The 72089-nt window shown below is 44.4% G+C and overlaps 1 long non-coding RNA gene across 2 annotated transcripts; it reads right to left on the bottom strand.

Moving 5' to 3' along the window:
* Positions 1 to 14822: 14822 nt before the first annotated feature.
* Positions 14823 to 41151, bottom strand: LOC128340968 (uncharacterized). 2 transcript variants are annotated; one of them, XR_008314116.1, is made up of 3 exons: positions 40999 to 41151; positions 16284 to 16355; positions 14823 to 15036 (listed from the first exon to the last, which is right to left on the bottom strand). It is a non-coding gene; the product is annotated as an uncharacterized LOC128340968 (long non-coding RNA). The 2 variants fall into 2 exon arrangements; XR_008314115.1 differs by lacking the exon at positions 40999 to 41151 and adding an exon at positions 20945 to 21075.
* Between the last annotated feature and the right edge of the window lie 30938 nt (positions 41152 to 72089).

The following is a 72089-nucleotide window of genomic DNA, read 5'->3' as shown; positions in this document are numbered from 1 at the left end:
CTAGGGTTTATTTTGAGCTGTTGATAACATATTGTAGGATAATTAAATTTTTCAACATTACCTTCAAGCAAAATAGCAAACACCATTTTGGCTTTTGAAATTGTATAAGATGGACTGCTGTAGAGTACATGAATGCAATGTATAATGATGAATGGGCCAGTGGGAAGGTGCTGGCACTGACAGTGATTCAAACAGAGTTATTCCAAGCATATCCATATTTCCATTGTGAAATATTATGTTGTTGTTAACTGACCAGAGACAGAGGTTTGGGGTGGTCTACAAATCTGAATAATAACATAAAATAAAATAAAATAGTTAGGGGTTTGTTTTTTGTTTTTTTTGGTGAAAACACCCTTTCAAGCCAAAATTACAGTCATCTCCTATTGGTTTTGCTGTATCTAATTCTCTGTCCTCTCTGTAGCCTAAGACGTCACCTATTTTTAAATAGATCAGGCTATCTAATTCATCAACAAAGTATATGTAGAAACTATAGAACATAGAAAGTAAATGGATGGAGAGAAGAGCCATAGTGCAATGGCAGAGCACATGCTGTGCACGCAGAAGGCCTCCAGTTCAGACCCTGGCAGCTACAGATGGGGCTGGGAAAGATCTTTTTGAAACTCTGGAGCATTGCTGCCTGTCAGTGTAGCCAGTATGAGCTACATGATCCATTGGTCTGATTATTTTACACAGTCAGACAGGCGTTATTGACTGGTTTGTTTTATCCAGACATCGAGTCCTTCCCAAACACCTGGGATGCCAGAATTTTATTGTCAATGGTTATAGATATCGTCGCAGAATATAGGCTGTTCCCAGTAAAGCTGCTTTTTGTAATTGGCTGATGGTGATTTCTGTGACCCCTATGGTGTAGAGGTGCTCTTCAAGTTTTTTGGGATTTGCACCTAGGGTGCCAATTACCACTGGGATTATTTTGGTCTTCTTCTGCCACAGCCTTTCAATTTCAATTTGTAGATCTTTGTATTTGGTGATTTTTTCTATTTCTTTTTATTCTATTCTGCTATCCCCTGGTATTGCTATGTCGATTATTTTGACTTGTTTTTCTTTCTTCTTGACTACAGTTATATCTGGTGTATTGTGTGGCAGATGTTTGTCTGTTTGTAGTCGGAAGTCCCATAATATTTTTACATCTTCATTTTCTTCAACTTTCTCAATTTTATGGTCCCACCAATTTTTGGCTACAGGTAACTTGTATTTTTTTTGCAGATGTTCCAGTGTATCATCCCTGCTACCTTTTCATGCCTTTGTTTGTAGTCAGTCTGTGCAATCTTTTTACAACAGCTGATTAGGTGGTCCACGGTTTCAACCCTGTAAAGTTTACGTAGGTTAAGCTGAGAGAGAAGTGACTGGCTCAGAGTCACCCAGCTAATATCATTGCTGAATGGGGATCTGAACTCGGGTCTCCCTGGTCCTAGTCCAGCACTCTAACCACTATACCACGCTGGCTCTAATATATCATTAATGGATATATCATTAGACAGATTCTCACCAGTGAGCAAGAATACGATAGGCTTTATAGAGAAATTTCCAGTAAAAGAGTTGCAAGGGGAAGAATATACAGCAGCATAAAACCCATGAAGACATGTGGTCACTTCATTCATCCTTTGGGTTGCATTACAGATGAGGGGAATAAGAAGTGGAGAGATGATGCTTGGTGCAAAAACCAAAATCATTTAGGACATAAATTCCAATATCTATTCATGCATGTATTATTTATTTATCATATTTATATATAGCACTGGATGTGTGCATATAATAATCTCTGGGTGGTGTGCACAATTTAAAACAGAACACAACAGAGTAAAAACAATTAAAATAATCTCAAGGAATAAAAAGTTTAAACAATCCTATTGGATAAAAACAATTAAACAATTTAAAATTAATTCTAGGCTCTTATTTTGATAGGGAGCATATTCCAAAGCCCTGGGGCAGCCACAGGGAAGGCCTGGTCCTGAGTCGCCACCAAATCAGCCGGTGGCAACAATAACCAGACCTCTACAGATGATAAGTGACAGGGGTCATGACAGAGAAGGTACTCTCTTAAGTATCCTGGTCCCAAGCCATTAAGGGCTTTATAAGTAGTAACCAACACTTTCCTTATACCCTAATTTTATTATGAGTTTATGAATTGTATTTATCTTTAGGTGCTTGGTTTGGCTGATTTGAAATTCTTCTTTTTCAGCCTATTGGGGACTTGTGTTTATAAGGCCTTAGATGGAGCAGTGCATTTGCAATCTCCCATCCAAAGGACAGCTCTACCAACCCTGCTTTGTACTTTTTTCTGCAGTAGATTAGGGCCTGGGGTACTCTTTACAGGTGCACTCCTTGATTTGGTGGCTTATACTGAAGCAGTTTATTTGAAGAAATACAGCTTGCAAAGACTCAGCTAATGCAACACCACACTTTACCATGATTAGATTAGATTAGATTGTGCCTGTATGCTCTTTTAATGTCCTATCTCTTTGAAATTTGGAAGGCTTGATTCCTTGGAGGAATCCTCAAATGCCTGCAAAGGTCATGCAGATTGTCTGGAAGCCATTAACTTATAGGCAGCAGAACTGAAGTTGGTTCCCCTGTTAAATCAATGGGGAATGAAGACAATGAACACAGGCAAATTTCATGGTGATACTAATGTGATTTCCATGAGCACATGCATACATAAACCAGATCTTTGGGCACAAACATAAACACAAATACAAAATATTTTTTCTTGCATACCTCTTGTGCACATAATTTCATATGGAGAATGCATACAGATGTGTTTCTAGGTTGTGTGTTGCTGATCTTTTGATAATCAGATGTTTTTCTGTAGACTAAAACTAGGGGGTGGAAATTCCAAGAGAGCAACAGAACTACCCATCTTCCATGTACTATGAGGAATGGTTGAAGGAGCTGGGTTTGTTTAGCTGGAAGAACAGAAGAGTGCGGGGAGATATGTTCAAGTATCTGAAGGGCTGTCACACAGAAGAAGACTTGTTCTCTGTTGCTCCTGAGGGCAAGACTAAAACCCATGAGTTGAAATTACAAGGAAGCATGTTTAGGCTATACATTAGGAAGAGCTTGCTAACTGTAAGAGCTGTCTGACAGTGGAACAGTCTGGCTGCATTCTCATGTAATGCAGAAGCATGAGTCGAATGGTGCCCACCCCTCCCGCTGCTCTCCCATCTGAATTCCTACATTCAGGAGAGTTGCCATCTGCAGTCAGCAAGACTGCAGAGAGGCAGGTGAACTGGCTGAGTGGGCTTCCTTCTTGAGAGAAGGACAGGCCACACAGCCAATCAGGTCAAAGTTGAGGGAGGAGATTCCTCCCTCAACTCCGGTTCCAGGGGCAACAGACTGAGGTTCTGAATTCAGATGTACCGCAGACTGCTTGGAACCTTGGGTTGCAGTGACAAAACTCACTACAACTCATGGGTTTAGATTGGTGTCCCAATCCTGAACCCTTGGTTTCATCACCACATCTGACTGCGGTTCCCTGCATTTGTATGTAATGGCCGCAGAACCGTAGGCCTATTCAACTGCAGTTATGTATCACTTGTGAATGCAGCCTCTAATTCATGCAGTGGTGGGGTCTCCTTGACTGGAGGTTTTCAAGCAGAGGCTGGACAGCCATCTGTCAAGAGATTCTGTAGCAGCTGCTTGATCTGAGCAAGGGCTTATACCAGAAGACCTTCCCCAAGGTCCCTTTAAATTCTATAATTTTATGATTCTGTGTTTCATTGATATACAGTACAAGCCTATTCATGTTGACTCAAAAGTGAGCCCCACTGAGTTGCGCACTGGTTTAAGCCTCACACCTCCTTTACTTTTACTGGTGGGGTTGCAGCTTCTTCTTCAATATCTCTCATTTCAGTCTGGCATGTGTAAATGCCCACCCATGGGGCTCAGATTTGGGACATGTTTATATACTGTCCAAACAATGAATCCCCCAAAGAGCTTGCCATTGCTTGCACAGTTTGTAAATACACCAGGAAGCTAAATCATATGGGTAGAAATAAGAGACATAAGTTTTGGGTGGTATAAAAATATGTCAAATAAATAAATAAATAAATAAATACATAAATAAATAAATAAATAATTCTCATAGAAGTGCATGTAAAGGGAATCTAAGGGTCAGATAACCTGTTACAAGCTGCCCAAAATAGCTTCACCACATCCAAGGAAGCCATTTTGGGCAGCATCTGCATGGTAATTGCTTATCTCTTACCATGAGAAATGCAGCTATCATGTTGTACATCTTCAGCTCCACTAGCAGCAGTCAGAAATGTAGAATTGGGACATCTGGGCATTGTCAGTGTGATGTGGAGCAAACTGTTGTAATTAATAAATACATGAATACAGGTTCACATCTGTATGAATACAGGTGCACATCTAGGAATATATACATATCCATTGCATCACCATAGCTTTCTAGGGATATTCATCCCAAGATTAATATTCATCCCAAGATATTCATTCCCCGAAAGTAAGACCTACCCCGAAAGTAAGACCTAGCAGTAATTTCTGATGTACCGCTAATTGCCCTAGTGCATTTTTGGGGGCTAAAATTAATACAAGACACTGTCTTATTTTCGGGGAAACACGGTAGTGGCTGCACACACATGAGGCCAGATTCTATTGACATTTTTCATGCTGGATGGGGAATCATGTAAACAAGTACTGCATGTGGAATTATATCACTCAATCAATCATCTTTATTACGGTCCAAGACCAGTATAAGAGAGAACAGTAAGGCATGCTTCATAATAATAAAAGCAAGTTATGGAAGTTATGGAACCATAAAACTATACTACTTTAAAATTGCTACTCTAATACTAGTACTCTAATACTATGACTGCATTATAATACTATAAAACTGCTATACCTTAGAAAAGAGGGCAGCTGTGAAATCATTAAAACCTCTTATAAACAGTTATATTTAAAAAGTTATGTGCATAAAATATATTAAAATATATAAAATTCAAAAGCAGTGGCTAAAATGGAGTATGTAAAATGAATTAGTTAAATGGGGACACTAGGAAGAAAAGATAAAATAGTCAGTAGTTTAAAGCTATGCAGAGCTGATGCAACGGTGTGGATTGGCAGTCAAGGCCTTGCAGATTCTACATGCTGCCATGCAGAACTTGGCAGCAGGGGCATAGCTTCTATTGCACAAAGGGGGACAATTGGCCCCAGGACCACAGAGTCTGAAGGGCCCTCTGGGGCCCCTTGGCCAGGCCCTCTTGCCCTCTCCAGCACCTGCTTAAGAGTTGCCCTCTCTGCTTGCTGCAAGCTAAGCAGCTTAGGCACTTCCTTCAAAGCAGCTGCTTCCGTTCCTGTGGCCCTGCATCTGCGTATTCCATGGCGTAGGGCATATGACTGTGACATTTTTTGTCTTTCTTGCATGCCCGCCCAAAGAGAGAGTACGAGGTGTGGTACGGCTGTGTGCACCCCAAACCTAGCAGCAGATATTAGCATAGGCTGATCCACACAGAAGAGTTCTGCTGCTGCTGCACCTTCTCAGCCACGAGAAAGGACCAGGGCAGCGCTGCTTGGAAAGGCGATCCAGCACCTCTCTCCAGCTTCAGCTTTGCCTAAAGGCAAAGAAGTGTATTTTTTCCCTTGTTTATTCCCTCCAATTAAATTTTTTTGAGGTACTTCAACTCTCCCTGTCCCCTCCCGCTCTCCCCCGTGCTACACCCTCAACATGTGCCCCAAAGACTGGTGGATATTAACCCCAACCAAAATGACATAAAGTAGGGAGCAAATACAGAAAGAGCAGCTTCACAACAATCCTGTAAAAGGCAAAAGCTCGGTTATCCCTGAATTGTGGATGGGGTGTGTGTGCTAACATAGAGAGAATGTATGTCTTACATAAGAGCAGGGAGCTCATGAGAACATAAGAACAGCCCTGCTGGATAAGGCCCAAGGCCCATCTAGTCCAGCAACCTGTTTTGCACAGTGACCCACCAGATGCCACTGGGGAGCCCACAGGCAAGAGTTGAGGGCATGCCCTCTCTCTTGCTGTTACTCCCCTGCAACTGGTACTCAGAGGCATCCTGCCTTTGAGGCTGGAGGTGGCCCACAGCCCTCTGACTAGTAGCCATTGATAGACCTCTCCTCCATGAAGTTATCCAAACCCTTCTTAAAGGACCAATAGGGCAAAATTGGAAGGGGCCCCTGACTGGGCACCACAGCCTGCTTGACTGCTAGAAGACTGCATCACTCTCAAGCTCCTGTCTCCAGCTACAGCATCTCTCCTTCAGCTGAAGCATCACTGCTCTCAAGCCTCTGATCCTGGTAATATGCTGCTTCCACAAGCCTTGGATCACTGCATCTCTCCCCCTTCTTCTCCTCCCTCTTCCCTCTACTAATTCCTGATCTCCGCAAACCATGCCATTCCTCAACCTTCCTTACCCCCCCCCCCGCCCCTTTCTGTCTATATCTGAATTATATTAAGCTCTAGGAAGATTTAATACACACACATATGATAGTTAGGAACACTGGGTGAATGTTGTTGCTGGCTATGGTTGAAATATTGTTAGAAATACAGATTGTTTGGTTTTCTGCTCAGTTAGATTGATGTTGTTATTCTTTTATTCTCAATAAAGCCCATTGAATCATTTAGGATTGCTTTGGTCTCCTTTCTACCTTGCGCCCAGACTATACATGGCCACCGTTTAAAAGAACTGGTCACTTTTTGACACTGATGAAACAAGCCTAATTTCATATGCTAGCTCCGTCCGGAGCATATCTAGTATAACAAATCAGGCTTGGTTCACAACAAAGGCTAAATGCCAGGTGAAGCCAATTAAGGCCCCGCCTACCTTCAGGGCTACAGTTTCAGATGCCCCCCACCAGTCAGACTTTTCTCTTCACAAAACGCTTCTCTATTCTGCAGTCATGCTGATGCTTCACGTAGCTCACTGGTCTGCTGCTTGGTCCCAGCTCCTCCCCATCTGAAGAAGGCAACGGTTCCCTGGCAGCCTCCTGCTGTTCCACAATAGGTAAGTTCTCCATCCATGGGGCTTCCTCCTCAGTGTCAAGCAGCAGGACCATATAAGGAGACTGTGGGTCAGGCAGTTCCTCCTCAGAATCTTCTGAATTGGACCACTGCCTGACAGAGTTCTTCTGAGTGGTGAGGGCGACATGGTCACAGTGGGCCTTTCTTGAGCTAGAGACATGTAAGACCACCCCTAGATATTTGAAACAAGCAACCTGTTCAACCTTGTGGCCATCTATACTCTAGGGGCAGGTCTTGGGTCTTCTGGAGAAAGGCATAACTTTAGTTTTTGGGTAGTTGATTTCTAGTTCATGGTTCTTGCAGTACTGAGCTAGAGCCACCAATGCTTTTCTGAGACTTATCGGAGTCCTTGAGAGGATTGCAGCATTGTTAGCACAGAGCAGGGTGAAAATGCTTCCATCCACCAGCTTAGGAGGATGTAAGTTTGGGCTACTAAGGTGGCTCAACATGTCATTGATGTAAACATTGAATAGGAGCAGGGCCAGGGTGCAGCCCTGTTTGATTCCCTTCTGTGCTGGGACACGGTTCTTAAGGTGCCCTTGTGGGTTGCACCTTACCCTGAGGGTTGTATCTGCATGAAGTATCCAGATCAAATAGAGTAGGCATCGGTTGATCAAGGAGGCTTCCAGCTTCTCTCATAGCTTGGGAGATGGAATCAAATGCAGCCTTAAGATCAATGAAGGCTGCATAAAGGGAAGCTGAGTTGTTAGAATAATATTTTTCAATGAGGTGCTGGAACACCAGGCATTGGTCAGTTGTGGATCTACCCTCCCTAAAACCAGCTAGCTCCTCTGCAAGCAGATTTTCTTTGTCTAGTCAGTCCTTAAGTTTCCTGTGCAGATGACTAGCATAGAGCTTGCTGATAGTGTTGAGCAAGCTGATGGGACTGTAGTTCTTCCATTTTTGAATATGATCACCAGCCCCCAATCCTTGAGAATATGGCCATGAGCGTCAATGTAAGTAAAGAATGAGGCCAAGACTGGAACCACTCTAAGTTGTTTTTTTTATAAGCTCTGGAGGGTCTTCCCCATGGGCCTTCCCTGCTCTGGATTGGGAAATAAGAGACTCAACCTCAGCTGTAGAGACCGGTGGCCACATGGACAAGTTCTCTATATCTGGTAGGGGGGAGCCATCTTCTGCAGTGGAGTCTTCATACAGCTTCTGGAAGTGCATTTCCCAGATCTCTGGTGGGATATGGGTGTCTATCTGGGCCGTGCGCAATTATAATTATCCAATAGCCAGAGCTTTGCACGTGTAGAGAAAAGCTGAAATCCCACCTTAGGGTGCTTAGGGAGAAAAGCAACCAAGATGGATTCAGACTCGCTTGCTCACCCTTCTCTGCCAAACAGTTGATTGGCAGAATTTCAGCTTTTTAAAAATGGCTGTACATGCATAGCCCCAGCTGTTCTGAACATGTTAGAGAGCAGCCAGTATGAATTAATATTTACCATTTGTATAGCACCTTTGAGGTTCAGAGTGTTTCAAATGTATTATCATCTTGTTATTCTTAGAACAATCCTATATGATAAATATGATTACCTCAATATTGTATTCAGGGAGTTGAGGGTGGCTTCACACATGTGGCAAGTCTGGTTGCTGAGACTTCATGCTCCCAGCTAAAGCCACTAGTCCTTCACCTTTCATAGCATCTGAACCCACCATGGTCAGGTGGTCAAGCATCACTTCCCTCCACTATCCATCACCTGCCTTCAAATCTTGGGTTAAAATGTCAAGTGGTAGAAGGAAGTGCTGCTCAGCCATCAGACATGGGCAGATTCAGATGACATGAAAGGCAAGGGACTTGTGGCTGACGCTGGCAGCACCAGGAACTGGTGGTTCACCGCAACTGAAATTGCTGTGTATTGTGTGAAACCACCCCGAGACTTGCCTAAGAGTAGAGGTAAGCTTCAAACCAGGGAAGTCCTGAATCACAAGTCAGTCATTCAGTCACTACACAACACCAACCCTCTAAGCTGTTGGGGGTAATTATCCATATAGCAGAATATTTCAGGAGCGAACTCTCTCCCATTACAACAGACATTAACAGGGTCTCAGGGGCAACAGCTTGTAAATGATAAGCATGGAGATTCATGTAAGGTTAAGCTAATCAACTTTATTCAAAAGTACATGATGATAGGAAAAGATCTATATCTAGCTTCTGGCTACATGTTAGTCAGAGAGAGACCTATAGAAGCATGGTGCTCAGAGAGAGAGCTAGAAGGATTCTGGGAAGAAGAAGAAGAAAGTCATTCTAGGAAGAAAAAAGAGCAGGAGAAATAAGAAGAAGGAAGTTTCTGAGTACATTCTATCAATATAGGGGTCACAGAGGTAGAGAAAAATGGGAAAGAGAAGGAGACCTTATCTATCTCTATGCCCAATGCCCCTAGTGGTCATTACTGGTGCGAAAAGTCAGTGCTGGATTTCCAACATAAACTACCACATCAGCGTTACCTTTCTGTGTGGTATACACAGAAATGCCCAATTATCAGGATCAGTGCTTTATACATAAGTTTTAAAAAAGGATTGTGCTGAGGCTACCAAGAAGTTAACTTCTGTGCTATGATTTCCTCATCTCTGAATGATTCACAGTTTTAACACTACGCTTGGGTGCAGAATAAGATATAACTCCAAGCAAAGTCAACGCTTTGTTTTTCCACACTCTCTAATGATCAGGCTAATCAATAATGTCTTTTTCATTTATTAGACACTGGGAAAAATGCTTGTTAACTTTCAAGAACAAAATACTGCAGGTGGTGGCTCTGCTTGCTTAGAATATAAGAGCATATCGATCAGCTTGCTTAGTCAAAAGTTAGGCAGCTCATTGTGAACAGTTGTTGAGATTTGTGGTTTTACTAGGCTAATCTAAAGCAAAAATTATTAAAGTCAGGTCAATATTATAGATTGCTCCCTTTTTAACATCTTGCTCAAAGAAATACAAATGAATGCATTTATATCTATTTGCAATATAGATTTATGTATTCATCTTTAATGCTCCAGTATTTATTCTTACAGCTGTTGAACTGCAAGGTCCTTTCTTACATTATTTAACACTATTAAATATGAAAGCCAAATCTGAATATATATTAAACTGTGTACCTGCAATACGCTCAAGGGGATTAGGATTTTTCAAGTCCAAATGCACACAGAAGCAGCCCTGTTCATTTGCCCTTGCAGGCTTTCCCATCACTTCTGAGAGAGGGAAGAGCAGCTCTCAGCCACCAAGAATTGGAAAAGGAAGGACCCATCTCACTAATCCTGCTTCTTGTGCCCCCCAGTTTTAAAACTCCTTACCTTTTAGTTCAAGACGGGGTTCTCAAAATGAGAGCCTTGTTCTTGAACAATGACAAAATAATATGTAGGGGTCTGCACGAAGTGTTTTGTGCACATCTGGAGGAGCGGAGAGTGGTTGCTTTAACAGGAGGGAGGCAAGCCTTACCTGCCCCTCTATTGCTTCCCCACCGCCCCAGCATGCCGCTCTCCATATTAAGGAGCCCCCTGTCTGTTCTTAAAGGCCATGCCAAGGCTGTTTCCTGCTTGGGAACAGGAAGTTGCCTGTTCCTTAGCAACCTGTGGCAGCCTTGATCCGGAAATAGTGTCTTAGCGAATGTGTGAATGTCATCTTCAGTGGCCAGCATAGTGTCCACCCACCTGCATGTCTTCTAACTGCATTCTGAGACTGCAAACTGCCCCACTGACTTACATGGTGGGGTGGCCCCCATAAGCATTTTTCCTCATTTTTTTTAAGCACCATTGTATTTGCAGGTCACCCTGAGTCTGTCAGTATCTCCCACTTGCTCACAGGCACTCTCATTCTCCATCTATAAGGATTGTAATGTTTCCAGCTCTTCCAGAAATGATATATAGATGATTAATAATTAGTATATTATTTAACTGTAGAGCAGTTGCCTAGAACTCTTCCCCAGCTCAACATTTGCCTTCTTTCCTTCTGCAAACACACACACACACACACACACACACACACACACACACCAAAAACATCCACAGCCGTAAGAGCAAAGAAGGCATGTGCCTGCTGAGAGGGAGTATTGTAACTTGCTGTGTGATCTTGGGCAGGTCATTTATAATCCCTTTGGGCTTCAATTTAACCACATGAGAAAACCCACCCTGATATTTCCTTGAAAAGACTATATGTATGTGGAAAAGCAATGCTTAAAAAAAAAAAAAAAAGCACTGAGATCCTGTATGAGCTGCAGCCCATATAACAAACAGCATCTGGAAGGGCCATAATGATGCTACTACTGTGGCGGGGTATGCTTTTTGTGTGTCTAACCCTCCTTTTCAAAGAAGCTTGCTAATCCTTCCAAATGCTCTCACAAGAATTGGTCTCCGCATGTGCTTGTCATCCTCCTTGAAAGGACCTATGCCAGACAGAAAGGAAACCAGGTCGAGTGGGGACGAGAATGCCGACGCATCCATCAGCGGATCACCTTATGACAGCGAGTGATAAGCTCTCCTAATGCTGAGGTGATGAATGCACACCAACGTGCCGCTATGCTTCCTGAACACACACACATGAACAACCAGGCAGGAGGACATGTCTCTAGGGAGACCCCGTGAGGTTTTGCATCACTTGACTGATCTTACTGTGCTGTGCATTTTTGCCAGAGAGAAAGAGAAGTGTTCTTATCTATACAATACCAGGGTGCAGAAGAAGAGCAGTCAGGAAGCAAGGCTACATCTATCATCTCTGACTATTTCTGCATACACACCCTTCTTGCAAATGAATGTTTGACTTTTGTAGGTTTAATGCATTCCATAAGGCATTTCAGAAGAAGTGTTTTTTAATCTGAGCAAACAGCAAGAGACACTTGACATTGACTCAACATCTGCAGGCTTATTTATTGCATTTGCCGGCTTAAATAGTATTTGTTTATTGTGTCCTGCTTCATCTCACAGTTTAATATGGCTCAGTGTGTTTATTTTAGAACCAGGGAGCTAAACCATTAAAAATTTGGGTTCCATCTCGGTCAGGTTCATCAGGATTTTTCAACTCTCCCGCTCTATTTTGGGCCCAGCTTCAGATCCTGGTTCATTTGGAAACTCTGGCTAGCATAAGCCAGAATTGCACATCTTGGATGTCACAACAGGTCCTGGCTTGTTCTCAGTCGGGATCAGAATCATTTCTGCTCTCATCTGCAAAGGGGACCAGGAAGTTCATGTGCCCAAGGCTGGGGAACATCAAGTGAAATCAGGATTCGATTCTGACTCGGTGTGATATCTGAACTAGGCCAGAGTTCCTTATTGTTTGTTTTTAGAATTCTTCCTTCATTGTTTGGGGTTGGCTTTTTTTAGGCAAGACTAAGTTGATATGGTGAGCTGAATTTTAATATTTGCTAGGTATGATTGCTTTCACTTTTAAAAAGGTGTTTTTTATTTACGTTTTTAATGGATTGTCGCTTGTCTCAAACTTTTGGGTTTTCAAGCTAGAAATTCAGCTAAATAAACAGTGGACTGCTGATACTAAACACATACTGAATAAGAGAATGAGATGGTGGAGCAACAGAGGCCATGGCTTATTTGTACATGTTAATTCACTTTCAGGTATGCAAAGGTAAAATGGAGAAGTAGGCTGTGGGGAACTGTAGCTGCCTATCAGTCTTAGCGTTTTTATGCACAAGGATGGCCAAATATGTTGGGACAAGCATGAACCTGCTACAGAATGTTGCAGTATATCTCTGATGTACATGTGTTACCTGAGCCTGAGCATGGTGACAGTTTTAGGCACGTTTCCCCCTCAGAAGCAGAAAGGGCTGTGACTGTCTACTTGAGGGAGTATTCTTCAAGCTGAGAAATTTCCCACTGTTTTTGTCCAAGCCCTCCTCCCTCACCACTGAATTCCAATAGCTCTACCCACCTGGCCGGCTGTTAACTGCCCTCAGGCCTTCTATCATTCCATTCCATTGAGTTACACTGGGGCAGTTTGGAGTGGTTTTATTTTTATTTTTATTTTTGCCCCTAAGGGTTTTTTCTTTCAGATTTTTGTCAAACCATTGTATCTGCAGGTTATTGCAAGTCTGCAGGCACCTCCCTCTCACCTGCAGATGCTCCAGTTATGTTATGAATCCATAAGGATCATTACATTTCTAGCTCTTTCATAAATAGATATATTTAGATGGAACAGGTAGTCAGCATAGTGATAACAGGAACAAGATATGAGTTTAAAATCAGTGAGTTTCCATCCTCCTAGATGGTGAAGACTTAAGGTGAACTTTACCCAGTGAGACTAGTCAAAAGAAGCTTTTCTATCTGTCTTTTAAACTAGCTTTTCTATCTGTCTTTTAAACTTTGCAATTTCTAGGATGATTACAACCAGCAGAAGCCTGCAGTAATCTTAATGAGTATGGGGTGTATGTAGCTAGATGGGTCAAAGTAAGCCAAGATGAAAGGCACTCGAGGATAGGATCAGGTCATTTCTCAAGTAAGGCCCTCAGGCTCTTAAGAAATCATCTTGTTATAATTATTGACTTTGTAAATGGAAGAATTTAATAATATGACACGTTTCTGTTGGCTACTACTCTGATACAGAGCTTTATTTGGTGGCTTGGAAAATTACTGGAGATGAGATCTTATTGAAACTTGTTCTCTGCTAACAATCCATAAAACATTACAACATTTTGTGACAGAGAAATTAGTCCTTAGCCATAAAACTGTGATCCAGATCCAATCCACACATTTTGTATAGTATTCAGATATATTTATCTTACAGAGGTCACTTTGGCCCAGTGGTAGTAAAGAGATAAAGATGCCCTTCTGTTTACATTTTTGTATTTCCTATCTGTAATCTTTTCCCTGCATATTGTTAAAAATATTTCACAACTGTCCTTTGCTGCTTGTTCATACGTAAGATGTAGCCTAATCCCTTCAGCAAAGTCAAACAGTTTGTAATCTAGTTAATATAGCATCTATTTAATCCTGCTTGTCCACATAACTATACCAGAGTGCCTACCATGTAACCTCACCCCCTTTTACCTGATTTTTGATTCATTTTTGCTTTCAATACCTATTTTTGAAGAATAGCTATTTGTAACTCTAAAGGTTGTGCTTCCAACATTTTGAACATTAAGGCTGAAATTCTATGCACACCTACCTGGGAGTAAGCCCCACTGAACTCAGTGAGTACAGGAACGGAGTCAGCTGAGCGGCAGCCTGGGTCTAGCCCCGCCTGGCAGCCCCTCTGATGACGTCCCATGCACATGACATCACACGCATGGGGTGTGCCTGAGCCCCGAGAAGATCCCCTCCCCGCCCACAAGTGAGCAATATCCTGTCCTTCAGGCAGCTTTTGCTGCCTGAAAGCATCTATTCCCTTTTCTCTCCCACCAGAGAGGGAGAGAAAGGGAGAATAGATGCTTTCAGGCAGCAAAAGCTGCCTGAAATGACACATAAGTGCTTGCTCAGGCTCTTTGGAGCTCGAGGTCATGCGCAAAGGGGGTGCGGCCTTGTGGTCCAAAGAGCCTGAGTGAGCGCTTCCCTGTCATTTCAGTCAGCACTTGCTGCCTGAAAACATTTATTCTCCCTTTCTCTCCCTAGCCTGAAAAGGATGGGAAAGCGCTGGCTCAGGGCTCTTAGTAGCCCAGGCATGGGTGGGGGGAGTTTGTTTGGGGCTCTTCCGGAGCCTGAGCCACACACCACTGGGGGCTTCAGTGGCCCCTACCATTGGCAGCCCGGGTTCTTTGAACCTGTTCACACAATAGTGGTTACGCCCCTGTCTGAGTAAACATGCACAGGCTCAGGCTGCAAGTTGTCCAATAAAATGTATTGCCTCATCTCTGTGTTATGTTTGATGAGACTAACACTGCTACCCAATTGTTGATGTATTACAGAGGATACTCCATTTAATCACCAAAGAGTTCTACAGACGATAGAAGAAGAAATCTATACATGTATGCACATCTGAAAACCTTAACCCACCTTATGAACTGACACATTATTTTTGAAAGTGGACAACAGTCTTATCCTCTTTCCACTAGATTTGACTCCATTTGACTCTTTATCTAGCACAGGAAAGAAGAAAAATGCTCTTATAGGATTTTACAGTTATGCAGCATACTGAGTGGTTACATGCACGTTGTGGTAGGTTACCACTTAATAAATTATTATCGGTATTCATCAAAGGCATGGTTAAACTGTTTCACAATTTGCCCAGAAACTAGAGGAAGTCAGTGAGGGAGGAGGGAATAAAGACTTGAGGCAGGGTGTAGGTGTTTATTTGTTTCCTTTAGTCTCTATAATACATCTTTGAGGTGAAATATTGATTTTTCATAAGTGAAGGGTGATAAATTGAAACTGAGCCACCAATTATTTTTTAAAAGAACAAAAACGCAGCATCTGCTGTGGTGGGCATATAACCAGCTTTGTTAACTGAATGTAAACCAGTTGGTATCCAAATGGTAATGTTCTCTGAACAGAGAGTCCAATATGGGTGAGTCCTAAATATAACTTAGGTGGCTTTTGTGGAGGAAAGGTCTATTAGCTATCAGTGGAGGAGAGCTGGTCTTGCAATAGTGAGCATGAACGGTCTCTTTTGATAAGCAGGCTCTGCCTTGGTTTGCATTTGCATGGGTGACTACATGTGAGCACTGTCTGCTGTAAGATATTTCCTTAAGGGAATGGGGCCATAGCTCACCGGTAGAGCATCTGCTCTTCATGAAGAAGATGCTAAGTTCACTCCCTGGAATCTCCAGGTAGGGCTGGGAGAGACTCCTGCCTGAAACCTTGGAGAGCTGCTGCCAGTCAGTGTAGACAATACTGAGCTAGATGGAACAATGGTCTGACTCAGTATAAGGCAGCTTCCGATGTACCTAACTATTATTAGTCACGGCAGCTTTATGTCCCATGTTCAGAGGTAACATACTGAATATCAGATGCAAAGGGAACACAATGGGGGTGGGTTGTTGGTCTTCATGTCCTGTCTGGCCATGGTTGTAAACAACATGCAGGACTAAATAGCTGTAACTGAGCTAATGATAATAAGTACATCCGGATTTTGTATGTTTATCATAAATAATAATAAAAAAAGAATCCCTACAATTTATTGCAGTAGCATTTTGTCTCTCTGTTGTCCATTAAGGAGCCTAAAATATGCAAGAATATGAACACTAAAAGCTATCTGATGCATAATTTCAGCTTTATAGGTATCGTGGATCCTATTCTACAATATTTGTTTGTTGTCATAATACAGGACATAACAACATGCCTTCTAAGCCTCCCCATCCCCATACCAGTTGAGTTAATGAAGTACCTCGGATGGCTTCTAGCAGCAAGTCCATTTTTCTTCACTGCTGTATAGCTCCAAACCTGTAAAAGTAGCTACCTAGACAAACACAGAGAGAATAGATATGGGTTTAGGAATGGGAAATGGAATATAAAGCAATAAGAGCTGTATTAAATTCCATTCACCACCAAATAAAAGTTATATATTGTACTGAGTGAGTCAATCTGGTGCTACTGCTTCTGCTGCAAACATACCTGAAGGGGACACAGGGCTGTTTTAGGATGAGAAAACTGGACCATCATTTTTTTAGTGGAAACGATTGAGACAGCTGATCTGATACTATGTTTCTCTTCGTTTTTATTTATGACAGAAGTCACTACAGTGAGAGTGGGACTACACATTACAGGAATTTCTGCTCAAAATGCTAGCACCAAATCAAGTTTCTCTTCCCTCTCCTAAAGTGTGGCAGATCTTACCTCATGACCCAGAATCATTATGCTGTGTATTTCCATGCCACCATTCAGGAGCTAGGGGCGAGTGGGTCCATGTTCGCCCCTCTCCCTGGCAGCCCCTCAGAGTGAGGGAGATGATTAAGAAAATAGGAAAGGGTGGAGCTGGGGGCCCCGGGGTCTTTGAACCCATCTGCTCAATTATAGCCATGCCCCTGCCCTCATTTCTTCTACATCGTTGACTGCCATAGGAGGGTGCCAGAGCTACTCTGTAGGCAGGTTACCACAAGAAAGTTCAGAGCCCAAAGCTGGGACCAGGAGAGGCCAGGCAAGAAACTGTGAATATGGCACTCAGGATCAGGGAACAATCTGGGAGTCAGAGATGCAGTCAAAGGTGAGATCCAAGCAGACAACCAGAAACCAGGAGTGGGAAGCAAGCTGGGAGTCAAAGACTTAGCCAAGAGTCAAAGCTGAGCCAACAACCAGGAATCAGAATCAGAAGGCAAGCCATGATGCAGATCCAAAGCCAAGGGTCAACGCTGAGCAGACAACCAGGAACAGCAGATGACAACACCCTGGTAACCCTGCATACCGAGACAAAGTCCTGATCACAACAGGAAGCCCCCATACCCATTCTTTTCTGGGAAAATCCAATGGTTGCCAACCTGACTGAGCAAGATCATTCTAGGGACTGAAAGCTCTCTGGCAGTTCAGTGGTCTGATTTAGTGAGATATAAATCTATCCAATAAATAAACAAATGTTGCTGCCAAATGGCTGCTAATAGTTGCCAACGGCTCGGCTAGTGGCTACTCAGAGACAGGCCTTCTCCATTGCTGCCCTGAGGCTTTGGAACACACTTCCTGCTGAAATAAGAGCCTCCCCATCTCTTACAACTTTTAAAAGGGCAGTCAAGACGCATTTGTTCACCCAGGCTTTTAATTAGATACTGAGGCGGGTCTCATGATCCGTGAGACCCGCTTTTGTAACAACTGCAGGCAGAACGGGCTAAGCCCGCTCTCCCCACAGACGAGCGGGCAGGGAGCCCTTGGCAGCCGGATTGGCCGGCAACATGTTTGCTGGCTCCGTGACGGAGCCGGCAGGGGGTGCACCACTGGGGAGACACCCGGAGCCTCCCGGCCAAGGGTCTACTCATGAGTAGGCGCGGCGCGAAGGCGTGCCGCGGCTACTAATGATCCTAAAAAGCAGGTTTACTGGAGCACTCGCTCTGCAAACCTGCTTTTTAGCAGGGGTTCTTGAGTGGGTTACCCGCTCAAGAACCACCGGGCTCGGCTGCAAGCCTGGTGGTTCTTACGGTCAACAAAAATAAACAAATGATTTTTGTTGATCGTGAGAATCGCCCCACTGTTTTCATTGTTTTCATTGTGTTTTGTGTAGAAATGTTGTAATCTTTTATTGGCTGTTTCTATTGTTCTGTAAACAGCCCAGACAACTTGAGTTTTGGGTGGTATAGAAATGTATTAAAGAAAGAAAGAAAGAAAGAAAGAAAGAAAGAAAGAAAGAAAGAAAGAAAGAAAGAAAGAAAGAAAGAAAGAAAGAAAGAAAGAAAGAAAGAAAATAGCCATATACCTTGGACAATGGTTTTGTTGTATATGTGCTGCTATTGTTTTACACTGGAAAGGCATCTGAAATGTCTAAACACAATTCCAGCACCTGTTTCATGACCAGGCTTCTCAGATTGTAATCCTAATCTCACTTGCTCCATTGAACACAGTTTGATTTACTTCAGAGTAAACATGCTAAAGATCATTCTGAATGTCATTCTGTGACAATATATGCTCCTGCATTGCATCATCTATGAATTGTTGTTAACCCGCTCAGTCCCAATGCCAGCTGCTGGGGGAGGAGGCAGCTTTTGCAACCGGCCCACTGGGACAAGACCAGCATGTAGCCATCCTCCCAGTGGCATGTGGTGCCTTTTAGCCCATCATCTGGCATGCCATGTCCGTGGGGCGGTGCGCTGGTTCTCAGCTCAAACTGGCACTCAGTCCAGCTCAAGCTGGCACTTCTCCGCTCAGCGTGGGCCTGGTTTTGAGCTGGGCTGGCAGAGGCAGTGTGTTGATTCCTCTGGGGTGGCTGCCAAGAGGATTTGTGGCACCGAGGGTGGTGAGAGGTATTCAGGCAGCTGCAGCAAGGAGCAGCAGACCTTTCGGGCCATGGTTTGGTGATGTTTCGCCGTGGGTTTGGACAGACATTCAGCCCTCCTGGTCACCATTCCCCCCTTTCTTTTGTAGTGAGGTGGGGGTTGAAGCAGGTCAATTTGAGCAGCAGGGGATGCGTGTTTGGCTGCCGACACAGCATCAGTAGCATTTTGGCACTCAGTAGGGTGGTGTTTCATTGCATTTTTTTCCCTGGCCATTAGGCTTCTCTTTTACCTCTATTACCCCCCTCCTATTTATATATTGTTGGTGTTGGGGATAGGGTTGGTATGGGTGCTGCTCTGGGTGTCTAGGGCCCTGGAGAGAGCTTGAGCCTGTAGCCTGACACTCATTTGGGGGGAATACTGTCTTTAGCAGCCTCCCCCTTTTCTTGGTGAGATTGGGTCCCATTGGTTGCACTAACACTCTAAGAGGCATGGGAACGGTGTGTTTGATAAAAAATAAGTCTGCCTTGTGGCGTTGGAAGCACCAGTCGATGATGCGATACCAACCATTCCACCAGTGGGCCCAGTTGAAACTCTGCAGTCAAATGTGCCAAACGCTAACGCGGGGTGTGCAGGTGAGTACACAAAGTGGCCTGCCCTCTCACCATGGTGGCCACAGGCAGCTGGGGTGGGGGGTATGCAGAGCTACCTGTGGACGTACAGGCCAGGTTTTCTGGCCATGCAGGCACAGTTGACAGCTACCACTGAAGCTACTGCTGCTAACACACCTAAGGCAGAGACAGGGAAAGATCAGAGTCAGCTTAACTGGGAACAGTGCTTGATGAGACAACCTGGGGGTGGAGAGAAGGTGGCTGGGGAAAGCGCCTCATCTGATATGACTGCAAGCACTACTGGGGCGTCCAAGGCCTCTTTGGCTAGTGACCATTACCTTTATGGGGAAATTTCAATGCCCCTGGCTGACCATTTACTCCTTGCCATGAAAGAAAAGATTTGGTGCAAAGATTTTGTGGATATGTTCTCTCTTTTGTTCCAGAAGAATGAGACAAAGGGCATGGATAAGGCTAATAGTAAGGAGTTGTAGAAAATTAGAAAGAAGCAAGCCGGCTACAATTGGTCCAATTGGCTGGTTGGGTATATGACCTACATGGGAGTGGTTTTGCAAAAACAGCCACATAAGGCCATCTCAGTGGTGAAGTACTTAGACACCATTCAACATGCCTTCTCTGAATTTAGTGGCCCTGCTTGGGTGTGGTACAATGAATCATTCCTCAGGCAGTCTTCACTTAACCCCGCTGTTCTCTGGGATGAACATCATCCCCAGATGTGGTTTCAAATTATGTGCCCATCTCAACCTGTGCAAGGGAACTATTCTGATAGCGGCCACCTAATTACCAAGTTACTGGCCATGCAGCCCAGGGGTGGCGGTGCCGGGCAGGGGGTTCAACCCCACCTGCTATGCTAGGGATATGGCTCCTCTGGCAGTTGCTCGTACCAGCAGTGCCAGTTTAGGTACGTCTGTTCTGTGTGCAGGTGGCTGCACCCTTTCAGCTCTTGCAACAGAGATCGGGGTAACCAGGGCTCTAATTGGGACCAGCAGGCTAACCAGAAGCTCGGGGGTCAAGGGGGCAACATAATGGGTAAAAGGACCTAGCCTAATTAAGATTCCAGCCTAAAGGAACTAGCCCAGTTAAGATTGTTGAGCGGTTCCTCCAGCTCACCCCAGGATCCCATCCTGTGCCCATGGCACTACCTGTAGAGGTGTCAATTGGAGGTTTGAGGCCAACAGGGCCATGGAACAGTCCCTTGCAGTCAGCACCAGAGTTTGGTATGAGGCAGCCAACAATGATTCTAGGTTGTTCAGATTGGAGTTGGGCATGTTGGATGTTTGGTCCATACCAGTAGAGCACTTAATGCATCATTGTGTGGCACTTCACGCCAGGGGGTTGGCTCCTTGTTCTATTTCGGTGCGGCTCTCTGCTCTTTATTTCATAGCCAATATTGGTGGGTTTATAGACAATACCAGTGATTTCAGAATTAGATGCATGCTGGAGGGCTGAGTTAGGAATCATCCATGGGTGAGTGATAGCAGGTCATCTATCTCACCATTGATTCTCACCCAGGTGAGCAGCCATTTTTGAACACTTGTGTTCGAAGACCCTGCTTTTTCAGGCGACTGCACTGCTGGCCTTTTGTGGGGCTCTGCGGATCAGCAAGTTGTTGGTCTCGTCAAAACTGGACTCCTCAGGCAGGGCACTACACAGGGACAATATCCAGGTATTAGGGAAGTGCAAACAGGATGAACATCTTTGACATCATACTGATTAGGTTCAATGGTTTGGGGTTGAATCGAACCACCCCCTATTTGGTCCAACCCTGTACCACCACCACCCCCGGCCCACTCATGGGGTTCGCAAGGTGTTTTTTAAAACAACAAAAAAATTATCCAAATTTTTAAACTTACTCCTGGGGGGGATGGTCTGTGAGGCTGTGGGGGGTGGTCTGTGGAGGTTCTCCCTCCCCCTACAGGCCTCCCATTCATCCAAAACCAGGCCATTCAGCAGTTCTTCGGCCTGTTCGGGCCTTTCCCCTACCGGCGTGGTGGCCATTTTTGGAAGCTGCTGTGCCTGAACAATAGGCCTCTGCATGGCCTGGCCTGGCCATGCAGAGGCCCATTGCACAAGTGCAGCAGCCTCCAAAATGACCACAGCACCATCAGGAAAGGCCTGAATGAGCTGAATGGGAGGCTGAGGCGGTGGGGGGGGGGAAGGGTGAACCTCTGCAACCCTACATGGAGGAGGTAAGTTTTAAAAAATTAAGAAGAATAACTTGTGAACCCCCCTCCCCTGACGAAATCGAACTGGGGGGTGGTGGTTTGAGGGGGTGCCGGACTGAACTGGCCTGGTATCTCAGATGGTGCTACAGGTTCATCTGAGGGTCTCTAACATGGATCAGAGGCACAAGGGCATGACTTTTCCATTTCAGTGTTGCTCCAAACCCTTCCTTTGCCCCATATCAGCCATGCTAGCATATCTTTCAGTTCATGGGGATTTCCACGGTACTCCCTTTGTGCACCATCATGATGTTCCGCTGACTTGCTACCAATTCTGGACACTCACCAAGTCTGCATTATATGTGGCGGGCATGCCTGTGGGTTCATGCGGGACTCACTCTTTTAGGATTGGGGCTGCATCCACAGCAGTGGCAGTTGGCTTTCCCCCAGCCTCTATATGGAGTATTGGTCATTGAGATTCTTCTGCCTACCAGAGCTACGTTCGGCACTTCAAGGGGCTTAGGAAGTAGTTTTCAGTTGGTTAGCTCTTATTTCTTTTGCAGATGTTGGCAGCTACCTTGGTTTGGACCACATTTTGATCTGCGGCACAATTTCATGTTTTGGGCCAGTCACCACACTTGCTAAGGCAAATGGGGAACCCAGTTGGATTACAGCGCATTTGCTCAGGCAGAGTGGCTTGGCTGAAGAGGCATGGTATGGTGCCAGCTGCTGCCCCAACTGTTCCAGCATTTCATCTCTCGCCCTTACCCCCAAATGTTGGTCCTGCACCTTGATGGCAATGACCTAGGTCTGTTGAAGGGGAAGGCCCTCATTCTGCAAGCAGCTGCGGACTTTCATGTCCTGTTGGACTGTTGGCCCCAGTTGATAATTGTATGGTCTTGCGTTATTCCCAGGGACTGCTGGCATGGGGGCAGTGATCCTCGCACAAGGCACGAAGGGGTGTCAACCAGAGTTGGGCAGCATTGTTCGATCACTTGGAGGGATGGTCATCCCCCACGGGGACATTAGGCACAGCGAGGAGAGCTGATACAGAGAGCTGATACATTGTCACCGTTCAGAATAGGACAATGAAATCTTTTTGAGGGATCAGCAACAGGGTATCCCTGAGGTTGTTTGTAGGAGGTGGGGGGAAGGGGGCTAAACTGAGATTTTCCCCCTTTCTGTGGCAGATGAGTGTGGGCTTCGGAGGTTAAGATCTGAACTGGTGTTCAGCCATTATCCACAATCAAATGTCTTACTTTGCAAGGCAGCCTATTTATCAGGTTATCCTCAGTTCCCAAATGAAAGGCAGCTTTGTATGTAAATGTATATTCAGTAATAGCAAAGCTGAAATAGCAGAGCTGAATAGCAAAACAGGTGTAACAATAATAAGAAATATCTGTTTGCATGTGGCTTTATTAAATGATTTCTTAGTTGTTTGGCAGGGAGAAGGAAACAGGAAAAGCTAAATCCAGTCCTTCCAGCAATTGGAGCAGGTGAGGATGTGCAGTACTCTTTTGCCCATGGGGTTCCTTATTTAGCTGGGGATATGGATGCAGAAGCCTTCATCTTTGTTTGCTTATCCTTTCTAAGCAGATTGGGGTAGGAAACTTCCAAAAGCCACCTGCTTATACAGGTGAAACTCGGAAAATTAGAATATCGTGCAAAAGTCCATTAATTTCAGTAATGCAAATTAAAAGGTGAAACTGATATATGAGACAGACGCATTACATGCAAAGCGAGATAAGTCAAGCCTTAATTTGTTATAATTGTGATGATCATGGCGTACAGCTCATGAAAACCCCAAATCCACAATCTCAGAAAATTAGAATATTACATGGAACCAAGAAGACAAGGATTGAAGAATAGAACAATATCGGACCTCTGAAAAGCATAAGCATGCATATGTATTCAGTACTTGGTTTGGGCCCCTTTTGCAGCAATTACTGCCTCAATGCGGCGTGGCATGGATGCTATCAGCCTGTGGCACTGATGAGGTATTTTGGAAGACCAGGATGCTTCATTAGCGGCCTTCAGCTCTTCTGAATTGTTTGGTCTCATGTCTCTCATCCTTCTCTTGGCAATGCCCCATAGATTCTCTATGGGGTCAGGTCAGGCGAGTTTGCTGGCCAATCAAGCACAGTACACTGTATACTTTTCAGAGGTCCGATATTGTTCTATTCTACAATCCTTGTCTTCCTGGTTCCATGTAATATTCTAATTTTCTGAGATTGTGGATTTGGGGTTTTCATGAGCTGTACGCCATGATCATCACAATTATAACAAATTAAGGCTTGACTTATCTCGCTTTGCATGTAATGCGTCTGTCTCATATATCAGTTTCACCTTTTAATTTGCATTACTGAAATTAATGGACTTTTGCACGATATTCTAATTTTCCGAGTTTCACCTGTATTACAAAGTTGCATGGGATTCTTGTCTTCAGGCCCACAGGCACCTGAAATGTCATTAAGGCTGTTCACAGGGCCATGAGGGAGTGGTCTAGGAGGAAGGCAGGAGCCTACCTGCCTTCCCCCAGATGACCAGAGCCTGTTCAGGGGGCTCTGCTGTCTATGCACTCACTCGAGCGGTGCAGCAAGGAGACAAGTGGCAATCGGGGGGAGGAACAAAGGCCGTCACGTACCCCACAAGCAGCACGGTGCAGTGGGAAAGCTCCCTGCTGCCTGGCTGCTCCTTTGCCTGGACCATCTGATCATGATGGCTGTCAGCACCCTGGGAGCAGCTGCCAGCAGGACAATGGTCCACATGATCAGGGTGTGAGGTAGGGGACGCACGCTCATCCTCCTACCTCACTTTTAACCTGGGTATAAATTAAGGGCTACTGGAGCAGTGGGGAGAAGTAGCAGGATTGGGAGTGATCCAAGTGCTTCATCCAACCAGCCCTACCTGGGCTAGCCCTGTCCTACTCAGGTAGGACTGGTTGTGTGAACGACCCTATGATGTCAGCACTCTGAACCAGAAATATTTGCATGCACTATGGTCATAGCAAGTCCATGACTATAGCAGTACTTTTGGAAGCTGCTCAGTTGTAGGGATGTGCACGAACCTGTTCGGAGGCCCTTTTATGGGCCTCCAAACAGGTTCAATTACAGGGCCGGATAGAGGGTGGCAGGGGTGCCGCTTTAAGGGCGGGGGAGGGTATACTTACCCCTCCCACCACTTTCCCCCCACTGGCACCCATTGCTGTTAAAAGTCTTCGGGGAACCCTGTTGCCCTCCTCAGCTGGAAGTGGTCGAAAGTCCTGGGTGCGCATGTGCCCGCGCGTCCATCTGCCTTGCACTTGCGCACACGCAACGGGCGCATGCATGCCCAGTACTTCTGGCCACTTCCAGCCGAGGAGGGCAATGGGGCGGCAGGGTGGTATGCTAACACCTTGAAGACTTTTAACAGCAATGGGCGCCGGTGGGGAGGAAGTGGCGAGAGGGGTAAGTGCACCCTCCCCCGACCTTAAAGCGGCATCTCCGCCACCTTCAAACCGCCCAGCCATGGTTCTGTGCACATCCCTTCTCAGTTGTATGTAGCAGTGTACATAAATGCTTCCAGTTCACACAGGTTTTCCCTGAAGGATCACAGATTGCTGCAGGCACATATGTGCCCCATGCCACACCATAAAGAACAAGTAACAGATACCTTTTCCAGGCCCTTGGTTTTTACTGAGAGCACAATACTTATTGCATGGAATATTTACATGGAATATTTGCACACAAACTAGAAAAAAGGGAGGGAGTTCTTTGTTGGATTAACCTCAATATGATGGTAATGATATTATAAAACCACAATAAATCTGAGGTGGCAAACTGCTTATTTTCTAAATCTGTGAATACTTGAAAAACACTCTGATTGTCTGACATACTGTATGTTCAGCTAATAAATGTGGTACAAAATACTTTGCGGTCTTTGCAGCAAACTAATTATAGAGGTGCCCCCTAATGTTGTTAATCGCTAAAAAGTCTGTCAGAGTTTCCATTACTAATACCCCATGATCAGCCATTTATAGCCAATTTGTAACTACTATTTCTGTCCTGTAAATTACCAAACAACTTCCTAGACTGATATTTAGTTCATTGTTCTTTTCAACATGACATTTTGGTTATGATGCAATGTCGGCAAAAAAGGCAGAGGCTTGTGAAAGGTTGCTTTCTATCTTGTTAAAACACTCACTGCCCAATCTACCATTTAAATTGGATTTAAGGGGATTTTATCCATTTGACTTCAGCAGGATGAAGTGGATCTGAATTCAAGTGCTCTAGTTTAAATGCTTTGTGGACTTGGTTGGTTTTAAAATAATACTGTATGTCATTCATTAAGAGTATGGTGTTATGTCTAAATTGATAGGTTACAGATGCTGGAAAAGTCTAAGAAATGAAAAGCAAATACTTATGTGAAAATGGGAAATCGGGGGGTGGGGGGAATCAGTTGTATCTAATATTCTCCAAGCTGAATAAATACAAACAAAAAAATAAATATATGTGTATATTACATCACAGCAAATGTTGGGGGTGTATAAATTTCAGAGGTGACTTCATCAACGTTTAGTGTAGTTCGTCATACAGACAGAAACTCTGGGTATCAGCTATTAAAACCATTGAAGAAATGACAATATGATTTCCCACTAGGATATCTCACTGTATATGATATCCAGTAATGATTCTCCCAGGATATTTGAAAGGGAAGATCAGAAAGCTCATATAACTCATTTCTAACTTACTAACTTCTATCAAAGGAACCACAGTTTGGAAATACAGAGGATGTCCAGCTTGTATGAGTGGCATAAAATAATCTGCAATGCTGCAGTGATAGCAAATCTGTCCTAGGGGCAGCAATCCTGTGTACGCTTACTTGGGACTTGAAATCAGTAGGACTTAGTTTTAAATAATAGCTAGTCTTGACTGGTAACTTTGAAATTGATTGAGGCAGTCTGTGACAGATTTGTTGAGAAATGATAATTATACATACAATATTGTACTACATTCAGTGACAGTATTAATACTTAACATTGATACAGTGCTTTAGTGTTCAAATCACTTCACATATATTACCAAGTTGTGCTCCTTACAACAATCCAGTAACGTAGGTCAAGACATTTCCCCCATATTTCTGATGGAAGACTGAGAAAGAATGGCTTGCCTAAGACTAGATGAGCTTATGGCAGAGGCAAAGCTTCAACTGGGAGCTTCCTGAATGATAGCCAAGTCTTTCAGCTCAACTGTGCTACACCAGCTCAATACTGCTGTCTTTAATCTGATCCTTGTAGAAACACTTCTCAGGTTCTATATTTGTTTTGACATGTTATAGCTGCCTTGAAACCTTGCTATTTTTTCTTGTTTGATGGGGGGGGTGTCCAGTTTACTATACGAGAAGTAAAGAAAACTTGCTAGAAATGGGAAAATTGTAGAGCACCACCACCAACTTAAGTTTAAAACCACCACCAGACAAAAATCTAAACATAAAGGCTTACATTCTAATGAAGCACCAGTACAAGCACCAGTGCAGCTTCTAGCATCTGGACTATAACTGGGAGAGGGATTTCAGCAACCCCCTTCTCCTCAGAAGCTCTCTATGTCACCAAAAAATACAACCCTGAAGGCTGTGCAGCCCTCAGGGATGTATTCTTAGGTGACACAGAGCACTTCCTGGAGAAGAGGAAGTCATTTAAATTTGCCCACACTGCTGAGTCAACAGTGGAGCTGTGTCAGTTGAACTTATCAGAAGGACCCACATGTAATATACCTAGAGCTAGGCTACTATGCTGTCATGTGCAGGTAAGTATGTATGTGCAAGGGCTGTGCACTTTCTACAAACTGGGAAATGTTCTGCAGAAATATTCCCCACTCTGTGTGCATGACTTTTGTGGTGTCCCCTGTGCTTATGAAACTGTGTCCACGTCAAGCCATATGGAGAACATAGGAAGCTGCCTCATACCGAGTCAGACCATAGGTCCATCTAGCTCAGTATTGTCTAGACAGACAGGCAGCGGCTTCCCCATGGTTACAGGCAGAAGTCTCTCTCAACCCTATCTCAGAGATGCCAGGAGGTAACTTGAAACCTTCTGCATGCAGATGCTCTTCCTAGAGCAGCCCCATCCTCTAGGGGGAGTAACTTACAGTGCTGACATGTAGTCTCCCATTCAAATGCAAGCCAGGGTAGACTCTGCTTAGCAATGGGGACAATTCATGCTTGCTGCCACAAGACCAATGTTATGTCCAGTGTTACTAAACTCGGGAAGAGAAAGACATATATACATAAACAATGATCCTCTTCTATATGAGAATTGGGAACCCTGTATTAGCATAGTCCCCAGCTTCAGTGAAAGAGATATGCATGTTCAGTTTCAACTGTTTGAACGTATGCTCAGCTCATAAGTAATTACAAACATGTGTGGAGCAGAGGGCAGGGTCAGCGGAGTGGAGAAACTGTCTGCAAAAATTATTTTAAATTTCTTTTGGGGGGAACTCAAAATTAAAAGGGAATTTCAGTTTCTCCTTGGGGGAGCTCTGAAAAAAAGTGGCTGGCATCCTAACAAAGCATTGGTGCAATGGATAGCACCAGTGTCCCAGTAGCACCAGTGCTTCTGAAAAGTTCCAGACTACTGCTATTCAAATGCTAGTGTGTGTGTGGGGAATTTCAACAACAATTTTATGTAGTATAACAGAAGTTCAGCATGCCTACTAGCTATAGCCTGATGCCCCTCTTGCTGAAGTGACTTTTTACCATTTGTGCATAATGCAGAAATAAAATGTGTAAATTAGCTTTAGACCTCCAGCTAATGCTTCTCTTTGATGTGTGAATTCTATGTGATGCTGATTTTCTAACAATAAACCTATTAATTCTATTTTGTTTCATTACCGTGCCTGTGGATTTAAGCCCTCTTGAGCCTTCTTGTGCTTAACTGCTCAGTTTGTGCTACATGTGATTGATGAACAGGTGTTCAGGGGGGTTTATAAGAGAAACTGAGGCATCTGCACGTGTCTAGAAAAGTTGGGAAAGTGGAAATGGATAATGACTGAGTTTTGTACATTTTTGATGTTTCATAGGCAACAGGGCGAGAATGCCATATGAGGAAGTTAATTTTTTAAAACCCCGCTTGAAAATGCTTTGTATTTGTATAGCATTTTTGAGTGTTCAAGTGCCTCACATACATTATCTTGCTGTTATCCTTACAACAATCTTGTAAGGTATGCATATTGTGGCAAGGGAGCTGGGGCTGAGAAGAACTGGCTTATTTTAAGGCCACCTAGTGAGTTCACAGAGGAAGTGAGCTTTGAACTGGGAACTTCCTGTTTCATAGACCAATTTCTTAGCCACTGCGCTACATCAACTTCAGTGGTGCAGAGCCCTGGTCTCCAAACTTGGTCTCTACACATAGCATAGGTCCCATGTCAACCTTGGATTCAAATTTAATGAGATTCCCTTACAATGCAAAAAGATATGCAGAGGACAAATGGCTGACCATGACGTTTTATTAACAGTACTGAGGATCCCTTCTTCAAACCAAATTCTGGATTGCACAATACTGAACTTATAGCCTCAGAGTTATTTGAGAAAAATAGAAAGTGCTGAGTGGAGCTTCCAATGAAGCAGTGACTGAACAATGGTATTGTGTTGCAAAGAAATAGCCCAGAGGGTGTAAAAACCAATAGGAATGTGGTCCGAAAAAAATGTCACCAAGGAAGCGTGTATGAGAGAAAGTGCACAGAAGTGCTGTGAGTCATGTGCCTCATTGCAAAACAGCCTGAAAAGAAAAACAACATCATTGCTATTGATTTTTGTCCTCTCTCTCCAGATCAGAAGGACTGTGGCAATGCAATCTGCTGTTTGTATAGAGGGGGGAAATGTGTCAGCAGAGAAAGGAGGGGTGTGCATGTGGGAGCATCTGTTCTGAGAAACTATTTGAAAAATAACCATGCAATAGCATGATAGAAACATCTGTGTAGTACAGACACAATCCCAGGAGCAGTGCAAAGGGAGAAGGGACAGAAGAGACAAGAGAGGGAAGCAGGAGGTGTAGAAATGGGTCAGGAACAGGCGTCCCTCTAAGTGGCAAACTCTTGTCGCATCCCTTTTCTCATTACACTTCCATTTCAATTTAAAAAGCAGTGTTACAAGGAGGGAAGAGCCGCTGGGTGACAGAGGCAGATGCTGCCGTCAGGATGGCACAATGCCCATCAGATGGCATGACTAACTGCTGAGGAAAGATTGGAGAGGATGGGATTAATTTGGGGTTTTTTGGCGGGGGGGGGGCACATAAGAAACCATTCTCTGCTCCAGCAGCTGAATTATTATTCCAGCCAGAGTGCTGTGCAATTTTATTTTTTATCAAGCTTTCCTTCCCATTCTGAGGCAAAGCTTATGAGGATTCAAAGGTAGTTAAAATAAAAACATACTAAAAAGGCTCCATTTTAACCAATGGTGAGAGGGGCAGGAGTGAAAAATTGAGAGTCTGTACCAAACAAACAAACAAACAAACAAACACACCCCAACCAAAAAAACCCACCACCTTATTATTCAGCAGTACTACCCCAAGGCTTCAAGTGCTCTAGATTAAATAGTTCTTTGTAACACTAAGTTCAGTTCATAAAAGATTAATAAACATTAGAGGCTGCAAAGAGCTATTGGGTTATCCAGTCTTTCTTTTGACAAGGAAGATTATGTGTAGCTAGCTTGATGAGCAGAGCAAATATAGCCTGTAGCACAGGAGGAAGCTATTTTGGCCATGCCACCATTTTCTCTCACATCTCATGCAAGTCATCCTGTACTCTTGAAAACAAACGTGTGCTTTCACATGTGTGTTGTGCGCACATATGCACTTCTGCACATGTAGGCAGACTTTAATCTGTGTACAGGGTGCACACTGCACAGGTATGGAATATAGATATCCTATCTATATTCTGCATTTCAGGAGACCTCCTGTACCCAGCTTCACTTTTAAAATGAATGCAGGTACAGTCATCCATATAAAAGCATGTACACGTATGCAGACATCTGGTACAAAATAATATCTGATTAGGGCTTCTTTTTCTCTCCAGACTGGAGTACACAAAGAGGCACAACCCATCCATGAACCCATCACCCGATACCCCTCCTCCACCATCACAACCACCAATTTTGGTGCTTTAGCACCAGTGGGGGCAAAGAGATTTTATAGGAGAGAAGAGTCACAGCAAAGGTCAAAGACCAACCTATATCACCGAAATGAACTGAAACCTTTCAGTTGAATCTGCCTTCCACCCCCAGATGATCAGCTGTCTTCTATGTGGTGTGCAGCTCATGTGCCCACATGATCCGCACTGCTCTGAGCAGCATGGATCCCTGGAAGCCAGGAAAATGAAGCCCAGCCTCCAGGTATCCCTAAATGTACTGCGCGAAGAGCACAGTGCATGGAGGGATTTCCCCTCAAGCCGGGCACTCTAGGCACCTGGCTCTGTGTCTGCTTGGGCTGTCTGCAGCTTGAGCACACACATGACCCTGGACCTGGATAAAAGGGTACATTTGCACCCTTTTACTCAGGTAAAGGGTGGGTAAAAACCCTGGGCTACCAGGGGAAAAGCCAGCACCGAGATTGGCCTCGATCCTGGCACTTCACATGAGCAGCCCTATCCAAGTAGGGCTGCCCAACCCTGGGTAGGGTTGCTCGTGCAAACAGCCTCAACGAGCTCAGTAGAAACTTTTGGAAAACTTGGCCACTGGGAAATATAATCTGCTATCACCATTAGTAATTTTTTTACAATTTGTCTCAGGCCAACAGGAGTTCCATTCTCACTTATACAAGAGAACAGCTTTGGTCAGGCTCTTTTGTTTCACAGTGATTTTAAAACATTATTTGTATTGTACTGTGCACGCCTAAACAGCTGTGAGCCCCAGGAAAGCCGTTACTTTGCAACTGTAGAGCCGAACTGGCACGATGGTAGGTCACTTTGTTTTGAAGCCTGTTTAATGAAGCCGCATCAAAAAGATAAAATACTAGCATGAGCTTTTGGAGCATGTTGATTTGGATTTCACATAGATAATACCACCTCAAAATTGCCTGCTTTAGGGATGCGAAATAGTTTGTGGGGATGGTGGCAGTGAACATTACTACCTGCTGATGCTTTGCATTGAACAATGCAGTGGTGCATCGTCATCTCATTTCAGAAAAGAAGAACTGAAGTCACTAATGGCACGCCCAGTGTGGTTTTTCTGCCAAATGATGCTTTGTCTCTGCATTTCCTAATAGATTAAGAAAAATCTGACCTACAATACCAGAGAAATTTTAGGAGAGCCCATCATGAAAACACTGCCAGCAGCAAAGCAAAGACATCTGTGGTGCTCATCACAGCAAAGTTGTGAAGCAGGTGAGAAGTGTTGGAAAGAGGCAGCAATTGTTATGAGGGAAATTTTTCCCAGTTGTACCCCTCTGAAGTCACGTCCATAATTGGTTTATCTGTTGCTCTCTGTTTGACTGAAGTGGATGGAATAGGAACACGAACCAAGGAGCAATGTTTTGTGAGAAAAGATGCCTGTACATCAACTGATCTGTCATCACAGTATCTTATCTCTTCATCACAGTAATCAGAATGTGAGAAAAGTCACCCCTAGGAATTCTTGAGTCCACATCAGGTGATATGGAAATTCCCTACCCATGATGGCATATGATGTACCTTTTACTGGATTGTATCACTTCAAATTACATTTGGGGAATTCAATACTTTACTCTTGCCTAAACATAACAACATACAAAATATGTAATGGGAAAGGTTCAAGCCTAGCTTTGTCCCTGTGTCAGGGCTGCAGCAGAGCTGGAAGGCAGACCCAATGCTTTTGAAAAATGATGGCTGCACAAGCCAAGTTATTCTTCTGTCATACTATATTTATCTCTATTGTCGCAAATGGGCTATGCACAGTAAGGTTGCTTGTGTAGCTGCTCATTTCTGGCTGTGCTCCAGCCCCAACATGTAGCATTTGGGCTCTTGGAATTAGCTCCATAATTCCAAGGAAGCTTAGACTTGCTGCTGCTTCTTTTTAAGCATTCGCACTCCATGCTTTCAGAAGTGAAGAGGAATTTCAAAAGCAGTTTATGATATGTCATGAGAATCAAAGAAAATAAGCCCATCTTATTTAAGTCACTTGTATAAGATATAGATATATGTTGTATATGTTATATAAGTCACTTGTGTGAGCCTTAACAGATGTTTGGATCCTAGCATCCTAGCCAATCAGGGTTGGAGGCCTCAAAAGCTGCAAGTGGCCTGCGCCTCTGTGGATCCCTGAGAGGCCCTGCCCTACATTATATATATTAGCATGTATACCGCTGAAGAATCTAGTTTTGGACGTTGGCCCAGACATCCTTTCAGGTTTGTCATGAGCATGAAAGCAAATCATTAGATATTATCATCTGACTTAAGGCTTGGAATAACAGGATTTAAATGAACAACAAAATAAATACATAAAGCAAACTAGAAGGTTTTACCCAAACTCAAATTGCAAGCCAGGCTAAACTTAGGCAAAATTAGACTGTACTTCTTTTATTTATTTTGCAACTGCAGTACTTGCAAATTTATTACATGGAACATTATTTTATATTAAATTTAATTAGCAAGAACGATTCCTAGTCATTGAAATGCACTCCACGTTGATTGAACTAATTAGTGCAGGGCTACTCAATATTTACTTAAGATATGAATCTAGAGGGATTTGATAAAATTAATTAGCAGGAACTAATTATAGTTAGGATATGAGTTAGGGTTTAATAAATATAATTACAGAGCACAAATGATGGACTCTTAATTAATAGATACCAGTTTCCAAACAGTGAAGTCAGATTATCGTATTTCTGTGCAGGACAAGAGATTCTGTGCACCTTCCAGATGTCAGTTATACTGGAAACAGTGGCATTTATGTGTGTACGGTTGGAGGAGGGGAGGGGGAGAGAGAAAGACAGAGCTATAAACAAACTAATTTGTTCTCATTCCAATTAAAATATCTCTTCAGTTAGAAAATTCTACCTTCTGCTACATGTAATTCTGTTTTATGATGTGGAAGTATCCATAATTTACAATGTTTTCTAAGCAAAGGGACTCTTTTTCTTCTGGCTAAACTCACAGCAATCGGGATTCCAACATAAGTTGGGTCCAGTCATCCTAGATGTCTTAAGATACGATACCGATATGCTCAGGAAATGATCAGTTATGAAAGGCACACTCCAGGGAGAAGCTTTCCTAACAAGCCCTACTGAAATGCTGTCGCAAAGCTATAATTATTTTCAGTAGGGTTTGTACAGAAAAACTTCTTCACTCTCTTAAAAAGAGAGAAATGCCAAAATGTGTGACCTAGACAATTATTTTACAAATTATTATTCTTCCAGAGCTGATTTTTTAAAATGCAAACAATAGCAGGAGCAATGAAGCTTAACTAGTAAAAATGTATTTATGGGTGGGGTGATATTACAGACATTCTGATGTTTAAGCATGCTGTTTTTATTGAGAGAATAGACCCTTTAAAAATACTTCCAGTCTACACAGTTAAAGAAACTCCAGATCTCTGTTACAGGCACCATTTTCCAACAGCGGTAGAGACTACCTTGGTGTGAAGAGACTCTTCACCATCCACCTGGATGTGACAAGAGAGGTGACCAATATAATTTCCCATAGGAGTTCCACCGTTTTGAAGCCACCACTGAGAAGGCCCTGGTATGTTTGTTTGTTTGTTTGATTGATTTCTATACCACTCTTCCAAAAACGGCTCAGGGTGGTTTACACAGAGAAATAATAAACAATAATATTATTATTTATTAATAATAATAAATAATTAATAAATAAGATGGATCCCTGCCCCCAAAGGGCTCACAATCTAAAAAGAAACATAAGATAGATGCCAGCAACAGTCACTGGAGGTACTGTGCTGGGGGTGGATAGGGCCATTTACTCTCCCCCTGCTAAATAAAGAGAATCACCATGTTAAAAGGTGTCCCTTTGCCAAGTTAGCAAAGGTTGGCCAAAGGCAGACCAGAGAGCAGGCTCTCTGTTCTCCACAGTCAATCTCAGGGTGCAGAAAGGCAGAAGAAGGGAGAAGGCAGTCCCTGGGAGAAGGCAGTCCAGAAGATAATCTGGCCCAAGACAGCAGATGATTTTGCTGTCCATCCACTAGGGGAGACAGGAGGGGTTTTAAAGCTGGGGCCTTTATTATTCTGAGGAGTAAAGAAGTATTGAATGCATTCGACACAGTTGGTTCATTTTGGCATATTTGGACCCAGTTTGAGAATCACTGAAGTAGAGGAGAGGAAGTCTAGTGCAAGACAGACATCACTTTGCTTTTGCATGGTTTATTCTCTTCAGTCTTCCTAAAGATTGCAGTAAAAGACATGCATTGACTTAGTTTATTTTTTACTTCTCTGCGCAATGCCTCCTTGAGAGAAATACTGCTGTAGTTTGTCTTTTATTTAGTTGCTCTACAACACACACTAAAAAGGAACAGTCTCATATACAGTAAATGGCAGGCAGTAGTTACTTCCTTCAACCTCATATCTCTTTGCCAGTATCATTATCTCTCCATAGTTTATTGCTTTCCAGAATTGCCACTCATCAGTACTTCATCAGACTAATCTCATCAGAGAGGATCCTGCTAAAAGATATTGTCACTACAGGGCAAAATTGTCACAATGCCACCTTGCTCACTCCTTCTTGATGGAGTGTTGATAATGCATGTATAGAACACCTTTCTATGTATGGATTCCATGCAAACTTCACAGTGAATTTGGACTGGCTGATTATTTATGTTACTCTAGCAGAAAAATACCTGAAATCATCAGAGAAGTGTGGGTGGGGAGGATGTTAATCATCAGGACAAAGAACTGGAAGCCAGAATTTCTTGGCTTCTATGGTTTTCTTAAAAGTTTCATATGCAACCTCGGACAAGTCACAGCCAAAAGGCAAAGCTATAATTGAATCAGGGACAAAAAACATGTTTCTGAGCCAGGTAATTTGCATGCATAAGTACATGAATGAAAGTGTCTGTGTGCAGAGAATGTTTTGTTTTAAACCCTGTCCATATGGGTGTAGACACAAGGGTGGAGAGGAGAGGAGAGAACAGAGGGGAGGGGAGGAAGGCAGGGAGTCCAGGGACTCATCTTCACTTGTTCTTCTTCATATGATTGCCCATTCCAACCTGCCACAACCTGAGACCTGATTCATATATTATGCTTTCTATATTATGAAGTTGCTCCCATATAATAAAACATTGACAGTAACTTTTCTATGCAACACAGCATTGTGATGGGGCAATAATATGTGGCGGAGAAACAGCAGGAAGGAGTGCTTCAACCACATGCAGCCATTTCCCCATGACAACTTTCCCTACTCAACTTTCCCCACTTTTGCCCCAGCCGAGGTTCCAGACCTCAACTTCTGCCACAAACATGGGTGCAGAGGGGAAAACAGCTAAGGAGGGGAGAGTTGCGATAGGAAATTGGCTGGCAGTGAAAGGGTGAAGCACCTCACCTCCTACCCACTACTTTTCCACAGCCAATCACCCAATTCCCCAATGCCATTTTGTGGAGAAGAAGCTGCCAGAGGGTTTTTTTAAATTATTTTTTATTATTTCTTGTTTACACAGTCAGACAGGTGTTATTGACTGGTTTGTTTTATCCAGACATCGAGTCCTTCCCAAGGACCTTGGATGCCTGAATTTTATTATCAGTGTTGTTGCTGTTATTATTATAGATATCATCGCAGAATATAGGCTGTTCCCAGTAAAGTTGCTTTTTGTAATTGGCTGATGGTGATTTTGGTGGCCCCTATGGTGTTGAGGTGCTCTTCAAGGTCTTTTGGAACTGCACCCAGGGCGCCAATTACCACTGGGATTGTTTTGGTCTTTTTCTGCCACAGCCTTTCAATTTCAATTTGTAGATCTTTGTATTTGGTGATTTTTTCTTTTATTCTGCTATCTATCCCCTGGTATTGCTATGTCGATTATTTTAACTTGTTTTTCTTTCTTCTCGACTACAGTTGTTGTTGTTGTTGTTGTTGTTGTTGTGGTGATGATGATGTTGATGATGATGATGTCTCCCCCTCCCAGTACACTACTGCTCAGGGCGGTACATACCGTGTTTTTAGTACATGAGTTGTACTTACATAAAAACATAAATTTTTAGTACATGAGGCAGACATGTAACATGTAGCTCTGGCCACAGATACATTCCTGACATTTACATCCATCATCAGATACTAATAGAATTAAATTGCACATATCCATTCTCATAAAAAGACCTCTGTGTGTGCATTATCTGGGGCGGGTTAACACAGAGGCAGAGGAGGCATCTGCCTATGGCTGCAAAATCTGAGGAGTGGTGGCAGCAGTAGCTGCGGGGAGCGGGGCAAGAGCAAAGTCTCCCCTTTACTTTATTTTTTTTAAGCCACAGCGACAGTAGCTGTGCAGGGGAGGGGGCAACAGGGCGAAAGTTCCTTCCACATGGAAGGAAACCTGGAAATGGGCTGCAGATAGCAAAGCCTGGTGGCCGTGTAGTCACCTGGCAGGAGGGGAGGAGGAAAGACCTTGCCGCGGTGCTGCCCACACAGCAGGCTTAGAGGTAAAAAAAGGGGGGCACTGTGACTCTCCCCTCCTCACCACCCCACCCTCCCTGCAGCCAGCCACTGCCAAGTCCCATCCAATTCCCGCCAACAGTGATCTTTAGGGGGCAAAAGGGGAAACTTCCCCCTTGCCCTGTAGCCCTCCTCTCCACATGGGGGGCTTTCCTCTCACCACCACCCTCCCTGGAGCTTTTTAAAATTTGTTTAAGGGTGGCATATGCCTTTTTGCCTATGGGAGGCAAAAAGGTTAATCCACCCCTGTGCATTGTGTAGTTCCAAAATTTTGGGGGTTCCTCTCAGAGACAGTTTCCCTGAGAAGCTAGGACCCAGAGGAAGCTGTAATGCTGCTACCTGACCTCTTGGTGAGGGCTGGGAAATTATATATAAATATTGGCTCATATTTTGCACAGTAGAACACTGACGTTAGGGACCTACCAGGGTCGCTGTGAACGGCAGTCCTGACAATGTAGTGCAACAAGGCAGCTGCAGAACAAATTAAAACCACTTTCAGGCAGCTACACCGTGCTAATTCTCTTGGAAACCATGGAAGTAGTAATGCAGGACTGCCCGAAAGTGGTGTTAGCTGCCTTGTCATGCTACACTGTCAGGGTTGCCTTTCGCATTCTGCAGGATCCCCAGCAGCTGTGTGGCATGCCAGCCACTGACAGTTCTCTGTGTGGAATGTCAGTCATCATTCGCAGAGGTGGTTGGAAAGGTTGCCAGGCGGCTGGGTGGGGGTTCAGCCAAAAGGTGTCGGAAGCTATCTCTAGGGCCAAACAATCTTCACTACCTCTCACAGAGGCATTTTCCTTCTGTGCCTGCAGCACAGAGCAGCCAGGAGTGCTCACATTCATGAAAAAAAGGATTTTGGTACTTTGTGAAAGAATTTACCATTTCACTGTAACCCAAATCATCACATATATCTTCAAAACACATTTCCAATTTGTTTGCAAGGTCCCCACAATAGTACCTCAGTGTCTTTAAAAGATGACATGAGAAATAGAACTCATATCTATCTCAATGTATCTCTGTAGAACAAATGCAGTAATCGCCAATTCCCTCATTTATGTGTTAAGGCAAATGAACTACTGGGTTTTTTTAAAAGAGCAGTTTAAATCCTTCACATGAGTGGCTTTATATATAGTCTGCCAAAATTGGCTGAGACAGCTCATCTCTGAGAGGCATATCTCCTTATGCCAGCTTAAACACAGTGGCTCGAGTCCAGCCCTCAGTTACACATGCATTGCAATGCGATTGAACTGAATGGGAGTTATGGAAGCACAATTGTCACAAACTGTGTACACTATTGCAGCTGTTGTCTTTTTGGAAGGATTCACATTGGGACTGAGGTGGCTGTACTTTTCATACACAGACAGAACCAGTTGAGTTCTGAACAGAGCAGAATATCGTTCTGCCTTTGCAGGGCCAGCCTTATGCCTTCTGGTGCTCTAGGTTGGCACATACTCCTTTCTCCTGCTGAATCTTGGGCTACAGGCCAGGAATCCTTACCTCATCCATTCCATCCAGTGCTGTAGTTAGTAGGCTTCGACTGACTCTGTGTTGAGTGGTAGCAAAGCTGGGTTTATCAAAATATAATGTGTGAAGTGTCCTTTATGCATTTGTTGTTTTAGGCTGATCATAACTCAAAGCATACTGAACATTTCTGCTATCGGATACTACTAGAAGATGGTAAAGAAGTTAACACTGACCATATATATTTTACTGCAGCTAGTTTTTCCTCTTGACCAGTCTCTCCTCCTCTTGAGGAATTTCTCAAAACAGTAAACATCATTATTATTTTATTTATTAAAAATGTCTTACATACCTCCTTCTCCAAAGACTCTAGGCGGTGAACAACAACAATACCAATAACAATTAAAAGATAAATAAAGGACAAAGGCCCGGGACACTAAGGATGGCCAGGTGAGAAGACCTCACAGGACGGGATACAACTGGCCAAGAGAGGCGATCCCAGAGATATACAGTTGCTAAGCCCATAAGGGTTTTGTAGCTGAGAACTAGCACTTTGAATTGGACCTGGAAACGAACAGGCAGCCAGTGCAGTGACCATAAAAGAGGTGTGAGCTTATTGCATGTGAGCTTGTTGCATCCCTGATAACATTTTCTTATGATTCCTTCACAGGTGTTTGCAGAACCCTCAAAACTCACCTCAGATGTCACTGTAAGCTAAATTTGGTGGCACATTAGATGATGCCATCTTCTTTGAGGAGTATCATTAGTTTAGTGAAATGCTTTTGACATCCTTCAGGGTTCCAGCTAATGTTTCAGCTGACCATGACCCTATACATTTGCTTCAAACCCTATAATAACCCTGTTCCCTATTATGGTACCTCAAATAAAGCCTCTCCCTGTTTAATTGTGGCAAGGAGGAAAGAGATATTGAGGTCATTCACACAATTGAAAACTGTGTTCCAATCAGGTTTGAGAACTGTGTGTACTCCCAATTTTTGATTGTGTGGCAGCAAGGTGAGAGGAAAACCTGGGTAGAAGTGATTGTGTGGAAGCAAGGTTGCTTCCACACAATCACTTCTACCCAGTTTTCCTCTAACCTTGCTTCCACACAACCAAAAATTGGGAGTACACACAGCTCCCAAACCTGGGTAGAACACAGTTTTCGATTGTGTGAATGACCTCAGAGTGTTGCTTCAGTAAGGCAGCCATACATAAGAAGCAACTGAATCCCTCGCAATCTTTGTCACTGCAAACCTGAATGGAAGGGAAACTGTGGCAAGGGGGCAAAAAGGCTTTCCTAAAGATATGCCATATTGTTGAGATTTAATCCAGATTTCAGAAGTCCAAATGCTATACTTTATCAACTAGAGCACAAGGCAAAAGTTACCATATTTTATTCTGTCAAAGCTCCTATGTCTTTAATGGCTGCATGACAGGCAAAATTATGGGTGTCAACTTTTGCTGCTGTAGCGGTGCAGTGATATATAAAATTCATTTGTTTCATTTTTGCCAGTCAGGCAGTCGTTAAAAAAGAAAAGGAGTTCTTCCAGAAAACAATACAGAAGGCAACCCACTTAAAGGGCCAACTATAAATAACATTAAATGCTACAAAGGCCTTGATGTGCTTCAGTGTTCTTTGTTAAGCAGCAATTGGAACATCCCTCATTTACTGGGGCTGTGATGGAAGATGGGGTAACGCTACCTTGACTTTAGTCCCAGTGTGGCTAGGCCAATCCCATCCCTCAATCACTGCTATTTGCTAAGAAAAGAAAAAACATCTCAGTGGCAGCAATCTGGCTTTTTTCCCTTGGCAAATAGCAGTCGTGAGGGAGGGAGGATCTGGATCAAGACCATAGGTCAGCAAATAGTTAAATTTCCCCTTATTTGATCCACAGGGAACCCAATCGAGTTACTATTTACTAAAAAAATTTGGAGGACATCAAAAGACTAGTGACACATTTGATGTCACAAACCATTTGACCCCAGTTCATTTCAGAAATCCATAAGCATGCTCCCTTGGTAAGAAAGTACCAGACTTACCAAGTTTGCTTAGAATATTGTAGTTTGTCATGGAAAGGGTACAATTAGGTATGGCAGGGCCTTGTCTATTCCCGGTTGGTGAAGGACCACAGGGAGAACACTTTTTTATTCTATCCAAGTTTTTAAAAATGTTTTGTTGTTTAGAAGTTTGTCCCAGTGGGGATCCTGTAGAGGGGGGTGGAGTCATAAAGGAAAAGGGCGGGAAAGGAGAAGGAGAACATGGAGTTGTTTCTGAAGAAACTCTTAGTTAAATCTATACAAGATTACTTGGCATTTGTGAGGGAAGCAGCTATAAAAGACACTTACTTGAGAAGCACAGTGGGTGTGGGAAAAGTGGCTTCAGACACCAGTTGGCAAGGCCAGTCAGAAGCTACATGATGGCATTTTTGGGGAGAAGTTGGCAGCCACAAAAGGTCTGGCTGCTGGCTGATCTTGCGAGAAGTCAGAACTCCTGGGAGGAGCAGACCCTCCCACAAGCCTGTAGGCTATTTGGGGAGGGGCCAACAGCACCAAAGAGGAAAATGAGGTTGCTGCAGTGACAGCATCAAGTCTCCCAGCTGGAGAGGAGCTCAGTTGGAGGAGCAAAGCCTGAGTGGAGCCTGCCAGTTTGAGATGCAGATGGTCCTGGCTGGTAGAGATGGGGTGGAGTCATCAGTTGTTTAACAGGCAGGAATGCAATGGATACATTTCCCTCAAATTATTGTAAACAAAATTGTATCTCCTCAAATAAGAATTGTTAAACATTCAGCTGTTAAAGGTACAGAGGAGAGCTGGTCTTGTGGTAGCAAGCATGACTTGTCCCCATAGCTAAGCAGGGTCTGCCCTGGTTGCATATGGATAGGAGACTTGATGTGTGAGTATTGAAAGAGATTCCTCTCAGGGGATGAAGCTGCTCTGGGAAGAGCAGAAGGTACCAAGTTCCCTCCCTGGCTTTTCCAAGATAGGGCTGAGAGAGATTCCTGCCTGAAACCTTGGAGAAGCCACTGCCAGTCTGTGATGACAATACTGAGCTAGATAGACCAATGGTCTGACTCAGTATATGGCAGCTTCCTATGTTCCTATGTTCCTAGAGCCTGGAAGTCTTACAGTTAATATAAGATTTGTGAACCCATTGACACATAAGAATTCTTGTAATTCTTTTGGAAATAAGGTACAATCTTAGTGTTGCAAGAGAAAGATTTGAGATGGGTAAAAGTGAAACTGCAGTCCCAGGCCCGGAGCCAAGAGAGGGCCCAGTTGTGAGATTGTAGCCTTGATGTCAGGGGCATAGCAAGGTTGGAGTGGACCCTGGGACAAAAAAAAAATGAAGCTGTGCTCTCTAAACTCTTTATAACATCTTATTTTTCTCAGTTTGAGTTTCCTGAGTTAATATCATCAAAAATGCCTGTTCCTTACAGGAAAGGGATTCACACTAATCCTGACCTTTACAGCATCAAATTATGGGTGGAGCTGGCTATGGGAAAGTTCTCTCAGACTGTATAACTTGCATTTTATTGGAGGAAAATGCTTCTAGCAGCTTCAAATCGGGATGTTTTGAAGAGTGCAATGCTTTCAAGCTTTTATTGAAGGATTACTGTCATACCTCTTGCTTTACATTTTGTTATCAATCTATATCTAATGCTCATGAAATAATCTAGGGGTGCTCCTTTTACTGCTAGAAGATTACAATTTTGTTTCCCAAAGATAGCTTCTAAAAAGCAGTATTTACAATCTCATATTTGCAATAGGCTGTACTTTAAAGCCTTGTGTCCATGGGGAGAATTCATGTGTTTCAGATCAGTTGTGGCAGGTGCACCGGGAAGTTGTGCTTGCAAAATGGGGAAAAAGTAATAAAAAAAATTGCATGCAGCTGTGTGCATGTTTTTCCCTTTGGCTTCTGAAATGGAGATTTATTGTCAATGCCTAGACTTCATATTTAATATAGTGATAACTGGCTCAAATACCACGCAAGGCAACATGGGCAGTAGGAGCACCACCTACACTGCTGCATGCAGATAAACACCAATGACACTTTTGTGCACCATGGCAGCTCTGCTCCAGTTGAAAGTTGCACCAGTGCAGCTGCACAATGGGACACCCATCAGAAATAATAGGTATCTTCTGACTGTTGCTAAAACAATAAATGTCACAGTTTACATTGCATTACGGAAACTTGTACAGTTTAATTGCTTAAGGGCTTTTTGTAGTCCAGAAAACAATCAGGTAAGAGCAGAAGAGGAGTTCTGTTGTATGACACCAAACATCTATGCATTCCAGCATCCTATTTCCAACAGAGGCCAGCTAGATGCTTGTGGAAGCCCACCAGCAGAGCATTTGTTTGTTTCCCCCAAACAGTGTGTGTGTGGGGGGGGGGGGTTGACTGCCTCTGGACATAGCAGTTCAACGTGGCAATCATAGCAAATGATAGACCTATCCCCATGAATGCATCTAATCCATTTTTAAAGCCATTAAGACTAGCAGTCATCACTACATCTTATGGCAGTGAACTCCTTACATTAATTATTGTGTGAAACAGAGGTGGCCGGCAAGCCTGGGAGTGGGGAGGTGGCAGTGAGAATGGGCTTTAAAATTAGTAAACTCACTGCCTCCAGGGGGCGGGCCCAGTGCCCAACTCAGCATCCCACGCACTTGGCTTGGCCTGTGCTCTGCCATGTGTCCTACCCCCACCACTGAACTGGCCAGTGGGCATGTGTGGCAGCCATTTGCAGGGTCAGCATGGCCAGGCACAGAGGATGCTGGGTCAGGTGCCAGTCCTCCATTGGTGTGAAGAAGTACTCTTTGTTGATGATCTCTTAAATCTGTTCCACAGGCAAGGAATCTCATGTACCTCCTTTAGCTTGGTAAGCTTCAGATCCCAACTAGATACATAATAGACTTTTTCATGATGTTATGGATAATATGTTCTAACAAACTGTTCCTGGATATGTTCACTAGGAATTAAGTCCCAGTGAGTTCCCTTGGACTTCCTTCCTGGTAAGTATGTTTTGGGTTGTAGCCTAACTGCCTAGTCCTATGCATGTTTATTCTAAAGTTCCACTAAGTTCAATGGGGCTTACTCATCCAGAAAGTGTGCAGAGGAAATGCAGGCTTTGTATATGCTCTCATGTGGAGCTATTTGGCAGATGACACGTGGGATGGAGTTCCTGTGCCTTCCATAAATGCATTTAAGCTAAACTTTTAGTGGGTATTTATTTATTTATTAACATATTTCTACCCCGTACTATTGCTCGAGGCGGCTCACAACAAATAGATACAACATACAATAAAAGTAATAAAACCAACCAAATTAAGTAATCAAGTTAAAAGTCAGGCTAAAAACCACAATCTGTATTAAGTTTCAAATTAAAAGTTATTTCAAATGGGGATGTACAAAAGATTTCGGGCACAGATCGATCTGTGCCCGAAACGAGCAATTTCGGGTGATTTGGGTCCGAACCGAATCACCCCCGATGTCCCCCGATATTTTTCGGGACCGAGCCGAATCACCCCTGATTCGGGCCTGAAAAATTCGAGTGATTCGGGCTGACGTCTCTTTGAATTTCCCGCCTTTTTGCCTCCATTGATTTGAATGCAAAAAGGTCTGATGTGATGTCAGCTCGAATTTTGGGTCCCAGGGGCAAAATAGTGGGGTGGGGTGGTGGTGCCTAATGGATGGAGGCTACCACCCAAATTTCAGGGGAATTGGGCAAAGGGCTGATTTGGGGGGAATTTTTTGAAGTTTTAGTGTCTTTGGGGCAGTTTGGGGGCATAGTGTGGGATCTGGGCAAAAAGAGTGGGGTGGGGTGGTAGTTCCTAATGGGTGGAGGCTACCACCCCAATTTCAGAGTGATTGGGCAGAGGGCTGATTTTTGGGGAATTGTTGAAGTTTACATGTCTTTAAGGTTTTTCCCCATAGAGAAGCATTGAGGTGTCAGCAAATGTATAGCTTCACGCGGGGGGCAAAGGGGTGGCCTCTGCCCAAATCCTTTGAAAAAATTCAGGTAGCTTCCTTGACCCTACCTGGCACTACCACCAACCCCACACTGCTCTAGGCCACCCCTTTGCCCCCCGCGTGAAGCTATACATTTGCTGACACCTCAATGCTTCTCTATGGGGGAAAACCTTAAAGACGCATAAACTTCAACAATTCCCCCCAAAACAGCCCTCTTCCCAAATCCTTTGAAAAAATTCAGGTAGCTTCCTTGACCCTACCTGGCACAACCACAAACCCCACACTGCTCTAGGCCACCCCTTTGCCCCCCGCCTGAAGCTATACATTTGGTGGCACCTCAATGCTTCTCTATGGGGAAAAACCTTAAAGACGCGTAAACTTCAACAATTCCCAAAAAAACAGCCCTCTGCCCAATCACTCTGAAATTGGGGTGGTAGCCTCCACCCATTAGGCACTACCACCCCACCCCACTCTTTTTGCCCAGATCCCACGCTATGCCCTCGTTCTGCCCCAAAGACACTAAAACTTCAAAAATTCCCCAAAAATCAGCCCTGTGGGGGCCGGTGGCGGCAGCCTGGTTAAGAACTTCTGGCGTCTTTGCTACACCATTGTGGCTGACATCTTCTGCAACCCTCCAGTAATGGAAGAAGGGCTGTGGGTCCACAAGGAGCATTCAGCATCCCTTCACTGAAGGTTTTTGGGCAACAGACCAGTCATGGGGGGGAAGCCATTTTTGCATCTTTTCCCTTCTTCCAAAATTAATTTCTACTTGTATAAATATGTTCCTGAGGGTCAGATCGAAGGAAAATATTTATATAAGCAAAAAGGGCTTTTGGAGGAAGGGGAGGTATGCAAAAATTGCTATCCCTCCCCCTCTATGCCCAGTCTGTTGCACAAGAAGCTTTCAGCACAGGGACATTTAAGGTTCCTTGTGGACCTACAGACCTCCTTCTGTTGCTGGAGGGCTGTGGAGAATGTCAGCCATTTTGTCTCCTGGCCAGGCATCAATCTAAACTGTCTTAGAAAACTTTAGTTTTGGATGAGTATGCAAGTTCCAAAAAGCCTCACCTTCTTTTCACTCCTTCCAGATTGTTAAATAGCATACATCATTATATCTGCCTGTTGCCTGGGATTAGTGAACATATAGAACTTGACATTTTTAGTCTTTACTCAGGATACATTTAATGATATATGCTGCAAATGAGTGCTAAATCACACAGGGTAATTCTCCAAAAAGTGACCTTAGCCTCATTAACCAGGGGAAGCAGTTGATGTGAGGAAAGCTGGAAGCCTTGCCCTTTTGTACAATGCTTTATAATTGCATCTGCGTTCTGAAATAACTGACAAATGCTTGGCTTTCATTTAAAAATGAAATTATATTTCTATTTTCCCGCATAATGATGGGAACTATCAGGGAATGGTCTACAGCAAAACAATAACAATAGCAAAATCGAAAGCCATTCCACTCCTGCTCCATTTGCTTCTTCAATGAGCTGTGAATTCCAAAGACTAATTGCAATAATTTCAAGTAGGATTATTAAACATAGGCAATTTCCTTCCCTTCTTTTCCACATTGCATTTTAAGGCAAATTCATGCACATGTCAGAAACTATCACAGAGCAGAAAGGCTGGATAAATACATTATCAAAAACTCATGCTACTCCAGGCAGATTATCAAGAATAAAATTTCATCATAAAATAATTGGTGAGCATCCAAATCAAGATAGATAAATATGGATTTTTGTATTTTATTGGCAAGTTATTATCATTAATGTAAAGCATAAAAACTGTTCTACCCCTATAAGGCCTAAAAATTCAATCAGTAATAAAATCCAAACTAGGTTCTCTGGCAGGGGGGTGGGATTGTACACCAGAATGTTGCTGCTCGCCTGTGCTAGTAATGGGTGCGGCATCTTTGCCTCACCAGCCTACTGAAGCACGAGGCTGGGAGGAGGTTCCTATTGGTTAAGGAGCTTAAGGGGTAGGGTGAGCCAACCAAGTAAAGTTGGCAGGTCAGCAGGCCGTTACAGGGGAAGGGGACTTGGAAATCTAATAGCTGTTTCCCCTTCCGGCTGTCCTGCCAGTTCTTTGACCTTGGGGAGCAGTGCCGATCATCCTTGAAACCTCACCTTGCTCCTCTGTAATGCCAGGTCGGTCCAGAACAAATCAGAAACCATCCATGATTTGATTCTGGATGAAGGTGCCGACCTGGTATGTATTACAGAGACCTGGCTTGGGGAGGCTGGGGGCCCAGTGTGGTCCCAGCTTCTTCCTCCAGGCTACTCTGTTGAGGTGCGGGCGAGGGACCGTGGGTGGGGAGGTGGAGTGGCTGTGGTCTATAAGAATAACCTTTCCCTTACCAGGATCCCTGTTAGAGTGTCGGACCATATCGAATGTGTGTACTCAAGTCTGGGGACCAGGGATAGACTGGGACTTCTGTTGGTGTACCGATCGCCCCGCTGCTCAACAGAGTCCCTAACTGAGCTGATGGACTTGGTCTCGGACTTGGTGTTGGAGTCCCCCAGGCTTGTGGTGCTGGGGGACTTCAATGTTCACTTTGGGACCAATTTGTCCGGGGAAGCTCAGGAGTACATAGCGGCCATGATGACTATGGGCCTATCCCAAGTGGTCTTGGGGCCGACGCACATTGCTGGTCGCACGCTTGATTTGGTCTTTCACTCTGATCAGGGTGGTGTTCCATGGGTGGGGAATCCTGTGATTTACCCATTGTCATGGACAGACCACCATCTGGTTAAGGTCGGACTCACAATCACTTCCCACCTTCACAGGGGCGAGGGTCCTATTAGGATGATCTGCCCAAGAAGGTTATTGGATCCAATAGGATTTCAAGAAGCCTTGGAGGGGTTTAATGTTGGCTCTGCTGGTGATCCTGTTGATGCCCTGGTGGAGAATTGGAACAGCAAACTCACTGGGGCAGTAGACATGATTGCTCCTAAGTGTGCTCTCCGACCTGCTTCAAAATTGGCCCCTTGGTATACGGAAGAACTACAGGGGCTGAAGCGGCGAGGTAGACGACTGGAGCACAAGTGGAGAAAGACTCGGCTTGAATCCGACAGATTGCAACATAGAGCTCATTTGAAGACCTATGCTCAGGCCATACGTGCGGCAAAGAAGCGATTCTTTTCTGCCCGTATTGTATCCACAAATTCACGTCCAGTGGAGTTGTTCAGGGTTGTGAGAGGGCTAGTGAGTGCCCCTCCTCCCTTGAATCAGAATCTGGAACCATCGATTACCCGCTGTGATGTGTTTAATGAATTCTTTGTGGAAAAGAATTCATTAAACACATAATACTCTCTCGTATTTGGGCCGATTTAGACCCGTCTCCACAATTACCTCAGTATCTGATGTGGAGGTGTCCAGCGACTCCTCTTGTGTGATTAGGTTGGATCAGTTCCAGTTTGTGACTCCTGAGGATGTGGACAAGCTGATTGGAATGGTGCAGCCTACCACCTGTTCTCTTGACCCTTGTCCGACATGGCTTATATTATCTGGCAGGGGGGTTGTTGTAGAAGGCCTGGTAGGGATTATAAATGCGTTTCTGAGGGAAGGTAGGATGCCTCCTTGTCTTAAGGAGGCAATTATTAGACCGCTTCTGAAGAAGCCTACCCTGGATCCCTCAGACTTGAACAACTACAGGCCTGTCTTCAACCTTCCGTAGCTGGGCAAGGTAATTGAGAGGGTGGTGGCCTCCCAGCTCCAGACAGTCTTGGATGAAACTGATTATCTTGACCCATTTCAAACTGGCTTTCGGGCTGGCTATGGGGTGGAGACTGCCTTGGTCGGCCTGGTGGATGATCTCCAATTGGCATTTGACAGAGGAAGTGTGATTCTCTTGGTCCTTTTGGACCTCTTGGCGGCTTTCAATACCATTGACCATAGTATCCTTCTGGAGCATCTGAGGGGGTTGGGAGTTGGAGGCACTGCTTTGCAGTGGTTCCACTCTTACCTCTCGGGCAGGTTCCAGATGGTGTTCCTTGGAGACTGCTGTTCTTCAAAATCTGAACTTTTGTATGGTGTTCCCCAGGGCTCCATATTGTCTCCAATGTTATTATTATTATTATTATTTATTTTTACATTTATATCCCGCTCTTCCTCCAAGGAGCCCAGAGCAGTGTACTACATACTCGAGTTTCTCCTTCACAACTCAGTTGTGAAGTAGGTTAGGCTGAGAGAGAAGTGACTGGCCCAGAGTCACCCAGCTAGTTTAATGGCTGAATGGGGATTTGAACTCGGGTCTCCCCGGTCCTAGTCCAGAATTCTAACCACTACACCACGCTGGCTCTATAGATATTGTCTATCTCTATAGATATTAAATGTTGTTTAATATCTACATGAAACCGCTGGGAGAGATCATCAGGAGATTTGGTGCAGGGTACTATCAGTATGCTGATGACACCCAAATCTATTTCTCCATGTCAGCATCATCGGGAGAGGGCATAACCTCCCTAAATGCCTGCCTGGAGTCAGTGATGGGCTGGATGAGGTATAACAAACTGAGACTGAATCTGGCTAAGATGGAGGTACTCATTGCGTGGGGTAGGAACTCGAGAGATGATTTTGATCTGCCTGTTCTAGATGGGGTCACACTTCCCCAGAAGGAACTGGTCGATATAGAAATACAAAATGAGAGGGCTATTTTACCTCAATTTTACAAATCTGTACAGCTAAAGACAGACTTAAGCCCAGCTACCTACTTGTTTATGATTACTCAATGCAATCATAGATGGGCTTTCTCTAGGGCGAGGTTTAACGCCTTCCCTTCAGCGCTTTTATATGGGAAGTATAACAAATTGCCCTATGAAAAGCGCATATGTCCTTGCGGCCAGGAGATTGAGTCAATGGCCCATATTTTATTAAAGTGCCCACTTTACCAGGATGCAAGGCAGCAATTAATCCATCCCTTGCTAAATAATTTGAAGGGGGAAACCGGGGATCTTCTTTTAAAGTACTTATTAGCCGATGAAGATTCAGTACTCTCCAGAACAGTTGCTAAGTACTGTTATGTGGTTTTTAAAATAAGAGTCTTAAACTCATGAGGGTATTCTTTTTTTTTAAAAAACTGCCATTTTTAGGTGTGTGTGTATATGTATATATGTATGTGTATATATATGTGTGTATACACACACACACACACACACACACACACTCTTATTTTAAGGATTTTATGTTATTTTGAGTTATTAATGACTGTACATTTCTCTTTTGGTCACTGACCGTAAATAAATTAAGTAAATAAATAAATAAACTACTCATGCCTGTGCCTACCCAGTCTCCTCCTTTGACTTGTGAGCAGTGTCCTTCCCTCCTTCCCTGGATCACAGTTTGAGTTTTACTGTTAGTCCTGTTGGGGATGGGTAGGGAATATTTGGCTTTCTATGTATATGCCTCTTTGGGGAGTCTTTTCCACCTACCTCACACTGTTTCTCTTAGTTAGGTTTCCCGATCACAACTAGGCAAGTGCAGTGTGGGTCTATGGATACCTAAGTCAGTTTACTGGTAAGCATCCTAAGGTATGCATTTGGTGTGAGGAGAAATTCTGGTCATTCCCTAATGACTTTATGGCTCATGGAGTCATGGCTTGAATTTCTCTACATGGGAGTGTGGGTAGGCGGACATCACCAGACTCAAAGGCTGTGCAACATGGGGGAGGCAATGTTTGTTCTTTCCCAATGCCTTGACATTCTCAGGTTGGTTAAGAAAGGCAGCTAACACCCTTAGAGCTGTGATGCTGCTGTGAGCGAGGGTGTAAACGCCCAATATGGAATCAGGTTAAGGCTTGTAGATGGGCATTTATATTAGATTAGACCCACACTGTTGGTGGCTAGAGTACCATTACCGATGCCATTCTAATTGGCTGTTGGATTTAAATAAAATAGTGCCCCTTTTACACAAAGAGTATGCCTCCTGTCATCACTGGTGTGGAGACAAATAGAATTGCTCTGTTTATCTCAGTGACATGAATGCAGTGTTAACAGACATCTGTCCTTGGATGCTCATTCCCTATGCATTCCTGTTATTGGGCGGGCGACAACATTGCCTCTTTCTTTGTGCAAGAGTTTACATACCTAACTATTTCACATTCTCCCCCAATGGAAAGTTAAATCAGATTTAATTAGACTAAGGAAGGTTCAGGATCATTGTCCACACCATCACAGCAACAGTACCCACATTAAAAAAAAATCCTCATAGATGACTAGCATTCCTAGCTCAGCCTCTTGAAGGCTAGTAATGTGAGCATCGTAGAGCATAAGTGATACATAGGAAAGAACATCACATATTTTATTAGAGTTTCAGAACTGGTATGGATGCCAGAAATTAAACTGGTGCTCCCACATCATCCTCTGTGAGCAGGGACGGCTCAAAGTATTATGGTGAGGTGCCACATGCTACTTTGCCCCATGACCCTGGTGGAGGCCAGCCCCCTCTCAAAGCTGGCTGTTTGCAAGCTTTGAAAGAGGCACAAGACTGGGAAGGAAGGAAGCAGCCTCCAATTCTCTCCTCGTGCTTCTTGCAAGGAGTGTGAGGAGAGGTGCTCCTTGCAAAGCTTACAAGGGTCAGATCCTGCTGGTGCCCCAATTGTCTGCTGCCTGAGGCTTCACCTTGCCTCATGAAAGGTCAGCCTGTCTATGATGTCCCAATAATAGATGATGTTAAATAAATACACAAAACACACTATTCATATATGATGTTAGTGCTGAGTGTTATCTTATGTAACTACTAGATTCTAGAACATTAGGTTTTAATTTCAGTTTCCCGAGTTTTCAGACATTCAGCCATAACCCACTGGCACAGATATTCTTTTTATTTAATTTCAGGTCTATATCAAGATATTATCCATAACCATCTGTAATGCATAAATGCTCACAAGAATCAATTCATCATTTGCTCACATGGTAGAGTGCAGTTGGAATCAAAACACAGTGGATCAATTGAAGCTATAATATGTATTATATCAAGCAATCTCCATGAAGGAATAAATCAAATCTCACCTCTGCATATAAGCCTTACTATGAAACAAAGTATTCAGTACGCTGAGCAAATGTTGTCAATTCACACCTCTGAAATTGTGTTGGTTTTTTTAAAGCTTGAATTTCAAGAGGGGAAATTATCCTACCACATACTAACACATCCACCACTGAAATATATGAAGTTGCCTTATACCAAGTCAGACCATTGGCCTCACTGTATACATTGACTGGCAGCAGCTCTGTAGGATTCAGATACAGGTCTCTTAGCTGGAGATACCAGAGTGAACTTTGAGTTTCTTCAAAGCAGGTGCTTTACCACTGGGCTACAGCCTCTTCCTTAGTGCAAGTAAATTGGCAAGGGGGAAAAACCACAACAGAGAAGATGGAGAGAGGATTGCTAAATGACCCACTTGCCCAAGTGGCCTTGAGGGTTTTTTCTTTTTTCTTGGTCATTTTGTGTTAAATGGAAAGATGATAAGAATAGGCAATAGGGCATGCAGAACTGCATGAGGAAGAGTTGAGCATTTCAAAACTCTATCTGTGATCTATTTTCCTAGGAATACTACTACTACGACTAGGAATATGTATATACCACCTTTCAACAAAAGTTCCCAAAGTGGTTTACATAGAAGAGCCCACATGAACAGCAGAATATCTGTTTTTGTGCCAACTCTTAGCCAGGGTTAAGGGCTCAAGTGAGCCCTTAACCATGCTCTGGGATTGTGTGTTCACTGGGACTATATTCAGCCCCAGCAGACACAAAGACAGGCGCCTAGAGTGCCCATCTCCTGGGGGAATCACCCAATGCGCTGTGCATGTCACACGGTGCATTGTGAGATATCCAGAGGATGGGATATGTTGTCCCAGCCTCTGAAGCTCTGCAAGTACAATCTGCAAGTACCCTCCCAGCAACAGAGCTCATCTATGGGGTAGGTGAGTTCAACCAGCCTTCCCCCACTGCCCACCCGCTGCCCTGCCCACCCAGTCATGTGAATGGCCTCTGTCTCTCGGTTCCCGCATCTTGGCTCAGAGTCTTGAACCTGTCTCAAACATAGAACTGGTCTAAAGTTACAATTCCATTGTCTGGAGATGAAACTTCTTGGCTACTTTTGATGCTATAATTTTTTGTCATGTCTTCTTTCTTTTAAAAAAGGATGCTGCCCAGGGGAAACAATGGAGAAATCCAGCATAATTGTGATGGAGTAGCATTGTATCCTGTTCCAAAAAAAAAATGTAGAAGAAATGACAGAAATCCATGCTGCTTTTAAATGAAGTCTTCTATCATGTGAAAAATAAGAATCAATCTGGAAGCTCATTTTCCCTTAGCATAACATGAAACTTCCAAAACAAACTGGGTGCCAGGAGTGTATGTATATTTTGGCAACTCATTTTTAACCTCTGTATTTTTCTGGTTTTGAACCAGTTTATAATACCAGTAAGCCAAATGCATTATAGTCTTTCTCATTATTTATTTATTCATTCATTCGATTTCTATGCCGCCCTTCCAAAAATGACTCAAGGCGGTTTACACAGAGAAATAACAAATAAATATGATGGAACCCTGTCCCCAAAGGGCTCACAATCTAAAAAGAAACATAAGATAGACACCAGCAACAGTCACTAGAAGTACTGTGCTGGTGGTGGGTAGGGCCAGTTACTCTCCCCTTGCTAAATAGAGAATCACCACATTAAAAGGTGCCTCTTTGCCAAGTTAGCAGGGGTTCTCATGCCCTAACCTAGCCAAGCACACCTCTCAAACTTATAAAAGCTACAATGCAGAATGGACAAAAAGCCTGGGACTGCCTGACTTTGAGCATGGTCCGATTTTACCCACATTGGAGGTGTTCACAGACCGAACCCAAACTTGTACAGACAAATTTGGATCAGACTTTTTCGGGGGGGGGGGGGATGGAGGTTTCCAGAGCTCCAAATGGGTGGCTAGAGTCTGCTCTTCTTCTTTTTTTTTAGCAATCACAATGGGTATGTGTGTGTGTGGGCGGGGTTCCCATCTCCTGCTCTGTATCTGACCACCTGCCTGCCTGGCTTTTTAAACAATTAAAGGCTTTTTACTCACAAGCAGCTGATTTGACTGATTTATGTGTTTCTCCTGAGATTCTCTGATGTTACATCACTTCCCATGTGACTCTTTGGCTGAGGTGGCCAGTGAGGGTGGTGAGAGGTACCTTTAAAAGACATCACTTGATGTTCATACCGTTAGCACCTGGAAGCCGCTAGGAGCAGCGGTGCCCCACCCAGCATCCCACATGGCAGCTGCTGCAGCTATAGCAATAGCACTTACATTTATATACCGCTTTATAGCCGGAGCTCTCTAAGCGGTTTACAATGATTTAGCATATTGCCCCCAACATTCTGGGTACTCATTTTACCGACCTCGGAAGGATGGAAGGCTGAGTCAACCTTGAGCCCCTGGTCAGGATCGAACTTGTAACCTTCTGGTTACAGGGTGGCAGTTTTACCACTGCGCCACCAGGGGCTCCTGGTGGCGCAGTGGGGCCTGGTGGCGCAGAGGGGCTCCACCATGGGCTCCATGAGCTATGGCACTCATCTGGCCTCTGTTTATACGCAGAGGCTATTTGTGTGATCAACAATACCATGCTGACCATGCAAATGGCCGCCGTGAATGTTCCGAGGTCAGGATGCTGGGTGGGGTGCTGCTGCTCCCGGCGGCTTCCAGTTGCCAGTGGTATGAACAGTAATGTATTTTAAAGATCCCCCCCACCTCATTACCATCCTCACTGGCTGCCTCTTCTCTCTGGTGTTGTTACTTTTCTCCTTAACAGTGAGTACCTGCAGTTACTTTTACGACATTTTTAAAGGTTTGTCTGATCTCGACCCCAATCCTGACTTGGAAGGACTTCAAACTGACATTTGTGGGTCTGGATTGGACTGGGTCCGATCCAGTTCTGACTTTGGCATCCATGCACAGGCTGAAGATATACCCACAATGTATCCCTCATTTAGTTTTTGCAGAAGTTGCCTGCCAATATTTCCAGAGACAACAATGTGTTCACATACTGACTATGGTAGTGCATACTATGAAAGCATAAGGTAAAGCTGAATTTCTCATTATTTCTTTGTCATTGTACATTCCTATAGGAAAGGTATGCAAATGTGATGCGGCCATGTGCCTCTCCATTCCGGGTTTCTCAATGCAGACTGCCAATTAATCTCATTTAGGCTTCAGGATTGTGATATGGGGACCTGCCTGCAAAGGATTATCTCATTTCAAATAAGCCACCAAGCAGCCATCATGTGGTCCCACTTCCTAGTCGGTATGTACGAAATGGCTGTAAGCCTCCATCTATAAATTCTTTTAGTTGCTCATTTCTGTCAGGCTGGTCTAATCTTCTTACACCTGGCACATTAATTCTTATCTGTTCCCTGCAACATTGTAATTATATGTTATTTCCAGCAATAATTAATTATCTCCCAGGCAGACTTTTTATAGCTTATAAGTCAAAAGTGGGCTCAACCACACTAAATAATTAATTCAGGCTGTGTTTTATGTCATGACATATACACAGCCCCCAGATGTAATTGTTACCGAATTCTTTTGATAAGAAAGTCCTCCATTCCCAGAGGTTGTACAAGCCAGCAAGCACCAATTATGATGATATTTCTCTTGGACAGACTAGGTATGCTTGCTTGAGTCTTTCCTCCAACTATCTATTTATGGAATTATTTCCTGGAGGTTTCCCTACTTAATTAAAACGAGAGAACATGAAGTTACAGACTTGTATAAATGAAGAAACCATTGGATTGCTGTTCAGAATTAAAATAAGCCCTATCCATGGCTAAAGTGCCAAGAGAAAGTTTCCAGTTCTTTCATGTACCTTCCTCTGTTGTCTACACTTTCTGTTTTCTCTGTCTTGAGCAATAATGGTGACGGTCTATCAGTTTTCATCCACCCAAGATCACCCTTTTTAAATGAACTTGACATAAATCTTTGAAGCAAACTCAACATCTGGTTTTGAGAATAAGAAAAGATCATTCCAAAAGGTAGTTTGGAAATGGAAGAGTTAGCTAGATTTTGCCTCAAGAGAACTTATGTTGATAGATATAAGGCATACTCTCTCCTGTATGGCAGCAAAGCCTTCTTCTGTCTACTCAGCAGGGAGATACCACCAGGAGAGTAATCAATAGATCTCTCTTCAGTGGTGTGCATTTATTGAGAATATTTAACTGATTTTTAAATAAATGAGGCAAAGGAAGTGGATGAAAGCCAACGAGGTGATTACAAGGAGCAAACAGGACAGGCTTGCACAATTATTTATTTATTTAGCACACTTCTGTACTGCCAAATTCAAGCATCTCATGGTGGTTTACAATTTAAATACTCTGGGCCCAAGCTATTAAGGGTTTTATCTATATTATTAATCCCCGTAGACGTGCCTCTGTGGGGATGTGTCCCGGCAACCCAGCGGATTGGCTGGGAAGCCGAGGCGCTGGATTGGCTGGGCGGTGGAGCTCAAGGCTTCCAGCTTTCCTCACATCAACTGCTTCCCCTGGTTCATGAGACTGCTGAGCTGCTGCCCAGGGAAATGGCGGACGGGTGGGCGGACGGCGGCGGGACCAGCCGTGGCGGGCACTGCGCACCGCCAGTGTGAGGAAGCGGCAGCAGGAGCAAACGGGCCAGCAAGCCGGTCTGAAACCACAAGCGGGGAGGGGGGGGAGAGAAGCGAGAGGGTGGGCGGTGGTTAGAGACACCTGGGGGAAGAGTTAGGGAGAAGGGGCTGAAGGGGGGGTAGCCAGGGAGAACTAGGGGCGCAGATGCTATGCGCCCGGTCAACTAGTAAGTAATAAAATGCAAAGAGTCGACACCAACTTGATGGCACTTAATCAATCAACAATCGATCAATTAATCAAGCAATCAAAAAATAACCAGCTCTTTGTATTTTGCCCAGAAACGTATTGAAACCTTCTTTTTAAAAGGAGTAATATCGTATCTTTGGGTTACTCTGGAGACCAACCCGGCAACAATGTACAGCGCAATGCAATAGTCAAGCCTGGAGGTTACCAGCATGTACAGCATTGTTTTGGGAGGTATAAAAATATGTTAAATAAATAAATAAATTTTCTTCCAGAAAAGGATGCACCTGGCAACTTGTGACACACAAAGACCAACTATTATTCTATGGTGACCTACCAGGGGCTTAATAACATTTCAATATTTGCTACTTGCCTAAAGCTGCAAATTGTGGCAGTGGGGAAGGGGTGTTGTCATACATGCCTGGTGGGCCATATTTTGCTTGATGGGCCATGTTGCACTGGCCTGAACCTTCCCTTTCTGGATTTGCAGAAGTGTTTCCAGAGCATTTGGCCTCCCCTATGTCACAAGCCTTTAAGCCCTAACTGTGCAGTGTGCACAGATACAGACTTCCTAAACTCGATAGGATGTGCCAGGGGCGTAACTATAATAGGGCAAGGGGAGACAGTTGTCTAGGGGCCCACTGTCTTGGGGGACCCCCCCGAGGCAAGTCACATGACTGACTCCCCCAGATGCACACCCGCCCGGGCTTCCTTCAGTTGTATTCATCCTCCAAAATTGATGTGAGTGTTAAGACCTGGAGCTACCAGAACAACATGTCTTTCTCTAGTACCATTAAATGACTGGCATCGTACACAATTTACAAAATGACCACTATTCAGCCTCATTTAAGATTTCTTTACTTCATGAGCTGAGCTTCAGTGAGGGAGGCCCATTTTAAAATCTTGTCTCTGGGCCCACTCCAACCTTGCTACACCCCTGGGATGTGTATCTGCTGGGTGTTGTGCAGGTTTCTTTCAGGGATGTGCACAAAGTGAAGAAGGGCAGAGAGTGGTTACTTTAACAGGAGGAAGGCAGGTCTTCCCTGCCCCTCCTTTGCTCCCCCACCACCCCAGCACGGCTCTGTCCGTATTAAGCAGCCTCCTGTCTGTTCTTAAATACCACACCGTGGCTGCTTCTTGCTTGGGAGCAGGAAGTTCCCTGTTCCCAGCAGCCTGTGGCAGACTTGGCCTGGAAATGGTTTCTGAGCATATATGGATGCCATCTTGAGTGGTCAGCATAGTCTTGCTGTCCACTCAAGATGGCGTCTGCATATGCTCAGATGCCAATTTCGGGCCAATGCTGACACAGGATGCTGGGAACAAGGAACTTGCTGTTCCCAATCAAGAAGCAGCCTCGGCGTGGCTTTTAAAAACAGACAGGAGGCTGCTTAATACGGACAGAGCCGTGGTGGGGTGGTGGGGGAGAAATGGAGAGGCCTCCCTCCTGTTAATGCAGCCACTTGTCCCCACAAAAATGATTTGTCTGGGACAGCTCAAAGCACTTTGGCGCCTTAAAACAGAGGCACTAAAACGCTTCGTGTGCACCCCTAGTTTATTTTACTTAATGGGCTCCACTATCCTTTCCTCTCAAAACTGACTGTCCCATCTTTACATTCCAACTGTTTACTGGCCTTTCTAGTCCAACGCTAATACGTGATAACAGCTTTGCACTCTTCATAAAGGAATCCAAAATAAGTGCCATCTTCTATACTTACACCCAGAAATACATATGAGAGTCTCCATCATCTTCAACATTGTTAAGCACTGAAATCAGGTTGTATGGGTGGGTGCAACCTTAGTGCTTTTTCTGACTTCTTTATTCTGGGGAAGGGAAACAAGATGTGTGTATGGCAGTCAGCCATCTGCCTCCAACTCACAAGCAACCCTTAAGTCTTTTGAGCCTTTCAAGATGGAGGGGTAAATGCAGGAAATTCAATGGAATATAACCATGAATTCTATGCACAGTTAGTACAAGTCATGCACATGCATGGTGTTTCCTCCTGCCATTTCTCCCATCTACACACACTCATCTCTCTCTCTCTCCCCCTGCCTAGATCTAGATCTGTCATGAAATATTGCAGGTCCCATGGGTAGCAGCAAGGTAAGATCATGTCCCATTGCTCTACCCAGGTTTTCCTGCTCCTATCCTAGAGCTGTGGCTGGTCATGATAATGACCTTAATGTGTAGGCAAAATTAGCAGAAAGAGAAACATTTAAGGCAGTAGTTTAAACACAGATAACATTTTAAAAAGCTACTCCAGGCCTCTATGCTTAGAGAGTTCACATTGTGAAGGAAGACTATGTTCGACTACCTTTACTTTTCCCTTGGTACTACTAACTAGGAGGCAATCATGGCCACACTTGCAAAAGGGAGTTCTTAGACTCATTTTCTTTACTCTGGTTCAGCTTCCACAACTTGCTGCTGTAGAGCTGCAATACTCACCATGCCACCCCCATCCGTTTGAGAGCCAGCATGGTGTAGTGGTTAGAGTGCTGGACTAGGACCAGGGAGACCTGAGTTCAAATCCCCATTCAGCCATGAAACTAACTGGGTGACTCTGGGCCAGTCACTTCTCAGCCTAACCTACTTCACAGGGTTGTTGTGAAAGAGAAACTCAAGTATGTAGTACACCACTCTGGGCTCCTTGGAGGAAGAGCGGGATATAAATGTAATAATAATAATAATAATTAAAAAATAATAATTTGGGTGAGAGTGGCATGCCAGTAGGGGTGGGAAGCAGACAGTGCTACAAACAGACTGTTCAGGGCAAAGCACAAGGGAGGGAGGGGGCAGGGAACCAGCAACCATATTTCCTCCCTAAGTGTTGATACCCAATTCCTGTTTCCTTCTATCCACAAGGCCTCCCCATCCTCATTAATGTGCCAGTGGTTTCTGAGATAGCACCTTCCGCTATCTGGGAAACCACTGGTAGCAGCAAAGACGGTTAGGTGGATTTACAGGTTGGTAGGAGGATGCTATAGCACCAAAACACCAGAGAAACTGGATGGGGCAGTGGGGAGAGGGACACTGGCAAGGATTACTGGAGCTCATCTTGCTAGAGCAAGAACTGGAGGAGTATGTGTAAGTGGACAGAGGTATGGCCACAACACTGCAAGAAGGGCTGTGTGCCACCTGGCCATTCAGCAACATTGTCCATAGGAACCACCAGAAGTCAAGGTGGTACAAGTCACAGTCTGGATAGGCTCTTCGAAAATGGCTTGAAAACAATGGACTTTTGTAAGGCTGGGGGACTTGCATTCTTTGCTAAGCAGTGTGAAAGATATTCTTGAGGAGTCTTGTATTTTGAATATGTTCTTGCCCGTTTTTCTTCCTTTTATGATGAAATGCCATTTCCTTTAGAATAAGCACAATTTCGTTTGTAACTGCAGCTTTTAAATGAACATGCCTGTGGTTTTAACCCTTTGCCAACCCATGTTACCACATTGGGCTTACACTTACCCATTACAGGAATCCAGAGAATATTTGGGGCTCTTTTTCTAAGAGGATGTTAAGGCTTTTCTGATGCTGAACAGTCAGAGTGGTGGCAAATTACCATAGTTTGTGATGATTTTTTGGATATTTTGTGGGGAAACAACTGGGATGCAATGTCAGCATATTGAGAAAATACGTTTTGTTTGTCCCTATTTTGTGAAACTCCATTGTATTTACCAATAATCCACTTTAACAGATGAAAGGTATTTTCAAAACATTTCATTTTCAACACATTTCAGTTAAATGAAAGGAGAGGATAACCTGTGGCAGTGGGCTGTATGGGAAAAATGACAGAATCCTTGGTTACAAGAGAAGTCAGATATAATCAATGGACAGAATTAACTATTAGTGCAACTTTCCTCCATTCCCAATAATAATATATGCATATCTGCAGTTTCCAAGCAAGGTAAAGTATTTCTTAACTAATGAAGCCACTGGAATAAATTTTGCTGATCATGTTCACATTATAAAGTTCCTGCTGTCACACATCTCCAAGAGCTACAAGCAGGTGAACACACTGACAATTAATAGTAACCTTCAGAAGTATGACTGTAAGGGGGCCTGAGGCAGTTTTGCACCCCTTCAGTATGCAAAGACAACTTTTCTTCTAGCGTTAAGGCTGGGTTAAAACCACTGTATGGCAATTCCAGGCAAAGGCATTTGCTTGTGATTAGTGAGAATACTGCACTTCATGAAATCCCAGAAAAATTAAATAATTCTTTGGAGTAACTTGCGTTTGCCCTGGGTAGGCCCCAAAGAGAAAGAGGTGAACCTTTCAAAGGAAAAGAAAAACAAAAATATGCAGCAGAGGTAAGACTGGGAGAGTGTTTGCCCAAATTCTGAATGGCAGAATTCTTCAGATCTTGCAAGCAGGGTTTTTTTAAAAAAATGTTTCCCTTCTTTTGTAATGTGAAGTATTTTCCAGAGCTCCCATATGCATACTTCTCAACATCCAGGGGCGTAGCGAGGTTGGACTCGGCCCAGAGATGAGATTCTAAAATGCGCCCCCCCCTCAAAGTCCAGGGCCTCCGCACACCTCAGGCCCCCAAGGATTTAAGTCCGATATTTCAAAATAAGTATGCTGCCTGGAAATACATTTCACTGAATACACACACATGCGCACTTCACAATATATAGTGATATACATTGAGTACTATATATTTGTGCTACTTCTAATGCCTAGAACACACGAACAACGCTAATTATTAAAATGGCCCCCTCGCTGCAGATTAGCAAAGGAGACTTTCAACCATGCAAGGTGAGCCTATGTCTGTTTTCTCAGAATTCTGAACAAATTCAGTCAAGTTTGATTCCAGGAGGTTTTTCACAGGAGGCTTTTAAAGCCCTTTAACACACATCTCCTCTGGAATGGAGGTGCTGCATTCACATGTTGGCCAGATTTACCCTGAAGCCCCCGCAAGTTATTGGGGAGCAGTTCATACACAATTCAGGTTTTTCACTGCTCATTAGAGTGTAGCCTGATTTATATCCAGAGTAAAAAAACAACAACAACCAAATGATTTAGCATTGGTTCTTTGGGACAACTTCAATTTCGCAGTAAAGTCACCCAGTAAACTTGCAGTAAAGCCCGCTGTGTGTAAAAGTCCCAGGTAAGTGTGTGGAGAATTGCAGCCTCTTAAGCAGTGCCTGTTATAAGCTTGTGTGATGCAATGCCTGTGGGAAATAATCCCTTGCACTGTATGGCAGCCAGTGAACTGAACAGAAGAAGCAAAGCCTGACCCCACCCTCAGCTTCCCCCAGTCTGACCATGCACTTCCTTTAATTTACTGCCATCTAACAACATCATCTTTACAGTGAGGAGTACTCAGGAGGTATGAGGTAACTAACTGGGGTACCAATTGGTAGCAACCCTTTACCTGTCCAAAACAGATATCAAATAGCAATAGCCTCTCCTGGCCAGCCTGTCCTGTGAGATCTTCTCAGGTTGCCCTTCTTTCGGTCCCTGGTCTCAGAGAGGTCCATAGTACTAGGGCTCGTGGAAGGGCATTCTCTGTTGCTGCCCCTTCACTTTGGAATTCTCTCCTCCACCCCCAGGTTCGGCCTGCCTCCTCCCTTTCAGCCTTTAAAACTTTATTGAAGACATTTCTTTTCTGCCAGGCATTTGCACTTTAATTTTTGTTTCTTTATTTTTAAAATCTCAGATGCTGACCACCCTGAGTTGTGTGGATTGGGCGGTATATTAAATCTCTAAATAAATAAATAAATAAATAAAATAAAATAAAATAAAATAAAATAAAATAAAATAAAATAAAATAAATAGAAAATATCCTTTTAATGAAAAAACAAAACAAAAACATAAGGGCAGAATCCGTAAAAACTGAGTTGTGGCTAAGTCCCTTTGAAAGCAGTGGAAGAGGACTTACGCGTGGATGATTTAAATCCTATTAATTATTGCTGGAACATGCAACATAATCCTGTGCATGCTTACTCAGAAGTAAATCTCATTAATGATGGCGTACCTAGGATTATGTGATGAATTTACATAGGACTGAACCCTGAGGTGTGACTAGCTTTTGCTAGGTCATACATTGCTTTTGCATCCACACCCCAAGGAGACACGAGACACAAGTTATTTGGTAAATAAGGGCCACAATTTATTGAAATTTTAACTGCAAGAGAACATAAACTGGGATTGGCACTCCACCCCCAACAGTGCGGTTCCTACAAGGCCAGCCACTCAAGTGGCCGCCTTGGCTTAGTTGACACGGGCGATAACACCTTGGCTCCAGGCAGCCCCATAGCCCTAAAGCGGAGGCTGCCCATCTTAGCCGACCAAAGGTCAAGTCTCTGTTGTTGGCGGCACCCCCTGAAGCCACCTAGAATTTTGGAAGGATGTTGTTCAACAGAGTAGAAGGAGTAAGTCAGCATCCCTGATCCGCCAAGCCTCATGGGATCTGACAGCCCTTCATGATGCCAAATGCTTACCTAAGGTGCTCTCCAAGGCTTAGCTGTTGTTCTCCACCGCACTGTGCCTGCCATGGCAGGTGTTAGCTTAGCTTAACACCCCACGCCTCCCACCAACCATGAAGTATCATGGCCAATCCCAGCCGTAAGTCCTCCAAGTCCTCATACCCTCTGGGGAAAGATGTATGCCATCGGCCCTGTAAACGCTAGGCTGGGGAAATAATACATCCATATGAGACAAGCAGCTGCTACCCACTGAAGCCAAGAACTGGGCCAAAGCTGCATTAACCTTCCTTCTAGCTCTCTCGGTTTTACCTGGCTTATGCGCTCCTCTCCATACCCTACGCTGGATGATGTCTGACCATACTATAATGATGTCCAGGAACCTTGCAAAACTCCAAGGTTGGAACGGGCCTTGTGAATGAGGGAGAGCCCTGACTGACTTACCAGATCATTTCCCTCCAAGTGTACCACCAGGATATTCGGTGGCAGATTATCCCCCAGAAATTCAAGAAGCAATGGTAAAAATTGGGCAAATAATATGCCCCGCCGGCCAAGCCATGTAACCGAGGCCCAATGCCCCAGTCCCAGCTGCGTGCCTGGTTCAGCACCATGTGTCCACTTGAACACCCAAAACACAAAGTAATGCCCCACGATGAGGACTCTAGCATGCTCAGCCAGCGACCTCAATCCTGCAAGGAAGAAAAGGAAACTGGTGATTGCTGTCAATGCCCTCAGTGCACGTACCTGCAATATACCCCAGACCGCCACCGTCCTAGCCTCTGTATGGCCTTCCCTGAGTAACCCAGTCTAGATGTTGCTGACACAGTGCCAATCCTAAAGGAGTGAAGTGACAGGCATGATGTAGCCACCCCAGCAGCCACTAATGCCTTCTTCATCACTGCCCACAACTGAAACTGAGACAGGTGGCGCCCATCTGCGTGCACAAAAAGGCACCCACTAACAACCCCCCTCATGGTCATAAAGTGCTCTAGAGCCCACACAGAGCATAGCATAGGATTGTCAGACCTATGGAGGGTGACCAGATGCCCCCTGCCCCTCTGGTCCATCTTGGAGAAGCACAACTTAAGCTTCACAGAGTCTGCCTTAAGCGCCACATCACCCCACTGAACCACCCTGTCAGCAAAGTGGCCCCTCCCTTTTGGAAACAGTTCAGCTGCCTGAAAAGCTCCGAAGAAGGCCACCAGGGCGGCAGCACAGAACAAGGCTGACTCATAGGGTGAAGAGCACACCGAGTCAAAATGCCTAATTGCAGTTTGTAAGACCTCAGGCGTGGTTGGCAAGCACAGGTCAGATGGCACCAGTGCTTCCCTAGCCCAACCCTCCAACATGTGTTGAAAGTTGAAACCGCTTGAGTAATCCTGCAGGCCCCTAGATTTCGCAAAGAATGCCAGGACAGCCAGATGACCTGACATGGTACTAACTGCCAACCCCTGTGAATGCAGGTACACCCATTACTGCATCAAGTGCTCTGGTGGGGTAGGCCACCCCTGACAAACTCCTACCTGAAATACCGGAAGGACCTCACTTTTTTTGTCATATGTGACATGTATCGCTGGTGCCAAAAGAGGCCCCAATTGCTCTGCTGGCCTCTAGGCATCAAGACTCCACAGCCGCTCAGGCATCCAATCGGGCTGCAGTGCTGCTTCCGGGGCCAGCTGGCGAAAACGTTGCACCTGAAAACGAGACAGGGCATCCGCAATCCCATTCTGAACCCCAGGTATGTGATGAGCCACGAATAAGATGTTACGGCGCAGGCAAGCCAGCACGAAGGCTCGAACTAACTAACTTGGGAAGATCTAGAGGTCTGGCTATTGATGATGTGGACCGTGGCCAAGTTGTCACACCAGAATCTCACTGATGAGTCCCTAAAGAGGTCAGCCCAAATGTGGACTGCAACTACTACGGGACAATTTTTCAGGAAGGTGAGGTCCCTGGTGACACCCTGCCACACCCACTCGGCTAGCCAGCGCTCAGCGCACCAGTGCCACCGGAAGTATAACCCGAAGACGAGACCACCAGCCGCATCAGACTGCACCCGCAAGTTGGTCTCCACCAACTGGTTACTGCGCCAGAAGGAAACACTGTTAAATGAGTCCATGAAAGACGACCAAAGCCTAATATCCTCCCGCATCAGGGCAGTTACCCTGATGTGAAAATGCTGTTCCCTAACCCCAACAGTGGCATCACAAAGGCACCTCAAAAAGGTCCGGCTGGGGGCGACTACCCGGTAGGCAAAGTTGAGATGGCCGAGAAGGCTCTGCAGCTGGCGTTGGGTAACTTCCTTGGCATGCACGCAGTCATTAAGGAGGCTCTGCAAGGTCACAAGCTTTTCTGCAGGGAGACGCGAGCATTCTGCCTGGGTGTCCAGTTCAATGTCTAAAAAGGTTAATCTAGTGGTCAGGCCCTTAGTCTTGTCCCCGGCCAGGGGAACACCCAACTCGCTACACATGGCCGTGAAACTACGGAGTAGATGGGCACACTGATTGGTGCCCACCCTGCCTGAAAAAAGAAAATCATCTAGAAAATGGACTGAAGAAAGAAGCCCCACCCATGCCAAACTGCCCACTCCAGCATGGAGCTGAATGCCTCAAAGGCGGCGCAGGAGACAGAGCACCCCATGGGCAAAGCCCTATCAACATAATACCTTCCATTAAATGTAAACCCCAAAAGGTCAAAATCATCAGGGTGGACCAGCAGCAGCCGGAAGGCAGACACGATATCACACTTAGCCAGCAGTGCACTATGGTTACACACGAGCACCATGGTCACTGCCTCATCGAACAAGGTATGCCAGACCAAGCAGAGCTCAAGTGGCAAACCGTCATTAACAGAGCTACCCCAAGGACAGGATAAGTGATGAATCAGCAGTGAAGTATGATCAAAACCATTACGAATTTAATGAAGAAAATCCATGAGTTATTTATCATGACAAAGCAATCCAGCCTGCTTTCCTGTTCTCCTGCTTGTTTTCTATCTGCCCTGCTCCCCGTCTAGGGCTGGGCTAAGCTGTAACTAATCTAAATTGTGATTCAAGAGCTGACCTGGATCAAGGAAATGATTTGTTAGAAGCAGCACACTCTTGACAAGAGCTTTCTTTCCCATGCAAATGAAATTGTTAAGGGTAGGCAAAATGTTGACCAAGATGTTGCATTGCCACCAACAAGAGGCAGGCAACATTACTTTGCAGGCCCCGATATTTTTACACTTATAAAGGTACAACACATTATGCAGCACAGCACATTTGTTGGATAACCATTTGTGCCACAATTTAGGAATTATTTGCAGTTCACAAAACTTTTATTCTAAACGTTCCTGTTTTATAATAAACCATGGAAACAATCACTCAACTGGTACTGGTACTGTCATGAAAAACATATCAAACCCCCATCCTCATGGTTTAGTTAGAGCACCCGAAGGTTTTGAGTGTTACTATGGCAAACTAGGATGCAACAGGCCAAACCCAATGGGCAAAACTGGAAATATTCATGCTAATGCTGGGATTGAAGAACAAACCAAAAGCGGGGTTCGGGGGGGGACCCCAATGTGGTATGTAACTAATTGCAAACTTCATTTATTTGAGAATCCATTAAAGTATCTTGACTTATGCATTTTGTCTAAGAGCTCTTCAAAACATTGCTCTTCGATGAAAAACACTGTTGTATAAATATCCTTTCCAGAGAATGCAACTGACTTCTAAAGAAAATCTCTTTTGAATTAATCAGGTTTGCAATTAGTTCCATAGTATCTTGGGGGTTTCCCTCTTTTCTTTTCTTTTGGTTTATTGATGCTGCAGTAGTTCACCCATAATTTCTGTTGAACAATGAATCACAAATCTGTTGAACATCAACCTTGTCTTACTTACAAACATAAGAGACTTGTGCTACTGACTACAGCAGCACTCAAATTGGCCTGAAGAAATGCTGGGAACAAGTTCAAATGTATGGAGTCCACCAGTCTTCACACAAGTGACTCTCAGAGACAGATTCTGGAAGTAAAGACTCCATCGGAAGGGAGGGGAGGAAATCATGCCCTCGCCACCTTCACTGCTGCTGTGGCTACCGAAAAATACTGGAGCACAGACACGCTCCAGTCCGTTTGCATCTCTCCAGAGCTACTTTCATTTTTGCACACTTGTGGAGAATGTCAGCTAGTGTTTCACAAAACGTCTGCTAGTTCAAGCACACTTTTTCTCTTAATTAAAACCTGAGGCACACTTGACTGTTAAATATAAGGATGCCCCAGATATTCATATTGTTGGAGAGGGTTCAGCACAAGGAGCTGTTTTGTGGAGAGGTGCAAGGTCTTCTGCTATGAACAACAACCCCACCCCACACAAACACCCCAAAGGTCTTTCACTACAACCTCATGATCCATTCCCTCCTCTTGGCAAAACATTTGCCAATGTGAGAGAGAAGAAAGAGGACCATCTTATTTATGTGGTGCTTGTTTTTCTATGTACTTTTTCAAAGTTCTTTGAGAACTTTGGTTGAAGTGCGGTATATAAATATATACTTATGCTCCGTACCCGCTCTTTGACAGTGGCTGCAGTATTTTCACCCCTCTTTGTGTGACCTCTTAGGTGCCTGAAACGGGCCCCTCTGCAAGGAGCATAATTTTTCATGCAAAGGGGCGTGGAGGCTGTTTCAGCTCAGACCTACCTATACCTGAAAATAAGTTCATGTAAGAGCGAATGCAATTATCCCTCCTTCGTGGAGGTCATCTTACTTGTTTCTGAATGAGTCACTGTTATACACTGAGAAGCCTAGGGAAACAACTCTTCTTATGACTCCTGCAGTAGTGCAATGCTCAATCTCCTGCAAGGCCAGAAAATTCTGTTATGCCTCTGCATCAGGAGTGATTGAATGATCCAATCACATCTCAGGCAGAGAAGCAATCACCAACTCCCAGCAGAGGCTGATTTGAAGGAAGCAAGGCCGGAGCCTCAAATCATTCAGAGACACAGCAAGAAGACTGGATACTTTGGGCAGTTCTCTTCTGTCACTGTGCACACAGTCTGGGGATTCTGGTCTCTAAGTTCTTATAACTAACTGCAAGGCAACAGCCTAAAATATAGCGAATCAGTCTTCTTCTTTGTTCATTCCCATTGTGTTTTATAAAAACATCATCTTTGCAGACATGAAGACTGGCCAGATCCTTATAACAGAAATCTTAGGCCCAAATGGAAATTAGCTTCTCTTTTATCATTTTAGAAATGCTATGGCAAGAAGAGAAGTGAATTTGGAAGTGCTTGTTCAGTCAAGAGACTATTTCCCAAAATGCCCTATGCCACTGCCAGTCAGCTTACATTTTATGGTTGAAGTATCCTGACATGTCATGTTATGGTAGCATGCAGGAATCCCAGAATAAAAAAGGTACTTTTCAGAAAGCTGAGGTTATAATAGCAAAAAAACCCAAAAAGGCTCTCTAGAATTTCATTGCTTTTCTTTTGGAAGAAGTTTTCAAACCCATTTTTCAAGTGTCAGTGCCTGTGGAAGATAAGGTGGAGGGAGTTCAATTCAAGACAGTAGAGTAGAGAAAAGAGAAAAATCCCTGATAATTTCCCAAAACTTGAAATGCGGTTTCTGTACTATTTTTGTCCCCATATGAACAAAAAGAACATCTTAACCACATCTAAAGGTAAAGAGCCCTGTGGTTTTCTTTGGTAGAATACAGGAGGGGTTTACCATTGCCATCTCCCGTGCAGTCTGAGATGATGCCTTTCAGCATCTTCCTATATCACTGCTGCCCAATATAGGTGTTTCCCATAGAAACATACCAGCAGGGATTTACTTCTCCACTGCACCATATTTACTCAGCATCAATCCTTGATACCTACAATATTTTCACTTGGACTTGCTTGACATGTATTCTATTTTGTCAACCAGCTGCTCCCTTCAGAATCCCTGAAATTCCCTTCTCCCCTTTCCTATTTTTCTCCCATGCCCTGGTGGAATATTACTGCTGTTCACCAACGCAAACCTCATTGCTTGCCAAAGCTGCTGGGAAAAAGCTGAGCTGGGAGGGGCTTGTGTGTTTGCTTCCACCTGGTGGCTTCAGTGAGCTCATTCTACACCTCCCCCTGCAGGTAATACTGAAGGGAGGCAGCTTGCCAAAGGTATGAGCTTTTGGCACAAGCGGAAGGGCAAAAGCCAAAGGGCTCGTGGCCTGGGGCTTGTAGCCTGGGGCATAGAAGCTGAAGAGGAGCAGAATTGCTGGGGGGCACCGGGGGTCTGCAGGGAGGATGGTGAAAACAACGTGCTTCTCCAAGCATCCCCAAGTGCCAAGCAACACCTTGTGGTGTATGCAGGAACTCACTTCCCAGTGATCTGGGGGGTGAAGGGGATTATGCTTTTGGCTGGACTTGAAGAAGGTTTCTTTTATTTGTGACAGGCTTTTGACTGTCAACTAATCTTTGCTTTTTAAAACTCTGCCCACCTGTGTTGTTTAGCATGTGCCTGGGAGACTGGGGACCTGGAGGTAGTCTGGGGACAGCCCGTAGTCTGGGTAGTCCCTGAGGGTGGGCCTATGAGATAGGATAGGGATTCTGTACCATCCACCCCACTGCACCTCAGTCTCTCTCTCCTTTTAAAGGCAGGGAGGAGCCACTCCTGGCCACACTGCAAACACAGCACTGGCTGGATTTAGCTCCCAAACAGGGCCACACAGCCCCGTTTAAGAGCTGAACAATGCCACCCACATCTGACATCAGACACAGGGGGTTATCCACTCCCTGCGTCTGACGTCAGACACCGAAGAAGGGGGTGGGACTGCTGGCCTCCCACCGTGCCTGAGGCAGAGGATATGGCAGTGGGAGTTGGGCAGGCCATTACAGGCTGAAAAGGTCAACTGAGGTCTATTCCATTTTCTGGCTTTTCTCCCAATCCTGTAGCTCCAGGGAGTACTGGGAACACTCCCTCAAGGGTTAGGGTTCTGCTGTTGAATGCCAGGTCAGTAAATGCAAAAAACATATCTTATCTGTGATTTAATTGTGGATGAGCATGCTGACCAGGTATGTGCAACTGAGACCTGGTTGGACGAGCTTGGTGGATTGGGTCTCTTGGGTCTCTCTTAGCCCTGGCCACCAGGTTTCCACCACCATGATCCTACAGCAGCCCTGCCTTGAGGGTTGGGAAACAGAAGTTGCAGTCATCTATTGTGGGTCCATGCTCCTCTCCAGTTGGCCAGTTAGGCAATATCAAAATTTTGAGTGTTTGTCCCTGAGGGTGAGCCTATGTGATAGGATAGAGATTCTGTACCATCCACCCTGCTGCACCTCTCTGCCTGAGCTGGCAGGGGTGGTCTTGGAGGTGGTCTTGGGTTCCCCTAGGCTTATTGTCTTGGGGGACTTCAATGTCTACGCCGAGGCCCCCCTAGCAAGAGTGACGCAGGACTTCGTGACCATCATGACAACCATGGAACTATCTCAACTAATATCGCGTCCTACTCATGTGGTGGGACATATGCTGGAACTGGTTTTTGCCAAAACAGGAACTGAATAATTTGCAGGGGGTGGGATTTAATATAACTCCTTTGTCATGGACAGAACATCATCTGGTGGAGTTCAGTTTGACCGCTTCAACCAACCTCTGCAGGTTTGGTGGACCTATTAGAATGGTCCACCTCCCAAAGGATCTGCTCAGTTTCCAGCAGCTCTGGGGAGTTTCCAATGTCCAGAACTGGTTACTCTGTCAAGATTCTGGTGCATCTCTGGAATGTGGAGGCATGTGGTGTCTGTGCAGCTGCAAAGGCTCTTGGATGATATGGATTATCTAGACCCTTTTCAATCTGGCTTTCACAATGGGTTTGGGACTGAAACTACCTTGGTCACACTGTTGGATGACCTATGCCTGGAGCTAGACAGGGGGACTGTATCCCTGTTGGTTCTGCTGGACCTCTCAAAGGTATCGACCATGATATCCTTCTGGACTGCCTCTCAGGTATAGAGATTGGAGGTGGTGCACTGGAGTAGTTCTGATCCTTTCTTGAGGGGAGAAGTTCCAGAAGGTGGGGCTGGGGGACTTCTGCTCAACCCCTTGGCCTCTGGGGTTCCCACAAAGCTCAGTATTGTCCCCCATGCTGTTTAACATCAACATGAAACCACTGGGAGACGTCATCAGAAGGTTTGGACTGAAGTGTCATCATTATGCAGATGACACTCAGATCCACCTTTCTCTGACATCAGAATCTAGGGAAGCAGTGGATGTACTGAACTAGGGGCTGGAGGCAGTGACAGGCTGGATGTGGGCTAGCAAACTGAAGCTAAATCCAGACAAGATGGAGGTGCTGCTGATCAGTAGAAAAGCCAATAGGGATAGGGTGATTAAACCAGCTCTGGATGGGGTTGTACTCCCCTTGAAAGAGAAAGTGCTCAGCTTGGGGGTGTTGCTGGACTCGGCTCTGCTTTTGGACGCTCCCGTGAAGGCAGTGGCCAAAGGTGCCTTTGTACAGCTTTGGCTAGTGCACCAGTTGCATCCCTTTCTCAAGAAGGCAGATCTTGCCATGGTTACCCGTGCCTTAGTCACATCATGGCTGGATTACTGCATTGCATTTTACATGGGGCTGCCCATGAATATTCAGAAACTTCAGTTGGTGCAGAATGCAGCTGACAGGGTTCTCTCTGGAACTGCTTGCTCGGAGCATAATACATCTATTTTTGAAAGAGTTGCACTGGCTACCAGTTTGTTTCCAGATCCAATTCAAGGTGCTGGTTATTACTTTTAAAGTCCTTAACAGTTTGGGTCCTTGATACCTGATCACAAGGTGTAGCAAATTAAATCCTTTGTCTCAGGGTAAGCTCACATGAGGAAAAGAAATGCTGGATCATCCCTGCTGAGCTGCCTGGCTAGGCTTCTCCTGAAACTATTCAATATTATCAGTAGGTTCAAAATGCTGGCACCAAGCACCCTAAAACTTGCAGAGAACCAGAGCAGTGGATTGGGTGCTGTAATCCAAGGTCCCTCCAGAACTGGGTATTGGGCAAATACAAAAAAACAAAAACAAACCCACAACCCCTTCATGCGTAAGCTTACATGGGATGAGAAAACTGATAGCTGCTGAACATCTGAGGATGTGTTTGCACCATCTCAAAGAGGCTTGTAAAAAGAAAAGACTTTTTAAAAAACAGTTTCATTCAATTACTGCAGACTGATTCCAACACTTTCTAGCTTTCTTAGATACAGTTCAGAATACTTAGCAGATTAGAAAA

This window comes from Hemicordylus capensis, chromosome 1, assembly GCF_027244095.1.
Source record: "Hemicordylus capensis ecotype Gifberg chromosome 1, rHemCap1.1.pri, whole genome shotgun sequence".
NCBI classification, from domain to species: domain Eukaryota; kingdom Metazoa; phylum Chordata; class Lepidosauria; order Squamata; family Cordylidae; genus Hemicordylus; species Hemicordylus capensis.
Note: the sequence above shows the minus strand (reverse complement) of the source record. Positions and strands in the feature narration are given on the sequence as shown.